Below are 72089 nucleotides of genomic sequence, written 5' to 3' on the forward strand. Positions count from 1 at the left end.
AATGAAATGCTGTTGCCTTTGCTGAAAAGGCAGCAGGTATTGACAGGCTTCGTTATGTGCAGAAGCTTCCCTCCAAGTAGGATGAGGGTTGTGAAGGCAGCAATAACCAGAACAAGTCAAACAGGCGCCAGGGACTAATGACACTGTTGTTCCACTGCAAGTCAAATGCTAAACAACTCAGATCTCCATGAACTCAGTACCAAGAGGCAAAATATCACACAGACTTTGAAAAATTCCATGTATAGTAGCAACTGAAAGCATATATTCTAATGAGATTAGTTCAGAAACCCTGCTTGCATATGTAGCTGTTCCTGATTAACTCCACACAGAAACAAAATATCATGTTTCCACTCAGCTTAGAACACTTGCACTTGTTCTAGCATAAATACATATGAAATTAATCTGGAGCCATTTTTGTACCTGAAATTTCATATAAAATAGGATGTAAAATAAGGAAAAACATTCTTATCGTAACGTCACCCACTTATTCACTGGCAGCACATATTGCACATCCTGTGGTATTTACATAATGAGAACGGAAAAGAAAGTTTATCTGGCAAAATTCAGTAAAATCAAAGAACTCTAAATTTTAATGCAAAAAAGTTAGAAGAATACTGAAAGTTCAGCCTTGCTCCCTGGAGTTTATATTGGCTTCAACAGCACTGTTTAGATACGTAATTTACCAGTAAATACACACCCTACCTAGGCATAACTCACTTTTAAACAACAGAAATTCTCCTGTTACTAAAACTATGGAACAAATATATCAACACATACAAAACATCTTCCAATTTCTCCTTGATCTGAATCATAAACAAATTATTTCATTCTTAAATTAAAGCCTAATAACACAGGACAAAATTAGTACAAAAACCTTGGCATCTCTATGTAATTCTGACAATTTAAGGATCAACCACTAACTCCTAAATTACAGTCTTGTAATATAGCTTCAATGACAAACAGTTCAGTATGAAACTTGAGCGACACCCAAAGCAGGGCTTTTGTAATTAGTATAATTGCCACTGTTAAAAACTACTAAAGGAGTTAAGTAGTTGAGTGAAAATCTCAAATCCAATTACACAAGTGTTCTCTGAATTGAAACTAGTGCTCTCTATGCAACCTCCTCTAGAAGTTCAGCTTTGAATTTTAGAGTTTCTCCTCCCCTTCCACAGGTTTCTTATTTGCAAGTAATTTTCTATAAAAAAGAAAGTCTCCACATATTTGAAGACGTCTTTTTTTTTTTTTTTTTGTTTTTTTTTTTTTGTTAAATCACCTATAACAAATTGAAGCAGGAAGTAGCAGTGAATTATACAAAGCAGAAAGACTCAGTTCTCTGAGTAACAGGTTACTTCAGTTAAGATAGCTGTTCTGTATGTTTTTTTTTATATATTTATTTTTTGAAGAAAGATTATGAAGTGACTTTTTACGTTGGTACCTCAGCAATACCTGTAGCTTTCATTTCACTGTCTTGAAGTAGAACTCAACAGATGTTCTCCCGGCCTCTGGCACTGATAACACACTATGCTCGTCACTACAGTCTCAAATTTCTGCATCACTTTCTCTCTCCCTCTTCCCTTCTCACTAAGACCTCTTTCTGATATGATCCAGTTTGTTTCTTGTTTTCCTGTTTATAATCTTCAACTCCAGCTCTTCTGGAAGGTTGTAATTTATGTAACAAAGTGTCAGGGAGAAACGTCTCTGTTTAATAGCAAAAGTTATTAAAAAAAGTGTTTCATAAACACTTCTGTCAGGACTACTCTAAGTTCACATCTCCTAGTTGATGGAACTGGACCAATAAGACCCTTGGTGTGTGCTGCAACTGAGAAGTGCCCACAGTTAGAGAAATGAACTAAGAAAATGGAAATACTTTGCATACATCATGTTTCTACTGCCTTTAGGAGGAAAGTAAGCAACCAAGCTATAGCAGAAGGTTTAACAGCATAGACAAGACATCAGGTGTAGTCTACACAAAAGATCTGATCACATTTCATGAATTCTCACTTAACACACATGTTGACTATTAATGCTGGAATTAGAGATATTTGCTTGTTTATATTCCCTAGATATGCAGAACACTTCCAAAAAAGATCAATACCAAAATTTCTACTAATTTGTAGGTCCCCAGTTCAAGTACCTTATTGAAATCTGAGATGTGTTTAAAGAAAGTATTAGTTAAGCTATACATTTAATGTATACATTTTCAGCATGTTTTTCACAACCTTAAATGGAGTTCAGTTCACACAGCATTATTCATCCCTGCCACCTCCCTTTTTTCCTGTTACAGAAAGATAAGGCTTGTGTAAAGTTTGGAAAAATATTTTTTCACTTTATTAAAATGGCAGATTTTTGAGACAGATAAAGCTGTATCATATACAGGAAATTATTTCTCTACTAAGAAAGAGATTTTATCAGACAACAAATGACCCAAAGTGACATAAACCAAATTTTCTTCATTCTGCATACAAAGACCATGCATTATTTCTTGCTTAGGCTTTCTTCTTTTTAAAGGAACATGTTTCAGTATTATCATTCTATTAATAAAAACCCAGCCTACACAGGGTGTTACTGAACTGTTTGAACAGACTGCAACACCATTAAGACTCACTACTCATACCCAACCCCTACAGAAGTATATAGATGGTCTGAGCGGTTTCAACTATGTCCTTATTTACCATAAGCACAAAACCACAATGAAGTGTGAACTAAGGTAGTTAAAATTGGCATAGCTGGTTAAGAAAGAGCACGCTGAATTACTGGAAGAACAAGCTTAGTGAATACCACAACAGACAAGAAAAATGGAAGTCAAGATACTTTTATTTAAGTAAATGCTTAGGTTTTTAATCATAAACAACAGGGAAAAAAACAGCAAGGAATTAACAAGAGTAAATGCATGTTTTCAGAACCACATGGAAAAATACATTAACCATCCCTGTATATTTTTCAAAATAAACTCACTTTTTTGATGAATGTTAAGTAACTCACCTTTGCCGCCATAGCCACATAAAACTTCCAGACAATCCTACAAATCATATATTCCGTATCCTTTTCCCAGCTATTTATCCAACTTTGCTTTATGTGGTCACAGGCGCCACAGAATTATGACTTATCTGTTTAAAAAGCACCAACACAATGGAAGAAGAATAAACTACATGATGTAAAATGGAGTTTCAAGTTCTGCAGTATTATGAATGTTTAGAATCTTTAGAATCTTTAAACACATCTCCAAGGCTAGAAGTCGCACTTTGTCTTGCTTTGCTTTACTGCAAACTAGAAAAAAATAAACATCAGCCAATAAATATCGCTAAGGAAGAAAAGCGATACCAGAGTTAGTTTAGCTTATTTAATTCTTACTATAAGACATTCAGAGGAAGTAGAAGTTCGCAGCGTACATTTACTTTTAAAACAGCAGTATGTGCAGCCACACACATGTAAAGATACACAATACCTCTCCTCATGTCAAATCCTCACTAAAAACCAGTTTCGCTTACCTTTAGAAACTTCACCTTAGGATAATGGGTCCTGACACACACCAGTGAGTAGGCTGTTTCCATTAGGAGGAACCAAACGGTCTGGAATTGTTTGACAAGAGCATCGTTATAACTTAATCAAGAGTTTGTAAACTGTTAAGATATTATGCAAGCCTGTTTATCTCAAGTCCAATCCACAGTGACTGAAATTTCTCTCAAGCGTGCAATAAATACACGCAACATCAAGAATCTTCCCACTGTAAAATTCGAACTACTGCACGTCTCAAATATTTACTCAAAATATATTAAAGTTTCAATAGGATCTTTAGTGCTACCAATTTTAACAGATTTTACTTTTTTAAGTTTTAAATATACCAAAAGGAGTCACATCTGTTCTTTGTATAATAAAAAGTCAACAAGTCCCCAGAGTTTTAGATCCATATTTATGCTTCTGCAATACAAATTTCAGATGTCAAACGCATCTAAAACAAAACCGCTAGCACGCAAGTATACATCCACATCCAATCTGCTCGTACTGTCACTAGCGTGCCTGCTTGTGGTGCCACACAACACACCAGGCAAGAAAACCAATTCAGATTAACAAGAACGAACAGCAAATGCACTTCACTGTACTCTCCAGGATGTAATGTAAATGCGCGCTGTTTATACTACACTCACCTTTCTAGAATATGAGAAAGAGTAAAGAGCATTAGTGAAACAGTTCAAGAGCATGCATCAACATTAGCACGTAATGCAAAAGAGCAAAGCCGCAACATGTTATGGTTACCACGTTCGCTCTTCTGCTGCTGCCCTGCTGTGTCATCCTGCACTTCCACAGCACGGCAATCCTCACTGGAGCGTTGCCTCAAAACAGGAAGCGGCACACTCTCAAATTAAAGTGAAATTCTCTCAGATATCGCTAGGGATGCCCCAGAGCATCTAATGACTGGAAATAAAATAACAGTAGAAAAGGTTTTTGTTCTAAAGGTAAGCTTTTTTGCTTATTATACGATCTCATCTGAAAAGGATCTGCACATCTCTAATGCTTCCATAGTTTCCCATAAATGGAAAATTCACCAAGGTTTGCTCTTATTACACAGATACAATTAATCAAAATATGACAGTAGGAAAAAAAATACTTTTTGTATATATACACAGCAAAAACCTGAGCGTGCTGCAGTGTTCTCTCAGTGGAATTCTATGTGAATACAAATTTAATGATCTATTTTCACACATGTAATTGCTTGCAGTAGCATATATTGCTTAAAATCTGCCCACAAGAACTTCCATAGATTATAAATACTTCAGTTTGAAAGCAAACAGAAATTTTAACTATACAAGAATGTGCTTACATATGTCAAGTAAAATAAAAAACCCTACATAATATCCGTAATGTCTCCTGTTCTTATAAGCAGAAAATGTTACATCTTAGTGTCAAAACCTTTCCAGTATTCAGAGATACAAAATTTTAAAATGACAGTCCAAGAAAATAGGCTATGTTTCATAATGATGATTCCCATATCCTTCATTCTTTAAGCTAAAAACAATTATTTTTAAGTTCTTTTAAAACAGTTAAACCCACCACTTAACATTCTTCAAGTGCAGAAACTGTATTCATTTAACAACACATCCATCAGAATGAGGAATGGGATTCCAGGAGATATGACATGATGGATTTACACGGAATTACATGGAAAACTGAAGGCATTTGTTTCCTTCCTCCACTACCCAGATTTTCCCCAACAAAATAGGGCATTTCTCATTGTTAGCTGTAAGGGAAACAGAAATACCTAACCTAAATAGTTTAAAAATATTGAAGTGATTAAATTTCTCTATTCTTTTGCATTACTCAACATAGTTATTCTTCTATTTGACAATGAACAAGTAGGTAATAAGGTAATAAATCACTGCTACACTGAGAACTGAACATTTGCTATTAGATTCTAGATATTTCTTTATCGGTGTATCCTAAATGAGCTAAGGACATCAGGAGTTATTTTTCAAGACAACGGTGCATTATTACAGTTTATTTGCAGATTAGAAAAAATACAAATTTCAGCAGTTAAAAGACTGCTTTACAATAAACATGGATGTTTTTACATGGTCAATACAAATTGTAACTCAAGCATTAAAGTATTCATAAAAATACATACTGCTTCCAGAGAAAGAAGTGTATTTACATTAAACTTGTTTGAATACTACTGAAAAAAAAATAGCATTCCAGTCTTGCCAATAGGTCACTTGATCATTCAGGAAAGCTGCCTTTCCAAGTCAGTTGAAGTAAACATCCACCCCCCAGCCCTACCACTTGTTATAGCTGAGTGTAGGATGTTTACAGGAACTAAAAGTTAGCTTAACAATATAAATACAGCATTGGCTTTCAAGATATCCAAAAATGAATCTGCACATACTTCGACACACTGAACTACATGCATAATTCATAAGGCACATGTGACAGGGTTACTAAGCCTTACTAATCATATGAAGCTGTTTAACATTTAAACTTATAATTATCAGAACACATAAATGTGTACATACAGACCCAGATAGTGGCTGCAAAGGTACAAAAAGGGGGGGATAAAAAAAAAAAAAAAAAAGAAGAGTTTCTCACAGCGCATGGAGATCAATCTGTTGTACTTCCTACCAGGACTCTGATGCTGAATACAATTTTTTCTAAGATCTCAGATTCGAATAGCTTTCAAAATTGAGACTGAAAACTAATACATGGAATTTCAAAAGGCTGGTACAGACTCAGTAATAATCTTCAGAGATGTCCACCTCAAGCTGTTTATGCAGAAAACAAACATTTGTGGTGTCAAACACTTAAAAAGTTGTCTTAATGTGCTAGAGTTTTGTAGCTTTTGTTGCTATATCTAAACGAATTCCTGTTTGTGTTGTATTTTCTTAGCTTAACTCCCTTACCTTTTCTTCTAGGGTTCTTTGAGGTACTTTTTTCTATTACTGCACAATTTTAAGAATATGTCTAAGATGTCCTAGAGCCCTGAACACATAGGAACTCTCAGCAGCCTCAGGAAAATACCTGCACGAACTCAGTCTGCCAAGAGACGGACCCTTAGCCTGCTCAAAAGTCTTGCCAGACCAGATGTTTGCAGATTGACTGGGGAGAGGGAAGCCACAGACGCAGGTTATTTCATGCTTGGGAACAAGCCCTCCAGATGTGCAAGTTGCTCACTATACAAAGAAAAACGTCAGCTCAAGCACATCTGCTGAATGCAGCTGTGATTTCACAGTAAGGGGAGACAGTGCAGGCCAGTCTTAAGCCACTGAGGACCTGAAGGTATTGCTTTCCAGCTGTCATAAAAACCACACCACAGAAAACCACATGCAACTCGATCAAATCACCAAGGTTTCACAGGCAGTCCACTTCACAGCTATAGACCGGTGTACCCCCCACTACCTTCCACCTCCAAATGTAACTGTATACTACACCTCCATACGCAGCACCTACAAGTCACTCAGAATTATTAGTTATGTGTCCCAGTTTCACTGCTGACCACCAGGCCATCAACTTGCCTGTCACTGATTCTTTTCCCCCCAGTTTGAACTCAGTGCACTGTGAAATATTAGAAATGGACATACGACTACTTAAGAGTATAAGCAAGTCACACGACTCCATGTTAATAACATGGGTAACTTGTTTTACTGATCACTGGGCTGACGTGCGGGATCTGCCTCTTCTGTACCTAGACCTTGCCGCTACGGCTATGGCCCTGTGCTGCCTCGTCCTGCGACAATCACTTCAGCCCTTCCTCCTCAGCCACAGAAGGGCATAGGAAGCATGTCACATGCTTCCCAGCGCTTCCCAGTCTCTTCCCCATACTGCACGCTTACCTTTCATCACTACATAAATATGCACTCGGTCAGTAAGACTCCACTTCCTTCAACTGCAAACAGCCGTGTTTTAGACATGCTAAGATGTTCAGTATGTTGTATGTACACAAAGTAGATCATTTATTTCAAACAAATTGCAAAAATAAAAAAAAAACAAACAAAAATGCAGGGTAGGTTTTTATTTATTTCCGGCAGTTACAAGCCACTTAAATTTGTTTTCAAACATTGGATAGCTGGGTTTGAGTACATATATTAGATACTAGTACAGTCAAGTGTACATATACAAGTAAAACTCCACAAGCCTGGACTGAAACTGCCCATGAACTAAGCTTAGAGGAAACAGTAAAGTAACCTGGCATGTCAAGAGGCTAAGATGACACTGACCAAAATGACCATTAGATTAATTCTGAGACAGCAAACTTACTTTGATCATTCAAACAAGAATGTTAACAGAGAACACTTCCTTTCTTGCAAGTCCAAATACTAGATAAAACTATGAAATGATAAACTTTTACAGCAAAGAAAATCTGGAAAGTAACTGCTAGCACTATTCATCCTTTTCAAAAATATCCATGTATACATCCTACTTCAAAGCTTTATTTTTAATATACCTACAGAAAATTATAAAGCCAAACCAATCATATTTTAAAAACTGACTTTGAGATAATGCATTAAGTTTGCAAGTTGCTTTGAAGACAAGTCTTTGCAGAGGTGTTGTAAGTAAACCAAATCAATATGCAAGTTCAGTACCTCCTATTACCACACATTTGTGCTTCACACCAGATAGAACACCAAAGTAACAAACAGAATAACAACTGTCACAGGACTGGTTCACATTAGGCCACTCATTGCCCATTTGAAAATTATTGCCTTTCTAATGCTTGTTAGTCTACATTTACCAGCATTAGAAAACCCAGTAGCTTTCATTCTGGTGAATGAGAAAAAAAATCTTTCATTCTTCTAGGTATTTATATCTCTGGGCATCTTTTTTTTTTTTCCTTTTACAAAATCACTACAGCTAAGTAGATGAAATAATAACCAGGCTTACTATAATATCAAAAGATACTGAACATGCAGTTTTTCAAGTGTCAAGGAATAAAAAAAAAATAACATTTTGGGAGGGGGTGAATGGAGAGCTAAAAGATTAAGAATATCTTCTGCCTAAAGAACAGCAGAAGTTACTCACCCTAGGCCAATTCCCCTCATCTTTGTTTTTAAAGAGCTACAGACAGAGAGGACCGAAAAAAAAAAAAAAAAAACCCCACCAGATAAAATTCTAGGGAATAGTATTTCCAGATCCTACTTCCTAGATCCTATTCCTAGAATAGAATAGGAGAAAGTGTTGAAGCTGTTTTGCAAATAGCTATTCTTGCTGAAATAATTCCTTTAACTCATTTTGCAATTTAATTAGGAAAGTATTAATATCAAAGAATTACCTTCAAAAGCTGTTATTTACACAACAAGAAATAAACCTTTGGAATGCCATGATAGGTGTAACATAAACAAAAAGACCATACTACAAAGAAGTGTATAGGTTGTGTATTGTTACTACCTCCTCCCTAAAAAAAAAAAATTCACACCACCACTTTATGATATTTTTTTAAAAAAACCTTTGTTTTAGGTTTGGGTTATATCCAGCTTACAAACAATTAAGAGCACCACCCACTAATAAGAGATCCAGAACATGGAATTTCAGAAAGAACAAAAGCTAAGCACATCAGATAAAATGCCTGCTAAGTACAACAGCTGCTAAAAAAGAACTCAGAAGTCAAGCCTGCTTTCTGGATAGCTGTCCAAGAAATTAAATACTATTTGCCATTATGCTGCAGCAAACCATAATTCCATAGCTCATACCACAGAGCGGCAGAGAACTTAATCTTGGGTGATACATATGCAATAACTGTGCATCTCCATCTCAAAGCAGACTAGATTTCTTGAAATCACACCTACGCTGTTAACAATATTCAGATTAACTCGTTTTAAATCAATTCAATTGTGTCTACACAAACTGCATTATATAAATAGATGTGACAGCTTTTCCTTCTCATGTTGTCCAAGAATAGCCAGGTGCAGCAAACATCTGACTGAAAGCTAGAACTGCTCTTACAGCTTCCAGTCGGGGATGTTTACAGCAACAGACTACTACACATCGCTGTCTCTGTGTAACTTTACAAGTCAGCTACCTTTCATGGAGGGGAAATTAACAAAGGATTTAAGACAGTCCCATGATACCCCAACCAGTTCAGCTTATGCTGAAGAAAATCTTATTCACACATTCACAGAAAAAGTAGTTTCAGATTCTCCAGTTAACCAAATATCTAAATGAAGCACATCTGCATACAAATAGCCAACCTTTAATATACATTTTCAGACCTCTTTAGGTTCAAGGAGAACTCTTTACTCTCTTTAGGTTACTGGAGAGAGTCCAGTGTAGGGCTACAAAGATGATCAGAGGGCTGGAGCACCTGCCCTGTGAGGAACGGCTGTGAGAGCTGGGCCTCTTCAGCCTGGGGAAGAGCAGACTGAGGGGGGATCTTATCAATGTGTACAAGCACCTGAAGGGAGGGTGTCAAGGGGACGGGGACAAACTCTTTTCAGTTGTCCCATGTGACAGGACAAGAGGCAATGGGCAAAAACTGAAGCACAGGAAGTTCCTCCTGACCGTGAGGGGGAATTTCTTCCCTGTGAGAGTGACGGAGCCCTGGCACAGGTTGCCCAGAGAGGTTGTGGAGTCTCCTTCTGTGGAGATCTTCAAGGCCCGCCTGGATGCAGCCCTGTCTACCATGCTCTAGGTGACCCTGCTGAGCAGGGAGGTTGGACTAGATGATCTCCAGAGGTCCCTTCCAACCTTACCGATTCTATGATTCAAATATGTATGCTTTTAAAAGATCTCCCTAAGGTTTTATTTCTGTATACTCTCATTCTCAGAGGTCTCAAAAATAAATGGATTTCCACTTTGAATATCCATTCTACTTATCCTTTTAGAAGTATTTGTATGTCTAAATAAAGTTATATTCAAAATTAAAAAAAAGAGGGAAGCAAAAGAAGCCATAGCTATAATAAAGAAAACGTTAGAAAGAGAAACTTGATAGGAGTCTGAAAACATCCGTTTTCCATGTCAGAATCGTACTTGATTAGTTCAGGCTCTGTTACAATCAAATAAATAAAAAACCACACCTATGGGAAAAGCATTAAAGGAGAGGAATAGGATGAGGAGGAAAGCATTAATGGCCTCAAGAGGACATTCAAGAGAACATCTTCAGCAATGCATTAGTATTGAAACTCCCATAAGACTATTCTGTTCTGCAATAATTTTCTTTCAGTTGAGAGCCTTTTTATAAAAAGTATTTAAAAATAATATTTACGAGACTTAATGTTAAAAAGTAGAGAAAAATTTAATTTAAACCAAAGTCATTCATTAAGTACACAATTAGATGTTGCTTGTTCTTGAAAGCTTTGATTCCACAGTGTCCTGCACAGAAATAATCCAAATATCTAATCAAAATCCGAAGGGCTTAAGTGGTGCTCTTGCCAATACAGAAAGGGCACCCCTTCACTGTGATGGAAATGGAAGATAGAGAAGAGCTTTAATCTACTCTCAACAGTTTTTTTAACCATGCAATTCTGCCTAAATCATATGCATAAAGTATTTATACGTATTAATTTTGTAGTTCATAGAGATTTTTAAATACAAGTAGTACTGAAAACAGATTCATATATTCTCATTTAACATCTATTCTTTCAGAATAATAAGTTTTATAAGCAAGAAGATTCTACTGCCAGATTATATGTAGACTCCCATCAATTTAATGTTGTTTGTATTAGAGGTTTCTGTTTAAGCTTCCGTACCAACTGATAAAAATGTGAAATACAACATAGAGTTTAAATTTGAAAAAAGAAAACCCTACATACTCAGGATTCCTCAGTTACAGAAACCCAGTTACATCTTGTTCCCAGAGTTTCCTTCTGAAGCATGAAAACTTGTCAGTAGTAAGTGACTAATTGTTACAGGAGTATACTAAGATTAACAAGGAAGCTGCATGCGGTCACTATGGATACGATGCTGACCTTTGTGATTTCTGAGAATAAATACTTAAAAAGCCAGCGGTCATTTGCAACTAAGGCCTCCTCAGGCTGTTCCAAAAATGAAAATTCCTATTTTAGATTGGAAACAAATGGCTTATTTCATGCAGAGATAGGCACATGGTATTTGACTAATTAGGCTGCTGAGCATTAAGTTGCAATGAACCATTTATTATACTGCTCCCCTTTAATACTTACTTCTTAAGGAATAATGAAGGTTACTACAATGTCATCTACCTGAAGGCAAACTCCCTTCAGGCTCCTTTCATTTTCTCACATAAATCATCACTAAACAGCCAACATTCATGACACTGAAATCTCTCTCTACTTATCAAACTCAAGTGTCAACTACCAATATTCACACAGCATATTACAAAGCAATCAAAGCCTTAATTTGGGGTTGGAATTTTCAGTCATCCAAATACAGTGCTTAAAAACAGTGGATACAGTACAGGTTATTTTGTGCAGTGACATGGTTGAAGGTTACAACTTCTATAAAAACTTAATGAAAAAAATTGAAGCTGAATACTTATATCTTCTTTAGCTATTCTCCTGAACATGTGGTTTATGTTTGTTTTAGAGTAAGTAGATGGCATGCTCCAGCTTTCATAAAAGGCACTGTTATCATATTGGCAATGCTCATTTGGCAACCTACTAGGAATAATGAGAAATTATTCCAACATTATCGCAAACCGAAGAATACTAACTGCTGGCCTCTTAACTCCATTAATGTTTTTGTTAAGAACAGCAACAAAGGTAGCATTATTTGAAGTGTGAAATCCTCTAACTCCATAACTAGGCAAAGCCAAACAAACAAAGCTTATCAAGTCTTTCAAGACAACATACAGAACAATGCAAATCTGCAGGACTAGTTTAAGTCCTTTTGATACTGGGAATATACTTATTTGTCATACTCCAAACAAACAATGTTGGATCACTTGCACAAGAACTGTTCTTCACCTGCCATTACTCTGGAAGAATTAAGAAGTTTTTTAAATAAATGAAATTAGAAAAGGAGACACCACTATGATATCTGAGGTTTATGTTTTTTAATAATTTCCAAACTAGAGTCATGAAGATCAAAACAGAAGCGTACTACAAATTTTGCAAATATAAACCAGAATTTCAACACTCACATTGAGCTCTGACTGTACCTTGCATTATCACTTTAAATGACAGCTCAACAAGACAAGGGAAGGAAGAGACAGAAGAGGGTGGGGAGGCAGAGGGCAGTTAGAGAAAGGTTCTTCATTCTCTTCTCCACACATTTTAACACAAAAATCTTCATTTCATCACCAGCAGGTCAGAAACAATTAACTGTAAAAGAATTCTATTTGTGTGCGTCTGTGCTTGTGCACTGGGTTTTGCAGTCAAGGTCATGTCAATCAAAGCAGTTTAATAGATGCTTGATGCAAGCCAAATCCAAGTGACTAGTAGTGTTGCTAAGACAGACGAAGACAGACGTTCATTATTGCTCCAGTTATTATGCTATGCTTATTGACCTGAACAGAATTGAGAATTAAATATTAAACTCTAGAAATAAAAAAAGATTCTTAAAGTGCATATAGGTTAAAAAAAGTATTAGGAAAGACTTCACAACAGAAACCAACAGCTAGCATTTACCAGTTCTTTACTATTAAAGAACCGAATTCTAAAATTCAATTCTGCAGTACACTAAGGTTAAAGAAAAATGCTAAGGCTACATCAGCTGACCTGTTCTTATTTTCTTCCCTCTTCCAAAGTACGAGCTTAGGTCAAAAAAAGCCAAACATACTTACGCTTTTAATAGATTTGTTCCATTTTTACCTTGCAGTAACTTTATTCCATCAAATATTTAAACTGAAACTCATGCCTCTGATATTACTGATTTTAATCAGAAGCCTTCTCTTTATCTTCTTTGTGCGTACACGCATGTGTGGGCGAGGGAGGACAACTCTTTCCAAACTTTTTTTTTTTTTTTTTTTAAGAATAAATACTTAAATGAAATTTATCTAGCTTTCTGAAGTACCAAGTTAGGTAATTTTAGCTACCTTTTAACTGGTCTTACAGTTCTTGTGCAGGGATCACAAAGAAGAAAAGAAGAAATAATCTATTTGCCCTGGGGCAAACTATGTCCAAATGACCATTGTTTTTAGCACTCCAGCTTGCAGCTCTGGAGGTAGTCACAGAATCACAGAATGGTTGAGGTTGGAACAGACCTCCGGAGATCATATAGTCCAAGCCCCTGGGACAAGCACAGTCACCTACAGCATGTTAGACAGGGTTGCATCCAGGTGGGTTTTGAATACTTCCAGAGAAGGAGACTCCACAACCTCTCTGGGCAACCTGTGCCAGTGCTCTGTCCATCTGCTACACATCATCTGCAATGGTACTTATCACACAGTGTGTTATCATATTGCATATTCACTGTATATTTTAGTATAGATTAGGCTCTGATCTTGTAACCAGCCAAGGAGTTCACTGTAGCACTAAAGATTACCACTGCACGATTAACTGTGCTGAAGAAGCGGTAAGAATACATCAGCAGTTTTAAAACTGCATCTCCTGTGTATTCTCAGGGAAGAGCCTGCAGTGTTTCTTATCACTTAGACGTACACTAGTATAGAGTACAATTACCAATTTTTGTACAAGAGGTGGAAAAATTGGTTTAGAATTCAAGCCTCAATTGAAAAACAGAGACTGAAACCAAATTTTACCAACTGTAAAGAAAAAAAAAGCAAGAGTCTGATATTTTAAGAACATATGGAAAAATATGAAATAATAGGATATTATTAATACAGTGGAGACAGAATTTAAGCACAATTAAGCGAGGGCAGAAGCCAAGCACCATATATAAATCACTTCAGAAAAACAAACATAACTAAGATTTTTTTTTTTTTTTTTTGTAAAATAATATTCTCATCTGACAAAAGGAGAACTAAAGATGAACTACTGGAAACAAACAAGGATGATGGTATGAGCAAAAAAATTTCAGATTTTGATTCAAAAGGGCCTCCACCCAACTGCCCTGCATCTCAGACTCCACACAAGTTTAGAATAAATCTATAAATTTAGTCTCCTGTGACTAAAAGCAGATGAGGAAGGAAAAAAAAAAAATAGTCTTACACATTTCTTCCTTGATTAACACTGTTTCAGCTAAAAAGGTAAGAAGGAAAAAAGTAATCAAGCCATAAGTGTAACACAGAGAATTCTTACACTATAGCAAGCTGAATCACGGACACACATATGCAGAATCTAAGACAGGGAATTGCCTTCCTCCATTACATTCATCTCTTACAGGCAACCCAAAAATGTACAAAGGAGTAGCAAAAATAAAGATTTTTCTTTTCATTCTCTATAGCCCACAAATTCACACACACACACGAGCATTCACCTGCAATTCACATAATTTCAAGTATATAATGGGAAGATACTGAATACACAGAAAGCTAGAAGCAGGCAGAGTGTTGGAAGGGGGCATGTGAAGGGAGGAAAGGGACACTATTTTTTGATTAAACCAGCACTTTAGACTCCAAGGACTGTACGCAGAAATTGTAAACACAACCAAGGTGCACTTCTGCAACAGAATTCATGCTCTGAAAAAATTTTCTACAGTATAGAAAAGTAACATTTACATTTTGACTTCTTACCTCCCTACTATTCCAATATACTTTCCTGCTGAAGTTTTAGTGCAGTGAACTGTAAATAAAACAAGTCAGTCAAAAAATAGGAACAAAAACAGCATTACAAGAGTACCTTACAAGTTGGTTTCGTTTTCATACAGCTTGACTTGAAATGAACAGATCCAAATAAGCAGAAATGCAGCAAGAGCTCCTGTGTATTAGCAGCAGTAAGTCAGTTCATGCTTCAGGAAAGTACAGTTTGAAGATCCCATTTCTGAATTGAGTGAGTACAGATTTTAACAGCAAGATATGAAAAGTCATAGCAGTAGCAGATCAAAATTATAGCGTAGAACAACAGTGGTAAGCCTGTGCTTGTTTAAGAGAAAACTAACTAACTAATTTCAACTAATTACAAACCAGAGTCCAAGAGTAACTAAGGGTGGGAGGCAACTCGAGACAATCTAATACAACCTCCATGAACAAAATAAGAGTTAAATCTGTAATAAAAATCAGGTTGCTCAGGTTCTTGTCCAGTTAAAATCTGAGCTTCTCCAAGAATGGAGATTTCACAATTTCTCTGGACAATCTGATCCAGTGTCTGACCACTCATACTGTGAAGAACTTTCCCCTTATATCTAACTGGAATTTCCCTTGTAGCAAATTGTCTGTTCCCTCTCAACTTTCTGCTGTGCATCTCCAAAAGTCAGCTGGCTAGATCTTCTCTACAACTACCTAACAGGTAACTGAAGACAGCAATTAGACACAGTCATCTCCCACCTTCTCTTCTCAGGTTGAAGACCACAGCTCAGCCTGAAGGAACCATATATTTATTTACGGAGTACCATTATGACTCTCTACTAGAGTAGTCTAGCATATCCAAGAAGTTATTCAGACAAATTAAGCCTTCACTTCAGGTAACCTGGAGGTTCTGCAGTATTCAGTGATCAAAAATAGTCACATCAGGGGATGGAAGTTGCTGATTAGAGACCACTTTGCTTTAAAAATGAACTAAAATATCCATTTATCATACTAAGAACTTATCACAGTGATTTATCCCCAAAAACCCCAACTGGTTGCAGGTTAACCTGCAATTAAGCACAGGAAAAGGAATAAAGTATATTAGCATTCTTACCTGTTTTTTTTTTTGTTGTTGTTCTTTTTCCCCCCTTCTTCCCTCCACAGAGCACAAGCCTTCACTTGTGTGAATACTTTTGCTGCTTTGGACAGACCTAGTTTATAGCACTACACTATATATAGCATCACACACTACAGTTTTTGCTTTTACTCCCCCTTGCCCCCCCAAAATTTTCTAACAGAATACCTACATCACACTGCACCAACCATAAGAGAAATATGAACAGTTGGGAATACAAATTTAGAAGAACCATGAATCATCAGAACTTGTTAGGCCATATTTCACATAAAGATTCGATCCCTTCTTTGGATTTATCGAGGAACTTTGATTATATAACATCACTGGGTTTAAAATATAATTCAAAAATACTGCTGATTCTTCTAAGTTTATAGTTTCAGCTATTCACCTCTCTCATGGTCCCTTTTACAGTAAAGGAATGTTGCTTCATTTCTGGTGAAGAGCTACAATGAAGGAAGATTGTTTAAGCTGGGGTAGATTCTTGGAGAGACTTAAATAAGAACCACTAAAACAAGTCACTTTAAATATAATACTGCTACCTCTCCACATGACATATCTCCGTTTCATCCTGAAGAGTCTTTCATTTCTCAATTTGCACCCACAGTCCGCCTCTTCCTCTTTGAAGGTAGCCAACATTTCTGGCCCAGAACAGACGTACATGTAGAAAATGAGCTCTTTCTTTTAAAGTCATCTTTGGGTGACCATCTGCATCTTATACTCAGTCTGAAAATTAGAAAAAAAGTTCACACTACTAAATATGCAACAGTTTCATCTTATCACCTCTTTAAAAGAGTGCAAAACATAGAAGCAGGAGGGTAGAAAACAACTCTAAAACTTGATAACAAATAAAAACATAAACGATACACTTAATGGATGCATTTTGCAAAAGGCTCAAGAGCCCTATTAGTAGAAAGTTAACCAAGTTAACCTGCATACAAATGTTTCAGTTCTTAATGTTTCCAGTAGGAAAAGTTTCCTAAACTGCTTAAGGGCTCTGTGTCTGCCAAATCAAATAAATTTGAGTAGTTTAAATGGACAAACTTCCCCTGAAAGATCAAGACTAGGAAAGCAATATAAGCATATTATTTGTTAAGGTGTGGGTTTATTTTATTTTATTTTTTTGAATGGGCATCTAGAGTTGGTTTCAGCAAACTCAAAAATGACGACACCTTTAAAATACACCTTCTTCAAGTAATGATTTTGCATTAACATTTGTTATTATAATTCTCTAGTGATACCAATTGCCAAAAATTGTTCCATGTAACACTGATGAATACCACTTGTGTTATGATCAACAGGCACAGACTTTGAGTACAAAGTTGAGAACTGCACTGGGCATGTTTAGACTACAAAAATCCCTTAGCTTACCCTCCCAAATGAGGGCATATTTGGATGGTCTGTTAATATTAGCAGTCTGACAGTTAGGTCTAGACAATTCTACTACACTGCTGGAGGAAGCTGATGAGGAAATACGCAGCAAGTTGGACCAGCCCATCCCACCAAGAGATCTAGAAGGAACACAAGTACTCCTGTTTACAGAAGACTGTCCTTAAAACATATTCCAATTCTTGAAAATTAATGTAGTTACAAATGTGACAAGTTCTCACATTCTGACATTCAAGTTCAGAAAGCACAGTCCCAGATTGCTATTGTAGACTGCAGTCAAACTGCAGTGTTGCAACATAGTGCAGGGGAAATACATGCTGAAGTACAATTCAGCTCCTCCACTGCAATTAAATCCAGAAGGATATCGGATCAAGAAATCATCCGTATCATAGTCTCAGTCCTAACCTTGCTTCAAGCAAACTAAATACGGTTTTCAAATTACTTCAAAGAAAATACACTTAACCCAGCAAGCACTCAAAGTCCTGAGCATCAGATAAGTGTGTAGCATTTGGTTTTACAAAGCATCTTTGTCCTTGCACGCAAGTCCATAAAAATGTTAATTTGTTTTGCAATAATAGCCAATACTTTTAAGCACACATACACAGCCTCCTTCCCCAAAGAAAGAAGCCCACACAGGAACAGCATGAAGTCATGGCATCTATTTGAGCCTCAACCAATTCACAAATAAACAAGCAAAAACACATAAAACTTTTCCAGCCATTCACATACTGTTAACCCTACTTAAAATGTAGATTTGAACAAGTCCTTTTTGGGAAGTGAATTTCCAGAGTTGAATTGCAGTAGCTGCAAAGATACATAATATGCTGGCAAATAAAGTTGATTTTCAAAACATTTCTCCATATTCTCAAACCAATCTTATGTAAGATCTGACATGTATACTTAGAAAAGTATTACTTTCACAGTCTCTCATTTAAACATTTACTCTAGAATCAAGCCATCATCTCCTTAAATAATTTCAACTATAAAAAGAAATTAAAAAAGAATACTTCTGACATATTAACAATCTACTTGATAAATTTCAGTCATAAAACCCTACTTGGAACAAAATAACATTTACCATTGAGCTCCTGGGTTCAAACAGGAAGGAATGGCAATTATATAGCCACAGCTTATTTTAGAAAAGACAAAAAGTGAGCTTTTAGCTGGAAAAAGAGTTTTCTAAAAAAATGAAAATACAACCTTTGTTTTTTTAAGACCTTTCTTCTAACAGCTACCTAAAACATCCCTTTTATTTTACACTACTGTTGATAGAATTATTAGTGCAATCTACAAAGTGTTGTGACATTCAGGAAAGATCCTAAAGTGTAGGAGACAAAAATGGGATGTCAAGCTTAATATCAGTATCTAGAAGTACAAAACACCCTACTTTGGTTTCAATTTAAATAAATGGACAAGAAGATGAACAGTTAGCATGGATTTATCAATGTCAGACAAAGCTTATGTGATAAAAGCTATTTTGAAGGTTGAATGGGGCATGTAACACAGATTTTAACACTGTTTTTGACAGTCTCTCACCACAGTCTCACCTGGAAACCAAGCAAACAGGACATCGTTTAACAGAAGGGAAGATGAGACAGACCTGGCTGCATCGCTGGCTCTCAGCTTCGTAAGCAAAGGATTAGCGTCCACCTGCCCGCTGGCAAGGGGGGACCCCAGGGCCTACAGAGGAGTGCACGCTCAGCAAACTGCCAAAAGATAACGCTTTGGAGGGAAGAGCGAAGAACAGGGAGGTCGACACAGTGAACAGCAGCAAGATCATACTGGGAAACAAAGATGCTGAGAAACTTGAGCACAGGGCCAAAAGACACCTCACTGGGTTCAGCACGGAGAAGTACAAAGCTCTGCACCCACAGCAGAATAACCCCACGTGTCAGTACACGCAGGGAATCGCTGGCTGAGTGACAGCACTGCTGGACAGGACGAGGCACGGGCAGAAGCCAGGCTGAACAGCAGCCAACGCCTCACTGCATGCAAGGCAAACCGCACGCAGCACTGTGGCAAGAGCCCAGCAGCCAGCAGGTCCCAGGAACTTAGCCCCCTCACATGCACAAACTCAACCCCACACCAGCAAGGCCACTCTGCAAATACTGTGCCCACCATGGAAATCCCTGCAGCAAGAAGGATGCAGAAGAACCAGGCAGGGTCCAACACCACACTGCCACACACCGTGGGCCTACAGGACAGTGACCACAGGCAGAGCTGAAAGCAGATGGGCCTGTTTCGCCTGGCAAAGAGAAGGCTAGTGACCACCTTACAGCTCTCCACATCTACCATGAGGGGAGCAACAAAGACACTAGAGTCTTTTTAAGGCTGGCAGAACGAGGAGCTAAGAAGGACCAACAGCCCAAGATGCAGCCTGGAAGGTTCAGGTTGGACGCAATGAAGAACATTTTCCCTAGGAGCGTGGTGGAGCACAGGAACAGGCTTCCTTTTCTGCAGGGAGGCTGCAGATTCTCTGTCCTTGGGAGTTTAAGGCTTGGTGAGACAAAGCTACAGTTGAGCCCATCACGTGCTAGTTAAAGCCCTGCTTTGAAGAAGGGGCTGGACCAGAGACCTCCAGAGGTCCCTTCCAACCAGCATTCTTACAGCTGCATGACCTAACTACTGTGATACGCTTCAAGTAACTATGACCTTGTTTAAACAGTCATCCTCAGACACTATGCTGAACTGAATCATTTCTGGAAAAAGAATTATCTACTGATGACATCAGCACAGCCTTTCCTATAAATAGCCAAGTGTTACCATCAATCTGGATTACATTTTAAGCATTTCAAATCGTCACAGTACATAGTCCCAAAAGTTTTGAAGTTGCAAATATTTCACATCAAAAGTATTTAAATCTACAATTTTCAACTATATTAAAAGAGAGTAAATACAAGGTGCATACTCATACCTAAGCATATTGAATTAAGCTGCCAAACCTACCCCAAGCTCATTTTTGATGATCACTCAATACTCCTCTACAAAAACATCAAGATTCTATGCCAGTATTTTATATATATATATGTATTAGATATCTGCCAAGCAACATGAAATATTTTCAGTTAGCTTGTTTGAGGAAGCTACCCTAAACTTTAAAAGAAAAAAAATGCAGTACTGTCTCCCACAAGACAATTTTGATTTTTTTTTAAATTAAAATAAATTAAATAATAATATCCTCTCAAACAATATACAAGGAAGTCCTATATTTAAGGACAGACTATAGATTTCAAGTCTTTGTTTTTCCTATTAAATCTCAATTTTGTTTCCTCCTGGCATTAAGTATCTATACTTAGTTCTTTTTATGCTTTGAAGAATGAAACTACATACAGAACTAAATATAATATAGTATGACCTACCAAACTGTTCAAGTGTTTCCATACAAGCATAGAGCTTTGTTGATAACCAGAGTTAAATCATTCACAACAAACAAGTAGTTTGACTTTAGGATAAGAAAAACTGGTTCTGAATAATACTTACTCTCAGGACTGCAAACATTAAGCAACAACTCAGTGCAATACAGAAAGAGCATGGCAAAGGGGCTACCTAGATATCCACATTCATATGGCATTACAGTCACATTCTTTGAATGCATTTGGTCTAGTAAACTTTGAATTATCTTATGCTGTCACCAATTTTCAAAATAAAGATGAAATGTACTCAGTCTAATCAATAGGCTAGCAGCTAAGAACTCCTCTTCTAGAAATGCAAGTTTTGGCAACAGCAGAAATTGATCTTAGCCTCCCAGATCTGAGACAAACATAAAACAATAGAAAGCTTTTAACAGAGCAGGGAATCTGACAGCTTTTATTACAGTTTCAAATATCGTAAGCAATTACATTTTAGGAAAGGTTCAGCTTTATTTAGTCAATGTATATTCAGTATTTTCTGAAACTGGCTGCAGATTAGGTCCCTCAGCAAAGTTTAAGACAGATATGCCAGATTCCTGGATCTCAAGCCAGTACCAGACTACCAGTGCTGGACTTCAGTTCCATGCACGCATATAAGCTTCTCAGACACTCAGGCATGAGCTGAGATGGTTTCTCTGAATGACTATTCAGCATCAGTCAGAGGAGACAGAGACAATCTAACAGCTTACTTTTGCACTCTTTTCCTTGTACCGATTCTGGTGTTTGTTACATCCCTGGGTAAACCAGAGCGAACAATGTACTCTCCTGAAAAAAGTCTATGCCCACATTACTGGCCAGTGCGACAGGAGCAAATCCACAAAACAACTGGTGCTAAAGATGCAATACTACATGTAGACCAGAGAGTGAGCTCTAGTCCTATCCATGGTCTAAATGCCCTTAGCCTGAATGCATTCAGCAAAGTCAGAAACATATCTTTCAACTATTTCATCCAAAAGGATCCCACTTTGTACATTCTGCAAGACAAACTGCAGACCAGGAATTGGAGACCATCAGACCAGGAATTGGAGACCATCAGAACACTTGCGTCAGAACTGCATTCTTGATCCAAATTAAAACATCGATGTAGTTCACTAAATGACCTTTCAACCATTGGGCAAGTTGAATCACTTCAGTGAGATGTGTAGTGAGCTCCGAAAGTAAAGGAAATGGGAAGACAAAGATTTGGGGTAGGAACTCCTTTCTTTCATTAGATCAGCAATACAAAATGAAATAACCCGCCAGCGCAGAGTTTCATTATGCAGGAAACTATTAATATGGTTTAAGGCATTACTGAAAACAGGATATCTGCAAAACCTCTTACACTTATTTCCCCACCCCATGCACTGATACAAGAGTTGGCTTAAGGTGAATGGTATTTACGTAACTACATAAGCTGATTGAACTCAGGAAAACAGAGAAGTAACATAAGGAAATTTTCCTGCAAGATGCTCTTTGTTTTCCAACAGAAAATGAGCTGGTGGCTTTGGGGGGGTCAACAGTATGAGAAGTATAGTACATGAAAATATCCTGCAGTGATACTTATGTCATTGATTTTCTGAAGAAGCTGGAAACGCACAGGTCTCTTCTGTGGCTCATGTACATGCTGACAACATTAAGGGAGGAAAAACAGAACAAAAAAACCCAAAAATCCGTCACAAATGAAGCCTGACTCTCCAAATGCTATCTGGTCAGAGCCACTTTTACAATTTGGAGAGCCTTCTCTAGGTAGGATTTCCAAAAACTTCACAGTATTTGCTACAAATTATATCAAGGTACTCTCTCAAACAGTGAAAACTATTTAAGATTAATCATTTTACACCCTCTGCTCTTCATATGAAGAAAAAACTATATATATATATTTTTTTCTTCTAAGGTAAGCAGCAAAGAATGTTGCTATCAAGCTTATGGAGATAAGCATTCTGGAGATGATAATGCAAAGTTATCCCAGAGTTAATCCTGAAATAGTTTTTTGTAGTTGAACTTTAAGTCACAGAACCTGAGCACTTAAAATTTACGCTGTCTGTGAAATACAGAGTAATGAGTGTAATTTTTGCATTCACACAAATTCTTGGTCATATGTTTTTTAAAAAAATGACCATGCAGTAAGAACATTACTTAGTGTAACTTAGCTGTTGCACAATGACCATCCTAAAGATATGAAGACAATACTAAAAGAATACTCACAACCACACATACTAAAGAGATTACTGTGCAATTTCAGGACAGTCTGAGCTGATCACAGTAAAAGCATAGTAGCAGAACAGCAGTCTCTCTCTCTCTCTCTCTCTCCTTCTTCCATTGTATTAGAAGTTTTATAATTTCATGATGCAAGTTGGTTAGACTAATCACCATATCTAGCTACAAACTACTCCTGTAAAAGAGGAAAAAAAATAAGATTAGTTTTCTGCAACAGCATAAAATTAAATACTAGATCTAACTGACAAGACAGTAAGATAATCCTTAACATTGACAATAAGAAGGGAATGTATAGGGCAGAACTGCCCATTTTAATGGCAGTATAGATAATGGTACTTAAGACCTCCTGCACCAATATTTTGAGTGGAGAACTAGTGATAAAAGTGTGCCATAATCTTACTTACGGAGACATAATAAATACCTATCACCGTGGAAAAAAAATAAAATACAGGGAAGGTCCTAAATACACACAAACCATAAAATCACATAGAATGGTTGAGGTTGGAAGTGACCTCTGGAGATCATCTAGTCCAACCTCCCTGCTCAAGCAGGGTCACGTAGAGCATGGTAGACAGGATCACATTCAGGCAGGTTTTGAATATCTCCAGAAAAGGAGACTCCACAACCTCTCTGGGCAACCTGTTCCAGGGCTCTGTCTACTCTGACAATGAAGAAGTCTTTCCTCATATTCAGGCGTAACTTCCTGTGGTTCAGTTTGCATCCGTTGCCTCTTGTGGGTACCACCGAACAGTCTGGCCCCATCCTCTTGATATCTTCCCTTAAGGTACTTGATAAGATCCCCTCTCAGTCTTTTCTTCTTCAGGCTAAACAGGCCCAGCTCTCACAGCCTTTCCTCATAGGAAAAAGGTTCCAGTTCTCTCATCATCTTTGTAGCCCTACACTGGACTCTCTCCAGTACCTCCATGTCTCTCTTGTACCAGAAAGCCCAGAATTGGGCACAGTACTCCAGATGTGGCCTCATCAAGGCTGAGTAGAGGAGCAGGATCAGCTCCCTCAACCTACTGGCAAGTCTTCCTAATGCACCCCAGGATATCATTGGCCTTCCTGGCCACAAGGACACATGATCAACTTGTCCATCAAAACTCCCAGGGCCTTCCCTGCAGAGCTGCTTTCTAGAAGGTCAGCCCCTGGCATGTCCTGGTGCATGGGGTTACTCCTCCCTAAGTGCGGGACTCCGCACTTGCCCTTGTTGAACCTCAGGAGATTCCTCTCTGCCCAACTCTCCAGCCCATCCAGGTCTCCCTGAAGGGCAGCACAGCCCTTAGGTGTGTCAGCCTCTCCTCCCAACTTGGTATCATCAGCAAACTTGCTGAGGAGGCACTCTGCCCCCTCATCCAGGTCACTGATGAAAAAGTTGAACAAGACTGGACCCAGTATTGACCCGCAGGGGACACCACTAGCCACAGGCCTCCAACTAGACTCCACACCACTGATGACAACCCTCTGAGCTCTGCCTTTCAGCCAGTTCTCAATCCACCTCACTGACCACTCGTCTAACCCACACTTCCAGAGAGCTCATCTATGAGGATGTTACGGGAAACGGTGCTGAAGTCAAGGTAGACAGCATCCACTGCTCTCCCCTCATCTACTCAGCCAGTCATTCCATTATAGAAGGTTGGTTAAGCATAATTTCACCTTGGTGAATCCACGCTGACTAAATCAGTTTGGCAAAATCATGTTACTTTATATTAAAGGTAATACTTATTTTAAAACTATTTAGTTGTAGCTTCAGTGCTTCGAATGCTTTGCAATGCAAAACTGACATTTAAAAGAATCAATAGAGAAACACTAAGTTGCCTTTCAGACTGTACGTAAGCCTACCCCTATTACAAGTCTCTGAAAACTTTTTGTTGTTTGCTAACATGGAACTGCTTCCACAGAACTCCATGCCAAAAACGGTGAGCAGGCTCCAACTCAACAGAAATCAACTGAGTAGGACTTATACAACAACTGCTTTTTCTAGATACTAAAGAAACTATTTTCCTGCCAAACATCTTTAAGTTAAAGCTGGAAATCTGTCTTATGTTACCAATGCTCCACCTGCTGGTATGCAGACAGGCAAGTCAGGAAAGCATCTTTACCTTAATACAAAGACAAACAAGAAAAAGGCAAAAATAAAAAGAGAAATGTTTCTGAATATACAGCAGAGTCTAAAGCACCCGATGGAAAAAAAAAATCTCTTCAAGAACTTGGGAATGTAAACTCTTTTTGAATACTAATATTCTTGAAAAATATTTGTGAAACCTACTCACCAAGGATGTTGCTTAATCCTCTTTTAGTAGCTGGCCAACTGTTAATATACTAACATTAGTTACTTTGTTAGGTCAAGGGTAAAGGTCTGTGGAAAAGTTTGAGATGCCAATCAAACCCAGAAGTGGAGCCTAAAAGTCCCACACAAGAATATTACTAAGTTTGGAGTTTCTACATGAAAAGTTTGATTTAAAAGGATTTTGAAGTGAACTTTCCTAGAGCACTAAATAGAAATCTCATTAAAAAGCAAGCATCTACCCAACACAAGTGAACCACAACACTAAAAAAAGGGGAAATAGTGCCACCATAGCCCCTCGTTTTAACACTTTTTGAAAACTAATTATGAAAACTAATAATCTGATCACAAAAAATAAAAACTTTGGTTCCTGCCATATTCAATTCAGCTTTCTACAAGGGATCTGTTAATCATCTGTTTCAAGCATTTTTTTTCAATATGCCAAAGAAACTAGTATAGGTAACTGAAGTTAACACTTCCAAAGTGTTTGGAGGCTGAATCAACTTGCGAATTAGCTACTTCCCCCAACCTCTTCTACACTGTGTTTATACTGTAAAGTGCTGCAAGTTACTGAAAGCACTTTTTATAAATACCTGCTATTTTTATTCTTCATCCAAGTGTTTAACTGCAACTTCCCAGCTGCTTTTGCAAGAAGATTGCACCTCAAGCAGAAGTTGGTGGAGATATAACAAGAATATCAAAGACACTCCCCAAGAAGTCATTCAGTTTTCAAAGTCATTTCAGGTGGAGTTTGTGATCATCTTTTCAATATGAAACATAAAAAACATAATTGGTACCAAAATAACGAGCAGTCGCCATACTACTTAGTGAGCAGAGAGGTCTTCTTAAGAAGTCAATTAAAAGTTAACAGAGCAGACTTCAGGACTTCCAGTTAATGTAAAGAAATAAACTTAAGCACACAAACAAGTTGTCTCTCTTTCCACAGACTCACAAGAAATTAACTGCTTTGGTCTCCACTTAAATGTAAGGAAAAGGTTACATAAAGAACGGAAAAATGAAAGGAAACGAAGTTGGAAGAATGAAGTTAAACTACTGCTGTCCCATCACTGTTATTGTAAAGAGGGGTTTTGCTCATCTTAAAGTCAGTTCATTAATGTCTGCTGAATAAACTGGGAATATCATGTTATTGAATGTATGATCACTGCAACACATCAAGAGCAAATGATACAGGCAAAATGCAAAAAACTCACATTTAATCCAACTTAATAATTTGAGTACTACTTAAAAGAAGAATTCTTCAAACTGGTTAGTCTCCAACTTAATAGTTTAGAAGACAGAAAATGTCATAGAATTACCAATAACCTGTACAACTCAGTGCTTCAGTCTCTAATGCTTTGAAACTCCTATCTGTGCAAATATTAACTAGACAGCTAAAATAACTTTTTGCTTCTGTGGAGAGAAAGAACAGCTAAAGCAGACAGCCACAGAGTTCAAACAACAGCATATCATAAAGTAAACATAAACGTGAATACAAGTTTTATTTCAAAGTAGTTGACTTGTGAAAACATTCCTCTTTCCACTTAAAAAAAAGTATATAAACACACACACATTGTTATGGATTAATGATTAACAGTCTTCAAAAATTGCAGCAAAGACCTGTTTTTATTTGGATGCCTGATACTGTTAAGTGAAATGTAGAAGTAAGACCATGCAAAACAACAGCTCAAGCTGTGTAAATAAAGATCTCACTTTTAATATGGAGATAAGCAAGAATTAAAGTCAGATATCATTAACTATAATGATAAGGACCTCCACTCTGAAATTAGTGGTGTGTAAAAAACAGCAACAGGCCACAGTATCAGGAAGAACTTATAATATGCAACTTTATGTTAACATACAAAATTCCAACTTCAATCAGTTTGTTAAAAACAAAGAATGTTTAAGTACATATATTCATCTTTTTTTCTTGAGATTTAACTGCTGCTAGTTAATATTTGGCATAAAGTGCCTTTTAACCGAACAACCAGCTTCGCAGTTCCCGAGCCAAGTAACACAGAATCATAGAATCAGTAAGGCTGGAAGGGTCCTCTGGAGATCATTTAGCCCAAGGGCCCCGCCCCCCCACCCCCAGCAGGGTCACCTAGAGCACGGTAGACAGGGTTGCATCCAGGCGGGCCTTGAAGATCTCCAGAGAAGGAGACTCCACAACCTCTATGGGCAACCTGGTCCAGGGCTCCATCACTCTCACAGGGAAGAAATTCCCCCTCAAGGTCAGGCAGAACTTCCTGTGCTTTCATTTCTGCCCATTGCCTCTTGTCCTGTCACACGGGACAACTGAAAAGAGTTTGTCCCTGTTCCCTTGACACCCTCCTTTCAGGTATTTATACACATTGATAAGATCCCCCTCAGTCTGCTCTTCCCCAGGCTGAAGAGGCCCAGCTCTTGCAGCTGTTCCTCATAGGGCAGGTGCTCCAGCCCTCTGATCATCTTTGTAGCCCTACACTGGACTCTCTCCAGTAGCTCCATGGCTCTCTTAACATGTTTATTAAGACAAGTCAATTAGTCACCACATTCAAAATGAAAAAAAAGTCATTATCAAATTCTGATTAAGCTTTTGAACTCAATGCATTGGTACAGGTTAGAATTAAATGAGAAATACAGGATCAGACAACCATGCCTAAGCACAGAGTATCTGAGGATAGCAACTATATTTGTTTCACAATTAGTCATATATATTAAAAAAAAGTAATTTCTAAAATACCTTGCCAAATCTGATACAGATACAAATTAAAAAACAGGGGAGAGGGAAAAGAGTTGAAATGGATATGTATTTTAAGTAAATAAATTATCACCAGTTTCCTTGTTAAAAGGAACCTGTCTTTTTCTCACGAGTGATTCAAGTTTTGAACATGGCTAGCTCTATTGAGGGCTGCAGCTTCTTTTTCTTGTTAAAAGAAAAAAAGCCGACAGACAGAGTATTCCAGTCTTCAAAAAGCTCAAGGAGTTACCTTAAGTTTCCTTGATACTTTCTTGAAGTACTCTTGATATATTCAGAACGGATGAGGGACAGGCTGCAAAAGATTAAAGAAGAACTAGCTTTCCTGATGCCAGAATATTCCCAATATTCCAGTGACCTGAATCCACCTGAGAGTGCCTGATCCTGTCAGCAGACGGCTTAGTTTTCCTATGGTGGAGGGATATGTTAATGAAGATGTCCTTGACCTGGAGAGGATCAGAGTTAGGCTCACAGAACCACTATCAGGAAAAACATTCTTGAAATAAACTGCATTCATTTCATCTGGATAACATCCATACCTGCCTAAAACACTAATATTTAAACTGAACTAGTTTTAATTTTTCTTGTCTTAACCTAGTTTAACCGAATAAAAAAAATAGTCATCCTTCCAGAAACAAATGCAACACAGGTAAAAAGTTAGTGTTCCTTTGACAGACTTACTATGAGTACTGACTCCCCAAGTTCAACAGCTGAGACGAATCTTAGAAATCCTAGGTAAGAGCCATTAAACAGCTAGAGAGGTCATCATTTGCTTAAATTTAAAGCAGAAGTGAGTTTTCAAGACATTCCACTTTTAACTTTTTGCTTCCAGTTCATACTCAGTGAATAACTAACTCTGCTTTACCATTATGTTTGCTTGGTGCTGAGGATAGGAGAAAAGAGGACAGTTTAGTGAACATTTAAAAATAAAAATAGAAAAAAAACCCTACACTTCTGTGTCAGCAGCCATGAGCAATCTGCACCCTGGGACATAGGGTACAGGCTTAGGCTCACACACTAAGGAGCATTTTCTGCCAGCTGCAAAGGGTCAGCAGGATATCTTCGGTTGCCAAGCATAAGTTTTGGGAAAGAGTAGTTTCCGGAAAGTACCAATTTGAGCCTTTTCTGTAAGGTTATCAACAGTACACAACATTCCTCACAGCTCTCCCAAAACTGTGGACTCGCACTATGACTTCTGCACTTAATATTTAGCTAGTGCATTAAAAAATCTGAATGATCAATTGAGTAGCTGTTTTTTATAAAAATATAAAATAAAAATAAAAAGAGCTCGGTCTTTAAACATCAGAACAATGACCACTCTGCATTTGACTGAACTGTGCTGTATCTGCAGAGAGAACAATGAAGTGAACGGATAAAGAAAGTCCTCAGAGGATCAACTGGCATTTTGATTTATTACACTAACGTTAAGCCTTGAATGTTCAATTCTCTACATTGTTCTCATTCAGCAAAAGATCTGTTTCAGGCTTATTTTACCTCTATATTCTGTACATAGAAATGCGAAAGATCTTACAGATTCGACTAATACATTCTCAGTTCTAACAGTGTTGATTCAGTGCAAAATGCAAGAATTAAACAGTCTTCTGGTATTTTAGCTTCCTCATTCCCACAGGATTCAATGTGCCCTAAGACATGAAAGAATCTTAACTAGGGCATTTCTTATGAATATTTTAATTCTTTCTCCTTTATCTTTCTAACCTTTACTTCTGCAGAAACGTAGACCTAGTTCCCTCAACCTTCTCATGCACTTAAAAAATCTTTCCTGGTATCATTCAGAGTGAGGTATCTTGAGAAGATAGTAGACTAAGAGCAAGCTTATTCTACTAACACTTAACTTCAAGCACATGAGAAAAAAATATCAAATAAATTTTAAGCTGTCAGGTGGGTTGTGCGTCTCCTCATTAAGCGCCAGCTCAGATAAAGCAACCTCTCTTTACGGTTAGTAGGGCATTCTGCAATTAGACCCGTTCACTGCTGCTGTAACCTATGGAACTCCCCTAAAAAAACAAAACATTTTGAAACAGAAATACAAAAGGAAAGTCTGAGATTGCTATTATGTTTACTAAATCATTCATCACGCTGATCAACAGAATCTCAATACACTCTCCTCCATCTGTAGGCCTTTACTGTTACTTAACTGAAATTACAGCCTTTTTGAAGCAGGAACTGGAGAGGAAGGATGGGGAGGTTTTTTTGGTATAACACCTAGCACAATGCTAAGATTTAAGAGACCAACTATTTATCACTACAAGTAGTCCCTTGTTCTTTACCTTCACCATTCCAATAGTGCATGCAGTACATAAACTGGAAAAGAGCACAGAGCTAGGCAATGAACAGTTAGGCTGGAAAGCCACCCAAAAGTTTAAGATAGCTAAACAAACTATATATGCAAAAATATCACAAATGCTGTGTTACAGAAGATGTTTTTGAAACTGTGCACAACTGTACTACCCAGGCATTAAGATTAAAGAGCATTTTAATATTATTCCACGTTATGTATGCCAAATGCAAATATGAATAAACCTGCATATGAAGTCTATAAACTGAACAGTTTTTAAAAGGTTCTTCAGTCCAGATTGCTGCAAAAACCTTGACCTAGAATTCTATCCTGAAGTTCACTTCCACCTCAGAAGCTCCTTCTGACAATGGCCGGCACGTTTCCACTGTTATATGTGTTTCCAGCCACCAGATTTTTTTTTTACCTCTCTGTTCTACAGATCACACTTAAAAAAAAAATCTATCATACTGTCTAAAACAAAATGCAGGCAGCATGCAAGCAGCACACTCAGTCTAGTCAGCTTGTTCTCAATCTGATTATTCACCTGTTTTGTACTGACTGCCATCTGCCCACTCCTCCTGTTTTCTGTCTCTGACACAGACTCTGTGCCATCTCATAAGCATTTTTTTAGCACCTTACTGCACACTTCTTCCAGGTCACTGATATACACAGTGAATAAACTTAATTGCAAGATTGCTCCCTGGGGCTCCTTAGTGCTGCCATTTCAAACTGACCCCACTTGGAGAGAATGATTTGCTATGTAATTAAAAATATAAATATATCTATATATATACACACACACACAATCACTTTCAAACCTATATATAAAAATATACATATATATAATTTATAAAAGTAGATTCAATAACAAGTCTACCATCACTCACATTTAGTTTCTGCTATATTTCTATATTTATTAGTAAATACTACTCTTACACAAGATGCATGTCTTATTTTAGGAAAACAATTTACTGATTAACAGAACTTTGACAGTTGTCTTCATTATGCTATGACAGTTGTAGCCAAACCTTGTCACATGTTGAAAAGGACACTGAGATTAATTATGTATTTCCAATCTGGCCTCTTTATTAGTATCAAAAATGTTCATTTCCTAAGTTGTGCATGACAGTTGCTTAAAATTCCATCTGGCTTTTTTGATTTATACCAGGAACTTCTGTGCTGGGAGTACATGAATATATTAACTGCACTGATATTTTTGCTCCCCCTCAAAAAAAAGAACATTAAAGTCTTCAACAGAAAACTTCAGTGGGAACAGAACTGTAAGTGTCTAAAGCATTTGAAATTTTAGGAAGTATCATTCTAAGATTCCATGCTTATTTACTTTTTTTTTTTCATTTTAATGTAAAAAAATCAAGCCCAAGAGAGCCTTCACTTTATCTGCCAATGACCTTTAGACCTCACACCCACTGCATCCTGTGGGAAACTTTTTCCAAGAGCCAACTTTCTCATAAATATTTTAGCAGACTTAAGCATCTAGACTACATTTTATTTGTCTATGTCAAAACATAAAAGCTATTGAACAATGACAACACCTATGTGGACTTCTATATGCACATAAGTGCATATTTCTTTTTATAAGAAATAAAATATAATGCAATAGTATCTATAAAGAAATAAAATATAACGCAATAGTATCTTCAGTGTATTACATGCAGGTGTTTCTGAAATAGTTTTTGAAAGGTTTACTGTTACAGCTGCTACAAGCCTATGCTAAAAAGCGTAGGTCTGCACCACTATCTATCTTTCTGCATATGGTTCAAAAACATATTTGCATATCCTCCAAAAATAGTGTGTGTGGGGGGGGAGGCCTGTGCATTTTTATATGCTGAGAACAATAGCAATATTTCAATTCCCTACTAATAATGAAAATTCAAGTCTTAGATGCTTTACCAGTAAGTTTCCTTAAACTCCAAAGAATTGCTCACATAGAAGAATTTGTTTAGCTTTAAAGTGTCAAAGTGTCAGTCTGTCAGTCTTACATACCCCCCTTGTTTCTCTGTCACAAAGAGAAATTGTTCCATGTAGTATGGAACAGATCACATACAGGAAAATTATATGATTTTTTTTTCCTAAGAATTTCCACAGGCCTTTCATATTTACCCTGATATCCAAGTATGCTTCTCCAAGTCAGCCCCTCCTTTCTTTATATGGTTCCCCTACAGAGCTATACATTTTCTAGAGTTGCATCAGCACTCACAAAGAAAGTTTTCAGCTATTCAGCACAACTCCTCCAAAGAAGCTATGGAGCCAAACAAGGACAACGGAGTTCACTAAGAGAGGTGAGCAGGAATTTGGCTCAGTAACACACACTAACAAAAGCATTAACAAAAGATACAAGAGTATTTAAGAAGCAAAATCTTTTTTTTTTTAACTGAACCATTACATACTGTTCAAGATGTCCAATTTACTTTGAACTGAACTATAAACATTACATTACTGCAGGACTTCAAACCAGAAAGTTTTAGCTAGATTTAGCAAACAAGAAAAACAGAAGGAATGTTTGTTTTCAAAAGCTTATAATGGAAGGTTTGCCTCAATTTCATCCATCAAGTGATGGTATCTTTGCTATGCATGATCAAATGTTAATTTCATGAATGAGGTTACAGCATCAGTCTATCTGAAGGCACAATTCCTTTCTGAGGCCTTGTTACAAAGAGGGCACAAGAAATAGAATATAAAAACCTCTATTCTCCTATCCTAATTTTACTGGAGCATCTATTAAAACCATAATTCTTTAGTTTATATGACTGTTTTAGCACCAGCTATCAAAAGCACAGTTGTGGTCCATCAATGTATGATACAGAACAAGACTTCTTCCCAGTAGCTCCTCTCACATTATCTCCTTATCTGCAGTGCCCAATACCAAGCAGAGCAGAAGGACTAGCTGTGTTTCACTCCAAGTTATTCCTTGGATGTCACCTAGGAAGACAGCATTATACTCTGGCACAGGTATCTTCAGAACGTTTGTAAGAAATCTGCATGTATAAATTCAAGACAACAAGCAGCCAGTAGCTATTCAGCACTCAAAAAAAAAAAAAAAGAAAAAAGAAAGCTACAGTAAGATAATGCCAATGAATTTTCATGCATGAGAACAGCGGGACAGGATGTACAGTGCAAGCTTACATAAGACACAAGGCACTGCTGGGAACCAACAGAAGTGAACAGCATAAATGGCTCAGAAAAATGCTGATGTCACTTGTATACATTTGGGTAAAACTGGCTTTCCATATGCTAAATTTCCCTAATCCTAAACCTGGTCTTTCTAACAGCTGTTCATTGAACCTTAAGATTTGCTCTGTTTTACTGCAACCTTGAAAGGTATTTTTTTTTTAAAAAAAAAAAAGTGTTCCCTATTAAGATACGAGATAAAGAAATATATCCAGAAAGCATCTAGATTTATTGTAACACCTGCAAGCAAAATTCTAAACAGTAACAAAAAAAGAAAGTGTTATGAAGGAATGGAAAAAGGAAGTAATCATGTACACACATACTTATCCCCAATTCCTACTGAAAAAAAAAATATATATATAAGTTCAAGCTCAACTTATCTGTGTTAAAATATGACCTCTACAGAGCTACTAAGGTCAATGAGACTTAGTAGTTACTCAGTAAGTCCTGCTTGCATAAATTAAAGATGCCTAAGGGTAGCTATGAAACTATTTGATTTTTTTCCAGGGCACCTACATATTATGAACTAACAATGAACTGCCATTTTTCCAGACAACTTCTTCCAGTTTTGTTGTTTATATAATCAAAAAAAAAAAAAGTAGCAGGGTTGTTAAATCACCTTTCTCTCAGCACATAACAGGTTTTCTGTTTAATTTTAAAGCAGGTAACAGAGTTTTCATACTGACTTGAACATACAAACTTGAAAATATTTTAGAAATGTCTAAGATATCAGTAAGCTAGTGCTTCTTCATCCTTCCACCACAGGAGCCCCCCCCCCCCACCCCAGGAAAAAAAAAAAAAAAAAAAAAAAAGTAATTAACTAGCCAAGCTAGTATAATGCAAACCTGGAAAGAGGGAAAGTTTAGCTCATTTGGGTAAATGTTCATAGCAACAACCACCTCCAACTCTGTGCTTGGTTGCATTCACCTGTTAGAGCAATGCCTTCACAACTATTTAGAGTATTATGCAAACCACTTATAGGTAAGTGCTTCACAGTTCAATATAGAAGTTTTTATCTACGGTATACTTAGGGCATTTGATTTTCTGTAAAGAGCATCACATAAGGAGAGAGAGTAAATACTGTTTCCCAAACTGAATTAAGTTTATTTTCCTTATATGTGTAATGAACTTATTGTCACTACTGTTAGTATTTTCTTGCAAATAGAGAAGCACCCAGAGATAGCATTCAGTTAACGCAACTACTCAACTCTGGTAAATACAACTAAATGCTATCGAGGTAAGTTACATATCAACTCTAGAAGTATTTATTCAATCAAGTATATCAAAATATTTATCTTCCTGTTCCCTTTCAAAACATTGGATCTAACATCATACAAGTCAGAGATGCCAATTTTCAGAGATACAGCTGCATCAGAAGTTCACTAGGTTTCCTTTGCAGTGGAAGAGAACATCAGCTTTGTTATAGGCAAACGGAAGAAAAAAACCACACAAACTATTTTCACTGTGGAATTCCAACTCTGTAAAAGCCTATTAGAGCATACTTCACATAAAACATAAAAACTACAGTGCACATAAAGGAATATCACAAGTTATAAAACACCTTTCTATAAAAGTATCCTATCTCTGTCCAAGGTCAACTACACTACAGGAAAATTTTGCAAGCAGAATAGAGTCCTGGCAGCAGCATCTAGATATTATAAGGGAATAACGTAACTATCTACCTGCCATCACTAGAGCAGATAAGCATCTCAGAGTCTTCAGTGAATTTATTCACACGGGCTGTTTTTTTTTTTGCACAGTACTGCAACCTCTAGTTTACAAGCAAACAGAGAACTGATCCAGAAAGACCGATCCAAGGTCACAGAGCAAGTCTATGACAAAGTAAGAACTTTACCTGGGCTTGCCTTGGCGCCAGCTAGTACTTCCAAGCAACGAGTCGTTCTGCCCCTCTAAATCATTCTCCGAGCGTGAAAAGACAAAACAGGCTGTGCCTCGCACTTCTCCGCGGCCTCCCGCCAGGGTTAAAAAGAAAGAGAAAAAAAGGAAAAAGAAAAAAAAAAAAAAAAGAAAAAAAAAGAAAAGAAAAAAGAAGAAGAAGAGAAGAAGAAATCACGCCCAAGGGCCTTGCTCTCCACGATCACAGCCCGGACTGCTGCGGGAAAGGGGACATATATTATTTCACACACACACACATGCCGGGGGAAGGGCGATAACTCCTCCCCGCACCCCGCGCGCACACACACGCACACACACACGCGCGCACACGGTGTGCGCAGCCCGGGGGGGGGGGGGGGGGGAGCCGCCCGCCTCCCAACGGCCGCCGTGTGGGGGGCGCCGCGCGCGCTGCCCCCCCCCCCCGGCCCCCACCGCCCCGCTGGAGGCCGCGGCCGCCGCGCGTACCTGCGAGGGGGCAGAGCGGCGCGGCTCCGCTCCCGCCTCGCCCCCGCCCCCTCCCCCGTCTCCCCGGCCCGGCCCGGCGGCCGCGTCCCGGCCCGGCGCCGCTGCGGCCCCGTCTCCTCCTCGCCTTTAGTTTGACCTTTTCCGTGTCTCCGCTCCCCGTCCCCGACACACTTTGACGTCACTACCATGGCAACCAATCCCCGCCCCCCTTCCCGCTCTCGCTCTCGCGCGCGTGCCGCCTCCTTCCCGACCTCCCCTCACGCCGCGCGCGCGCGGCCGCGGGGGCGGAGCCGGCTCCCCGGCGGCCAATGAGGGCGCGCCGGGGCACCTCCCCCCCGCCCCTGGGGCCGTGCGCGTGTGCGGGGCGCGCAGTGCGCGTGCGGGGCGGGCGGCGCGGGGTGTGCGCACTGTGTGTGAGTGCGCACGGATGCATGGTGCGTACGGTGCATGGTGCGTACGGTGCATGGTGTGCACGGTGCGTGGTATGCATGGTGCGTGATGTGCGCGGTGCATGGTGCACAGTGTGCGTGGTACCCTTGGTGTGCATTGTGCATGCTATGCATGGTGCGTATGGTGCGTGATGTGCACGGTGCATGGTGCACAGTGTGCGTGGTACCCTTGGTGTGCATGGTGCATGGTATGCATGGTATGCATGGTGCGTGATGTGCATAGTACGCTTAGTGTGCATGGTGCATGGTATGCATGGTGTGTATAGTGTGTGATGTGCATGGTGCATGGTGCACAGTGTGTGTGGTACACGTGGTGTGCACGGTGCCTGGTATGCATGGTGCATGATGTGCACGGTGCATGATGCACAGTGTGTGTGGTACCCTTGGTGTGCATGGTGCACGGTGTGCACAGTGCATGGTGCACAGTGTGCATAGTACGCTTAGTGTGCATGGTGCATGGTATGCGTGGTGTGTATAGTGTGTGATGTGCATGGTGCATGGTGCACAGTGTGTGTGGTACACGTGGTGTGCATGGTGCATAGTGTGCATGGTGTTTATGGTGCAGCATGTGCATGGTGTGCACAGTGTGTGTGGTATGCATGGTGTGTACGATGCAGAGTTCGTATGATGTGCGTGGTATGCATGGGCTGCAAAGTATGCATGGTGCACTGTACATACAGTGTATGCAGTGCATATAGTGTACAGTGTGCATGGTATGCACGGTGTGTGTGGTACAGAGTGCATGGTGTACACAAGTGTGCATGGTGCATGGTGTTGACAGTGTCTGGTGCACAGCGTGCACAGCACATGATGCACAGTGTGTACATACAGTGCACCATGTACATGAAGGAAACGGTGTGCACAGTGCATGGTGTGCATAGTGTGTCTGGTGCACAGTGCATACAGTACGCCATGTACACGATGGGTACACGAGCGTGTGCGGTGCACAGGGCATGCAGGGCATAGTGCACCATGCACATCATGCACCGTGCACACCGCTGAAGTGGCCACAAGCATGCAGCTCCCCATTTCACCTTGCAAGCCTTAGAAATACGTGGTATGGATTTGGAAAGTGGAAGCCCAAAGTGTGCAGGAGAGCATGTGTCAGAGAGGGAAACAGAGCGTTCCTGTGCCGGAGAGGTTTCAGTGGGAACAGGAGCAGGAGGAATTCCGCACGTGACTGCAGCGGAGCCCAGGGCAGAGCGGTGCGTTGAGGTAAAAGCCTCTAATCCCTCTGTGCAAAGATCAGGGAGCGAGAGGGCAGGACATGCTTTTGCGCGCTCCTCAGTGGAGTGAATCCTTTCCCTCTGTCCAGAAGGAGGAAGGAAAATCTTGCACAGGGGTTGAAACACGTCTTTTCCTCCTGCCCTGATGCACTGCCTACTTCTTCCCATCTTCATGTCCTTCCTTATCCCACAGCATTTTGGTATTGCCCGCAGAGCTGCTTCCTCCGTCTCACAACCTAGCGCACGTTGCCGCTGCTTGGGAAGCTCATGAACGATTGCATTTACTTCCCAAAGTCGTGATATATGTATCCCACGCATAATATGTATTGCATATGGTAATTGCATATCTCAATGCCTCAGCACACAACATGTATGTATATATATTTGTGTGCGCGCGTATATTTTTTGCTCCGAACGCCGCCAGCCGTGCAGCCTTTGCAAGGCCGATACAGCAGCCCTGCAGGGTTCGCCGGCTGTCTCGTGAAGGGCGCCTGATTAACATTCGCTCTCGTGGTGCCAACCGGCGGCAGGACGCGGCGGTTCGCCGCGCCGCCCGCCGCCGCGTGAGCACCGCAGGGCTGCAGGATGCGCCGCGGTTGCTCCTTCCCTTCCGAAGCAACGACAGGTCCGACTTGGACTGGCTCCCGCCGTTTGCAAAGCGGATGAATTTGACCCATCTTTTGCAACCATAAACAACCTCCGCCGGCGGGGATACGGAAAGAGAGACCCCGAATAGGGTGTCCGGCTTCGAGTCCCCGCTCACGCGGCGGGATGTTGGCGGTACTTTTCCTTCACAGCTCTGCAAAGGAGTGCGGCTGCAAATACGGGGCGGAGAGGGGCTTTCGCAGCGCGGGGAATTACTTCTTGCAGGTTCTCTGTGTTAAGGGCGAATTGTCGCGCTGCGTGCACGTTGTGCAGAAGCCGAGCGTTTGGGAACCACGAAGAGCAAAGCATTTAATGCCAGCAGCGCGGGCCCGGTTTGGGCGCTTGTAAATTGAACGTCTCGCAGCCTCCTAATCCCGAATGCCAGAGAAGCAGTGATATTCCTGCACCTGTGTTATCTGACCCGTCTGTTTTACACGTTCCCGAGGGTTTATTATAGGCAGCTTTCAAATTAAGGGGGTTCGGACATTTGCTGCTCTCCGGCCTGCTTTGCAAAGGCGGCGCGGAGCCCGTGCCGTGCGCGGGACGCCAGCGCTGAAGCGGCAGCGCTTGGGTTTTAGGAGGGACGGAGCGGGTGAGTCTCCAAGAGCGTAAGCGGCTCCGCGTTATCGGGCAGCGTTACCGCCGTCGTCTCCGCGACTCAGTCTCGGGGACGTTACGGTCGTCTCCGTAGCGGACCCGAAGCAGCACCGTTTCCCTGGCCGGTTGTTCTGTATTCGGAGGGTTAACTGATCCTGAAGTGCTGCTTGCCGGTTTTGCAGCGCCCTTCTGTAGGTCGCCCAACAGCGACCCTTCGAGTGGCGTCACCCTGCTTGCAGTCCAGCGGGTTTCCATGTCCCTGTCAGCCCTGCCTTGGCTTGGTCTCGCCAGATGGTATCTCACAAGACGCTAGACATGAATATTTCATGTGGTTTAGAAGCTGTTTTTCCTCGCTCCTAGATGGTAAAATGTGTTGATTTAGGACTTTTCACATCTTGAGATACTTTCTGGCACGGCGCCACAGTTCGGGGCGAAGAAAGCTGAACGCTGTTGTCATCTCATAGCGTGGGAAGCCTTGAATGTTTTGGACCACTGGAAGAATAGAGCTGAAATTTTCCATTAAGAGAGAAATAAAACCCCAAGTCAGATGGCAATCTTCCAGTTCAGCTGTACTTAGCTTGCATTTTTTGGACATAATATGGAAAATCAGAAGCATTAGATCAACGCGATTTTTGATCCATTGAATCAGCAGCCAAGCTAATCTCTCATCTCTGAGTCACTGAACACTTTGTTTTAATTCAAAGTTGGTTTTACTTCAGTTTAGGCCATTTCTAACACTATTTTCTTGCTTACAGTATCAAAGCCTTCAGTCACTGTATCCTGTGATATAAACCCATTGAACAGTTAGCATTTCAGCATTTTCCACCCCGACTTTGCTTTTGCTCTTCTTTGGAGACCTCAGTGTCTTCTCTTACCAAAGTCTGCATTGCTCTCAGTGGATAATCAATGTGAAGTTGCAAGTGTTGCACTAAACTTCTGAAGCTGTGGCAAAATTGGCTTATTTGGTTTCTTCTGCCGCACATGAAGGTTGTCCTTTTAGGGATGGTCCAGCTCCAGACTTAGACACACACAGTTGGGTTTGTTTGCCCACATGTAGATGTTCAGGGCCATTTAGGATGTCCTAGGGAGCTCCGTCTGACCTCCGGATCCTGCTTCAGAAGGTCCCTAGTCTGCTACAGAGCCTATGTTATTTCTGCCAGTCCCACAAATACGTCTTAGATACCTTACTGACCCATCTCCAATGACACTTGATGGGTACAGATCGATTGGTTAAATTTAAGTGTCTGCGTATGGGCATGTACCTCTGAGCTGGGTGTCTAAATTCCCATCAGAGTCAATGGGGAACCAGTCCAGAGCCTGGCTGACCGGCTGACCAGACCGTAAGCACGCATTTTAGGTTGTACTAACTCACCGTGCTTTTCTGACCAACTTTCAGATGGTACATTTTTCATCTGGACACCCTGCACGACCACACGCAGTCACGCGCTGAAGGACTGGGAACCAGAGACTCTCCTTTTTGGCTAGGAGGCTGTCACCACAAGGAGGAAGATGAATCCCCAAGAAAAGGAGGGTCCTTCCGAAACCAGTTTTGCTGCCTTTTTGTCCCCCTAAGCGTGTTTTGCAATCTTCTGGGGTCTTTGCCAGCACATTCACAGAAACGAGCTGTTCTAGCCCCATGGAGTCACACTTTATACCAAGGTGCCCATGCTCTTGTTTAATTTATGTTCTCCATCATATGATACTCTTGTTAAGTACGCACTTCACACAGAATCTGTTACGTGTAGATCCCTGCATAATATCAGTTTTCCTGTAATTAATATCAAACCCTCTTCAGGAAGATGTGGGAGGCGAGCAGTGAATGGGAGAAGAGCTGGGAGCTGCAACCAGAGGTACAGGATGTTCAGGAAGATCAAGCACGTGGTTGCACAGGGCAAGATAGAAAACTACAGGGGAAGAGTGGGATGACTGGGAGAGCACCCAGGTAAAGGAGAAGGGTTAATAACAGATAGGCTGCTGAAGAGGCCATGTCAGAAGGTGCTGGAGAAAAATAGATGATAAAGCACAGTAGAAAGCATTGGTCCCAACCCTCGTGGCTGAGAGTATCTCCCCAGGTTACCAGGGAGAGCAAGAGGAGGCAAGAGAGGGGGCTGAGCCAGTCTGCGGGTGCAGAGGGATGGGCAAGGTGGAAGAGGAGACTTCGGTTGGACATGGGTAGGGGCGGCTGTGAAGGGGATGGAGGTGAGCGAGAAGGGGGAGGAGCAGTGAGAAGATTAATGAAAGCAAATGAAACCATTTAGGCCATGTAAAGCAATGTAAATAACTGCAAAAGTTCATCCGAATGGCAAAATGTCATGGATGGGATTGAGCATCTCTGCTCTCCAACACACTGGCACCATAGGGTCAGAGGAGCCCCCCTGCGTGACTGTGTCCCATCACCTGCTATTACAAGCAGTCCCATGATCTGGTTCATAACCTGTCCAGCCATGTAAAAAAGAATTTGAGAGCCCCTCCTCAACACACAAAAACACACTGCTGCTTTTAGGAAGCCTTGGGTCATCACCAGTTGGATGATAAGAAACTTTCCAGGCTAACTGTTTTCTGAGCAGATTTCTACAATTTGCTTTTATACCAAAACCAGCTTTTTGCTTAAATGGTTCTTCCTCCCCAGCGTTTCCCTCCTTGATGTATTTATAGAAAGCAGTCGTGATCCTTGCAGCCACACTTCTGCCAGGCTAAACAAGAGTCATTATGAAACAGGACATTATCAAATAGGCTCTCCGGTCCCATGGTCTTTTCATTTCTGCACTGAATTCCTCTGCTGAGCTTGGTCAGTTGGCTCCTGCTTAGTTTCAGATCTGCTGCCTGTGTCTGAGCACAGCCCCAGAAAGCTGGAGATGCCGCCGGTGTAAATAAGGATGTTTTTGCCATTCTCTCATCATGCAGCATGCCTCATCTTAATAAATTTACTGAAATCATATTGTAAATACAACGTGGCATACCTGCTCTTTCTATTCCAGAATAGAGATGTTCTTTGGTCCTTTAGACTTGAGTTCCTCACATGCTATATTTTGGCTCTGTTTCACAGACAGTGATTTTCATGTTCATGTGATCATGTCACTAGTCTTCCTGCTTTTGCTTGCGTATTCAGTCAACCCTCTCCTTAGCCTGGGAAAAGTTGGCATTTAGTTTTGTGGCCAAACCTAGACTATCTTTTACCTCCATCTCACTGTTACTGCATACGTAACCTGCTTCTTGTTTTCTTATTGCCTTTTAATGTGCCATTCCTACAGTCTGATTTCCTTCTGAAGTTGCAATTCTTCTTGTCCATCACTTTTTTTCTAGTGCTAGCATATTCTCTGCGTATTCTTAGTATCCCTTTTGAAGTAACTGTTCATTCAAGTATATCTGAAGTTTTACTCTGCAATTTCTCCCCTTGTTTTATGAAAAATTCAATACAGAATTTTTTTAAAAAATCTTTTCCTTGAGTTTTTGTGCTCTTCGGTTCAGCTGAGTTTCTGCTCCACTTTCTTTAATATCTTGGTCTTTTTTAATTTTAGTTTTTAAATTGAGATCCCAACCAGCCAGCTTTCTTTTATTTATCCTGTTATTGAATATTGAACAGTTTGTTATTGCTTAGTCCAAGATTATTCTCTATCTCTTATATAATGTCCTCACATTTACATATCCTGCTTAATAAAATATTATTATTCTTTTTAGTTCAGCTTCTTTTTGGTGATAAAATCTGTTATCTAGGAATAGCTGTGCCGTATAATTATTAGTAAACATTGTTCCCTGAGTTTTGGAAAATCAGGGCCTCCGTAATGACCTACTAGTATTTTTAAAGAAATATAAAACATGTTTTCCAAATTTGGCCTTAGAGATTTACAACCAGAATGCTAATAGTATTTCAAGAGAACTTTTTTCATAATCCTTCTTTAAAAACATTTTGAATCAAACTGGTTCTATTTTACACATTATCATTTCTTATTTCTTTATGATCTGATGTATACAATGCTACCACCTTTATTTTCTTTATTGCTATTTTTCCTCTTTTTGAAGAAAAAATTTTCCTCAAAAAGGAGGAAAAATAGCCATCAAGCTCTTTATTCCAAACACGGATGTTATTTCACAGTGATTGTTACTGTCCCTAGAAAACCTGTTTCACTTTCTGCATTGTGCATTTGCTCGTCTGTTGGCCACATCTTGTTCCAGTAGCGTACAAATATTTTTGTTGTCTCTCTATGCCTTCATGCTACATGAATTATATGGAGTCTTCTTAAATAATCTTCCTGACTTATTTTCCTGGTATTTTATTTTTTTGTTTCAGTTCCCTATCTATTTATCCTCTTTTTCATGTTATATTCACAGTTTTACCTATTAAAATTAGGCCAACATATTTTTGGTTTACAGCTCTTGTAATGACAGACTCATTGAAGTGCTGGTTGGAAGGGACCTCTGGAGGTCTCTGGTCCAGCCCCTTCTTCAAAGCAGGGCTTTAACTAGCACGTGATGGGCTCAGCTGTAGCTTTGTCTCACCAAGCCTTAAACTCCCAAGGACAGAGAATCTGCAGCCTCCCTGCAGAAAAGGAAGCCTGTTCCTGTGCCCCACCACGCTCCTAGGGAAAATGTTCTTCATTGCGTCCAACCTGAACCTTCTCTCCCAGTATGATCTTGCTGCTGTTCACTGTGTCGACCTCACTCTTCTTCGCTCCTCCCTCCAACGCATTATCTTTTGGCAGTTTGCTGAGCGTGCACTCCGGGTCTTCATCCTGGGTGCCGATGAGTATGGTTGGACTCCTCTGTAGGCCCTGGGGTCCCCCCTTGCCAGCGGGCAGGTGGACGCTAATCCTTTGCTTACGAAGCTGAGAGCCAGCGATGCAGCCAGGTCTGTCTCACCTTCCCTTCTGTTAAACGATGTCCCGTTTCCTTGGTTTCCAGGTGAGACCGTGGTGAGAGGCTGTCAAAAGCAGTGCTAAAGTCCATCACATGCACCTTCTCACCTCGTCCATGACGGCTGTCATTTTACTGAAGAGGCAAAAAAGCTGATCCGACACAATCTGCCCTTGATCAGTCTATGTTGACTACTCTGCAAGTGGAGAGAATACGTGAGCAAATTCACTTAGAAAATCTTTAATATTAAGGTCTTTCACCCAGAACATCCAATTTTCTCTATTTTAAAATTTGATTGTTCTAATTTGTCCTGTAATAAAACAGGACATATGAAGAGGAAGAAACTCTTCATATTCAGCCTTATTTTTTGTGGTTTAGTATGCTTACTTTGAAGAGAACTTGCAGGTGGTCCATCTTAAGGATTCTGTCCCACCACAGCATATCAAGCCTGCCGTCAGGTTTTGCCCTTGTACTTGCCCTCTGCTACACATAATGAAATAAGTTTTCTAGGGATTATTTAAGTCTCTACTACTTCTGACTGTTCTCCACAATATAGTTTTCCATCTCACTGAAACCTGGAAAAGTTTTCTTTTTTGGATTTGGTCTGCGATTAGATTATGTTTAGTTACTGCTCCATCCTCTGTACTGAACAAACTGCTTTTTCCTTATCCTCCTTTGAATTATAAGGCTAAAAATCTTTACCGTGCTGTATCTTTTGTCTTTGCTGTGCTAACTTTTCCCTCTAATCTTGTCTTAGGTTAGGACATCTGTGTACACAACAGTAGCCATGGTGCCCATCATTTTTTTTTAATGAATGAACCACTGCTAACCTTCAATATTTCTCAACAGAACACCATGCGCTACAATTACCTAAAAATTAATTGCAAACGTTACTGGAAACGGTGCTTAACGCAGCTCCAGAGACTGGCTGTGAGTTACTGCAGCCGACTCTGCCCCACCCCAGATTTCTTTTGCAGCAGCCTCAGGTGCTGAGGACAATCCGGATGGAGGGAGAAAGAGTAATCCAGCCCCAGCAACTGGCTCGCAGTCCCAAAGGGGTGTGCACATGCTCCGTTTTACTGCGAGCGTCCTGTCAAAACCACTGCTGACGTCAGTGTTGCAATTATAGAAAGATTTTTGGCGTCAGGCATTTCCCCGAAGTCTCCTTCTTTGGTGGGAAGAGGATAATGTTCTTTCTTTTATATATTTGATTAGTTATTTTAGATCTCTGAAAGTGTTTTGTCTTCCTTCCCCCCCCCCCCCCAGTGGTCAATGAGGCAACATCTATAGAATAAACTAAACAACATTAGGAGCTGTTTTCTGGCCCGGAGGCTAACTGGCATGGTTGACTGCATTGGTATTTTTTAACTTTTAGCTTCCAAACTGTGTCTATGCTAGCTCCTGAATGGTATATGGGAATTGTCTGGGAAAATGCTACTTGGCCAAGATAAAACCATAACTCTTCTAGCAATGTAGCGGTGGGGAGGATCAGTGCCGGTGCCCAGGAACATCCCCGGCTGTGTTTCACTCATTTGTATGGGTGTAACCTGCACAGCAACTCAGATGATTTATGCTATGATAAATTATGTCTTTAAAACATAGGGAAAGGGAGGACCTGGAGAACTATAAATCAAACAGTGCTGCTCTGATGCTTGGAAAGATACTGAAACAAATTATGCGGTCATCAGCCTCTAAGTCCCTGGAGGATAAAAAGACTCGAAGAAACAGCCAATGTGGATTTGTTAAGAATAAAGCGTATCACACCAGTTCAGCTTGATTCTTTAACCAAGCAGATAAAAGCAAAACAGTTTTGTATCATTTGCAGTAAAACCTTTGGTGTAGCCCTGTGAAGTGTCCTCACGGACAAAGTAAGAAAATTGGTCTAGGTGAGCACTTCTTAGCCCAGACGATAGATCACATCAGCGAGGAGCGACAGCAAAGTCCCAAGCGCTCCAGTCCCTGGAGCCGCGTTCACGGAGGAGGCCTGGGGAAACCTCTGCCAGCCGAAGAAAGGCATGAGCTAAAAACCCTGGCAAGCGCTCAGTCAGAGCGAATTGCTCCGAGGTGGAAAGCACGATTGCCTGGAAAAGTCATGCTCTAAGAGTACTTTTTTATTTTTTTGCTTTCCACCATGGAGGACCCTTGGTGTTGACAGATCTGCTCCCCTGCCAGAAGTATTGGATGCGCTTGTTGCAGCTTTAGTGTTGAGGAAGAGCATGCACTTGTATGACTTGTAGAGCATAATATTCTGGGGAGTGTTGCAAGTGTTTTGGAAGATAGGATTAGAGTTTAAACAATTGTGATTACTTGCTGAAATAGCCTTTAATCGATAAAGTAAAATTCAATATTGGTGAGTCCAAAGTACTCCAATTCTGTGGGAAAAATGAAATGCAAAAAAAAAAAAAAAAAAAAAAAAAAAAAGAATATGCTGAATATGTGACAATATGGTAAAAAAAAAAAACATAGGGTTGTACTAGACCAGAGACTGAATATAAACCAGGAGATAAGATGCCATTCAGCTGTTCTTGTATGTACACCAGATATGAGAGATGAAAGGCTATTATTCTACTTTATGTAGCAGTGGCAATACCTTTCAGGAGCAGGCGTCTTGTTCTGGGCACTCATATTTTGAGTAGTATGTATGTATACACCTGCATGTGTCTATGTGTGTAGGAGAGAGCTCAGTGAGAGCAGCAGGGGCAATAAGAGATTTAGACAGCACAACCCATCAAGAAACAGCAGGAGAAGTGGGTTTGTTTGGTTTAGAAAAGAGAACATCCCATGGGGACACAGAAACGGGCTTCAAATAGACAGATGTTACAAAGCAGATGCTCACCAGTTGTCCTCTACGCTGAGGACATGACCAGGAGGAGTTCGTTGTACATTAAGAGCAACTTTGCTTAGACATTTAGCAGTTGAGGAGATAATTAGACAGGGGACTATGTCACTGAGAAGACTGAGAGAGGCAGGGGTCATTTTGTCAGGCTTCAGAGAAAGGAAGGGACTCGACTTGAATCCCCCTGGCCCTGCTTTTCCTTCTCATTTCTCTGCTTTCTATCAGCCTGCACAGAAGAGTAAGAAACACTTCCAATGGGTACAAAGGAAAAGTGGATTTGTTTTTTTTTTGATCTCTGTTCTCCACTCGTCTCCTTTAGGATATTCTTAAACTCTCTATTGAATTCACATTAATGATGCTTTTTAAGCATGAATTGCTATTTTTTTTTCACTTGGTACTATTATAAAGTCAATCTTTTCTATTTTTTTTGCCTGCATACTCAGTTGAGATGCTCCCACGCTGCTGTACGGTTGAGTTCAGCCTCTGTATCACATGCCAGCATCAGGGTAACAACTTTATCTTCCCACCAGCATCTAGAATAACACTGTACCCATGTCTCCCACATCCTTCCTGCCTTCCCTTACCACCACGTTCACAGACTGGAAACTGGACATACCCACAGTTGATGGCCAAGGGGCTCAGGGAGGGATAAGGATCAGAAAATCAGCGTGATTTCTCTGCAGACCCACGCTCTCAGGTAAGAAGCACCTGGTCAGCAACAGTTTTGTGGACTAGGGCTTGCAGAGACAAGGCAACTTGGCCAGGTAGCGATGGTGACCACGGAAAAAGAAGCAGGACTGAAGGACAAATGCAGCCTACACCATTTCTCCAGCCTAAAGAAAAGCCAGTAAGAAATGAATGCCCAGTCTCTCTCTCCCTAATTTTACCCCCCACTGGCAGAGGCTTTGTATTTTCAGGCTTTGCCTATTATTACCGTAGATTTTTTTATTATTATCATCTGTCATCAAATGAGTACAAAGAACATACAACAGCAACACAAAAGCAAGCAAAACAGTATCCAGAACAAAGAGCAGCAATTTCTTCCTTCAAGATCTTCTTCAAGATCTCCCAACTCCTCCACTCTCCTACTCTGATTGGCAGTTCTCCCCCACATCCAAAACTACATTAATTTGCTAGCACAGTCATCTTGGGCATGATATGTTTTGAAGCTACGATTTTTAAAGCCAATGAAAATCATACCAACACATGCTGAAGATGATGGGACTTGTCATAACAAACTTTGCTGTTTTCTGTACTGCCCCAGGCTGCACCTTCTCGTGCTTGTTTCCTCTGTGCTTTGCTGGAGAGTAGAAATGTGGCTGTGGTCTACCAGCATGAGGCATCTTTGTCTCCTTCTATCATGCCTGCTCCTTGCACTGGCCAAGGGTTGCTTGAGGCACATGAGCTTTCATTAGACCTGAAGAGCAGGGAATAAGACTTTGCAAGTAATATGTGTCATCTTACAGTTGGTTTTAGGTTTTGCGTCAGTTGTCCTAATCCAACCTTGCTGCTAGGTCATGCATTTTGTGTGTCACACACTTTTTGGAAGTGGTGTGCACACCAGTGCCCATTCGTGAACGCTCAAGACAGATGCAGGCGTGGACAGATGCATCACACCTGCAGGTTTCACAGATACACGCGCGTTATATCACAGACTGAAAGCCCAGTCGGCATGAGCTCAGGCTGTACAACTCTTGCTCACTACAAAGCACCCCGGCCTTGTCTTTCTTAAAAAAGCTTATGAAAATCATTTTAGCTGTGTTTTCCTTGATACCATTTACTGGATGTGGAGTATCCGGATTGCACCGTATTCTTCTTTGTAACCAAGTTGCTTTGTATATTTTACCTTACTAACGAATGGAAGTTCTCTTTAGGAGTGGGAAGGAAGAAACTATATTTGCATGTCCTTGCAGCAATTATCCAAAAACTCTGAGTTGTCTTAAGCTTTGTCTAATTCAGAAACTAGGAGGAAGCCCTTATGTTTACTCCAGAGTTAGGACATTTTGAGTTATAGATTTTTTCTTTTTTTTTTTTTTTTAAATACAGCAGATACATGTCTTACCAAAAAGTTTCTTTGTGGGAATGTCCACAATGTAGAATGTCCACAGAGCCAGTGCAAGAAGCTGTACTGAAGCCTGGAGATGCTAGAGGTGCTCATGCCAGGGACACTTATGGAAGTAATGTCCTGAAGGATTCAGAAATGATTGCTGCTGAGGTTGACCACCGAGCACATGAGGCAGAATGAGGTGCCCAGCTTGACGACAGGTGATTTTCTCTGAGCATTTGTCAGCACAAGCCCATTAATCAGTTTTAAATAAATGTCACTGTAAATATAGCATCTGGCCTGAATCCTGCAAAGTGCTAAGTACCTCCATCACTTCTTCAGGGAAGCTGGAGATGCAGGTGGTCTGTCGTTTCGAGGATTTGCTGCTACTCTGCGAAGAGGCAGAAAGAAACCATAAAAGGCTGTAAAAAGCTGATTTTTTTTTTTTTTAGAAGAACATCTGACCTCATGAAAGGAAAGTTATAGTCTCTCTTCTCTTTGTTACCAATGTTGTAAAACTGGTATTTAAATAGTAGTTTCCCTCTGACAATTCAGGGAAATATAAAAATTAAAATTGCCCAGATGAAAGCACAAACATTGTCTAGTAACCTCCTCTCCATCTTAGGAAAATCTCCAAACAAACCAAACCCCCTAAACTAAAGGGGAAAAAAAACTCGGTTGCTAGTTCATTGATGTAACACTAAAAAAAGCAGGCCTATGAAGAACTTTCTTGTTATTTTCAGTACCGCTCAGTACGTCATTTTTGTGGAGCACTCTGTTCTGCCGGTGCCCTGCTGTTGCAGTAACAATAACGATCTATCAGCATTGCCATTATAAACCTCCCCTTTATAACCTGGATGTGCACATTTGCTGTTGCTTGTTATTTTTTTTAATGAAAAAAGACTTACTTTTATAACAACGTGACAATTTTTAAATTAGAAAAATATAAAAGGTTTCAGAAAGTAGAATAGAAAGCTAGCTCTTTTAAAAAAGGAGAGAAGAATCCACAAATGACTATATTATTAATTATTTTTAGCAGCTTTAGCAGTAGTTTTACTTGTATTGCAGTAATGCTCACACATGCCCTGGTGTTAGGTACTGTATAGACACTTGAATTTTTTTAATGGATTTATTGCTGCTAGGAAGTGTCGTGCTGAAAACCTTATGCTTATGCATCCTTATTCATTAATTATTTGTCTTTGGTAGCGCCTTAGTATCTGTCTGAGAATTGGTTTCTGTTGTGATAGATATTATACGTGTACTTAGTTGTCTCGGTTGTGAAAAGCACTGTAACACGTGCCCACCTCTCAGAGGCAGCTGAAGCACTGCGGGAAGGAAGGTATCCGCGGAGAACCGTCTCATCACGCAAAGCGTATACAGCGCGCGTGTCGCGCAAAGCGACACTTCAGAGGCACCGTGGAGATGTCGGAGCGGACACGCTGCTGGGTTCACGTGGCGTGGGCTGTCGGCCTCAGTTCTGCAAGCAGCGTAGCCACAGCCCTGCAAAACTGCCCCCACTAGTCTGCAGGCGCTTCATGGAGCTGGTTAGCTCAGGTGGACCTCCAGGCTGGTAAGAGCATGCAGCTGCTAGCCCCCAACTCGGACATGGCCAGAGTGTATTTTTTCCTGGGCTCTGTCTTGCACAGGGAGTTTATACCCCTTCAGCTGAAGGCTAAATATCTACGTAATGCAGCAGTTGAGGTGGACTCTTGTACCAGTGCAAAGTCCCCATGGAGATTACAGCCTGTGCATTACCTAGTGAAAGAGCAGATGTTATTCAGAGGACCCCAAAAATGCAGGGGAAAAAAAAGACACATTGTCTTCCAATTTATATTTATTACTTATATCATTTTATTGGGTGCTGGTACCTGACAGAGGAGGTGGCTTGCCCAGGGTCACAGAGGACCACAGGACACAGACACAACTGCATCGCAGGGTCGTGTAGGTGGCTGGTCTGTGATACACACAGCCGGTCCTGGGCACCTTCATTTGTAGCCTCATGCCTTGTCCAGGATCTGACCTGGACAGAATCCCCTGCAGAGATGGACGGCTTAATACAGGCTAATTGCTTTTTCTTCTGCTCTCCACTAAACTTGTCCGCAGAGTGAACCTATGATGTAGTTGAGAATAAAAGCAAACAAAGGAGTTTAGACACTTCTAATTTTAGTAATATAGCATTTCTCCCCATCCAACTACCCAGCCCTGAATAGAAAGCTCACAAACTAACTGTATTTTTAACATTTTCTTAGATTCACCGTGATGTCTCAGGCTGTATCAACTCACACATGTGCTAACTCTTTGGGGGGATGAAGCATATCTGGATATAGGATATTGCACTTTTTTTTTCCCTGAGGGGCTCTTGTAGATTCAGATTTAAACCTCCCTGCCTCACGATGTATTGTGCTGCCTCTAAAGACCGAGCGAGCAGTAACTTTCATAAAAATATATATATATATATATATATAAATATATTTTACTACTTGGACTTAGTGCAAATGCATGGCTGACTCGTTGACTCGATAGACGTAATTGCTCTCAAGGAGCCTTTATGGTCTATTGTTTCAATTATAAGTGAATTACGTAGTCCCCAAGTACTTACTCTGCTTTCAAGGAGAGTGAAAAGATCAAGTCAAAGGAGGAAACTGGAGAAAAAGGACATCATTTCGCTGAAACTATTCACCTTCTGAGTGGGAAAAGGAAACACATCAAAAACAGTCCAAGACATTTGTGAATGACGTATTTTATCTGTCTGAATCCATTCTAAGCCCTAAAGTGTATACATTCGGATGCTGAGAGTAGAAAGCAAAAATCAAATATACAGCCCACATGAAAAACCAAAGCTCATGAAGAGTGAGGCAAGAAATAGAACTAAATTATCTTCCTTCCTATGATAAGCGATTGGACAAAGAGAACAGTAAAAAAAAACAAGGATCAGGGCTGGTCTCGGAAAAATTGAACCTATTTTGGAGGACAGCCTGCCTTTTTTCCTAAGTAGAAAAGGCTTCTGTAATCTATAACTTCCAGTATATCATGGCAGCCACCAGAAATAATGGCATTCTTCCAGAAAGTTTAGCAAATGCTAAACTGAGGCAGGAGAAGCACAGAAAGGCACACTCCTGATATTACTTTGAAAAATAAGCCCTTCAGATAATAGCCTTCGTAAGACAAAGGCCAACATACGACAATGCTTTAGTGACAATTGTGGATAGGCATATCATAAATAAAAGAGACTGAAAATAGTATACAATGGCAGAACAAAGCTCAGGAAATAACACAAACGATAAGCAAAGATATTCTGCATATTTCCTTTATGAAGTATGTGAGGAGGAAGGATATTGTAAGAGTTCAAAATATTTACATGCAATTTTTGGTGCGTTACCATCAAGAATAATTTATTTATTTATTTATTTATAAGCTGGAATGTGAAAGGTTAGTATTCACCACTGGGATTTTGGATCAAAAGATTATCACCTGTTTAATTTTCTAGGAAAGGATTGACAACTTTGTTCCAGTGTACCAGCTCCTCTAAAAAAGGATTCAGTGGGATTAAAAAGATAATATCAGTGGAAAGGCTGATCAAGTGAAGCAGAGCTGTGTGCAGTACTATTCACTGCCCACATCTCACAGCCACAAAACAAATATACACTGTAGTTTGGGGTGTTGAGGAAAGCAGATCCATAGCTACTTGGAGGAGAGTGAAATGTTTGTTTTCCTGTCTGTTGGTGACCAGTTTGGAGGGTCATTTGTCTCTGGATGCTTAAATTGCAGACATTGTTCTTGAAGAGATTCCTGGTGGATGTTTCCTCTGCCCGGAGTGAGGGCTGGGGAGGAGATGGTGCAGAGGCAGGTGGAGAAAACATGGGGTCTAGAGGGAGTTTCAGGATTGAGGGAAGGAGAGGGGGCTGCACAGGCAGCTCAGAGCTTGCAGAGTCCTGCTGAACAGAAGAGCCACTAGTCTTTTGGATGAACTACACCTACATTTGGTCAAGAGACAAGCAAGAGGAATGGAACTGAAGAACAGATTTGGTGCCTGAGAGATTGAAGAAGGAAAACCAAACAGCAAGGAAGCACAGTTTGCCCTACTGAAAGAGGGGAAGAGACAACCTCAACCCCAACCAGGCACCAAGACCTATAGAAAGAGGAGGCAGTTCTTCCCATCTGCGAGAGGATTCATTTGCTCAGAGCTGGGAGAGATGGGTTCAGTTCCAGAAGGCTTTGTGACCAGGTTTCCCATTCCCAAGCTGAGTGCCTTAAGTGCTGGGCTGTGGTGCAGTGGGGTGTCCTGTGAAGAAGTCGCTCCCTAAACCTCTGCTGATGCTGTGACACTGTACGTAAAGGACTCAGGAAGAGTTGCATCAGCGAGCATGTTTGCCTCTGTGTTATTGCATGAAGGATGTAGGCCAGCAGCATATCAGCATCTGCTTCGCTGGAAAGTTGAAGTAAAACACACGTTATACATCTTCTGAGAGCCCTTACTGGAGCGGTTCTCGAGGAAAGCCAAGCAGAAGAGACCCTGCTTTTTGAAGCATGTCCCGCTCAGCCATACTGAGTCTGGGGAAGCTTTTTGCACGTTCAGGAGTGTCCTAGGGGACTGAAAAGTCAGGAAGCAAGGCTCGGTGAGTTCAGGCATCTTTAACATGAGGTTGTCACTGAGCACTGGGCAGGTCTATTCAGAACAAAACATTGGATTTTAGGCAAGGCCAAGTTCAGGCTTAAGATGAGAGAAAGGATGTGTACGGCATGGCTGCTTCCCATGGTCTGGAGCTGTTGCTGCCAAGGACACATGTGCAGTAAAAGCTCCTTCCCTTAATCTTTGCCCCTGATTTTTGATGGATGCATTCTGCTGAAGCCCCACTGTAGACACTTGCATCCTCAGCTACCTTCCAGACCTGTGTGACTGCTAACCAGCCCTTCCCCAGAGACTCCAGTTCTGCCTCCCTTCACCTCCACGTAGAGGCAACGCGCCGGCGTTGCTGCTTCGGGGCTTCGGCTACACCCAACAGCCAAAGGGGCCAGGGCGCGCTCTGGCAAGTGTTGTTGAACGCTCTGTGCTTCTCAAAGCAGGTCACTGCGTCCAGTCTACCGGTTGGAAACCATCTGGGGTTGGCCCATGTTATCCCTGAAACAGTGCCTGCGAATTTCCTGGGGGAGCGCTGGCTGGTGCAAGCCTGGGGCGTGCGAGGGGCTGTGCTAGCACGTAACAGCGTGTCGGCGTTTTCTTACCCAAAATCGAGTAAAATGCAGAAGCCAGGCTGCTGTTTGGCTCCGTTCCCCACAGAGGCAGTTTTCTTCAGAGATAAACCACCTCATGTGGAGGCGTTGTTCTGCTTTTGGCCAGTAATCGTTAGAAACAGCGTGCCTCCAATAAACCAAACATTAGCAACAAAAACTCCTGAGATCTGCTTACTTTTGAGGTTTTTTCTTTTTGATAGAAATACTTTCAGTGTCCGAAATAGCATTCTGATGGTGGCTATTTGTGGAAAAAGCCCCATTTAAATACCCAGTAGCATCCTGGAGTGGTTCCTGTAGCTTCCACTAATATATGTACAAGTAAGAAGTCATTTGACTAATTGAATAAATGGCTGTAGAAATCTGTCACACTGTTGGCAGCTAGGACGGATCGTGTTGTGCTTAGTTGTAAATACATCTGAATGTTGCCCTTGCATGATGTTGAGTATAAGGTGTCACACAAAATGCAAATGATTAAACACAGCTAATTATTTCTTTTAGCTTTTCTGGCCTTCTTGATAAAAACAGTAAATCCGATAAAAATGATGTAGAAATATAAGAAACCTTCTTTCTAAAAGGCAACAGGTATCTACCAAGGTTCCACAAGAGATGACCAGATGTGGGTGACTGAAGATGAATGCCATATGAATGCTTGAACACATCTGGTTTTGGGTATAACGTATTAGATATTTTTCGTTAGACTGTTATCCTAGGTAAACATATTTTGTTTCCGGCACTAGCTATTGTTTCAAAGGAATGGGATGCCCTATAAAAAGTTTATCAAGGCTATATTTTTAGGATCTGGAGAAGAATATTTCCTCTTTATTCCTGTTAAATAAAATCATCATGATTAATAGATGTTCTTAAAACATCAGGAAGAACTTTTGGCAGTTGTAATCAGTTCAAAAAAATGAAAGAGCAATGTCCAGTTGACCTCTGTGGTGTTCCCTCCTTGTGGAAGCTCTCTGTGGATCATGTCACCCCACTGTCAGGGGTTTTATTATTTCTGACTTTATTCATTTCTGAAGTTGCTGGGTCGCTGTCTGCCTGGGACTTCCTCATGGCTAACTCAGAGCATCTTTGCACCACGCTGTGATTTAGGGACACTATTACTCCTTCCGAGTTGCAATGTCATACAGCCTTTAGGTTACATTTGGTGAAACCAGTGCTGCCTGCAGCCATCAGCACCTAGAACTCTAAGATTTTTCTTTGACCTTGTCTGTCTCTTTATAGATCCATAAATCCCCAGGGACTTTGTTACTAGTGTGGTATACTTTTGGGTTTTTTTTGGAAAAAATGCCAGGAGATGACACTTATTTTTCTGGGGGACTGTGCAGGAATTTAACAGCATAAGAGATCAGAGTTTGACTCTTTCCTTTTTTAGTTTTATTATTAATTATTATTTTAATTAATAAATATAATATATAAAAATACTACTAATAATTTATTATTTTAATTCCATTCTTTATTACCCATGGGAGCAGTGATGACTAGAGGTGAGGTATCTAAACCACACAAAGTGCTAAAATTCAGATTCAATGAGTAACGGAGTATAGGACTTAGCTATATCGGCTATACCCTGTCTAACAAACCAACTCAATGCATGTGGCCATCTTTTGGTAGAACTAACTTCCAGAATTGTCTAGGACAGGTGCATCATTTTCTCTAATCAAAATAAGGAAAGCTATGCCTGTCTAGTTTATGCAGGCCAGTGTTTGCTATACACTATCAACACAGGGTCTTTGGCTTGACTTCCGATTGATGGGACATACCTTAACAGCCTTTTTTCATTGTTTTTCATTTGCCACATCTCTGGCTCTTTTATCACATTGCTTGGTCTTTCTTCATGATTCATGATTTTTCATGAACTTTCATTCATTCATGAACTTTCTTTATGCTTTCAAAAATCATCAATAACAATTTTGGAAACTCTTTTCTGTTTTCATTGCAGATAACTTAATTTAAAGCAACAGAGTCCCTTTTGAAATTAAAGGTGGGGCTGGGAACTTGTTGTCCTACAGCCTTATGTGCATGCATGGAATCTTCAGCAGTTACTCTAGTAATTAAAGTCTATATTTTGAGCGTGTCTGGATCATGTCCCTATGCTCCCATCCCCTTCCTCCCAGTTGGCGTATCCACACTCTAGTTCTGGACTTTCTTCCATGCAGGTTTTGCCACAGTCTGAACATCCAATCTGCAATGTCCGTGAAGAGACACAGGAGACATGCACCCCAAGAGAATGAACAATGCTTCCTAAATTAAGATATTTCTGTGTTCTTAGCAGTGGCATACTTCAGGCGTAGCTCTTTCCACCACATTTCTTGATGACTTGGCTAGATATTTCCCCTCTCCATGTGCCACATATGGGTTCTGCTTTCAGGTGTTCAATAGCTCCAAATAGATTGTTCTCCAAGAGCTTGCCAGGCCAGGCACTCTTCAAACCTGTGTAAACTTTCATTTCAGCGCTGCAGACTGCATTTGGTGGCAAGGTGACTAGGTGTCAGCTGCTGCTGTGTGGCACCTGGCCCATACTCAGAATAGGAGAGGTCTCCCAGGCTCCTATCCCAGGACTCCCCCAAATGTGTCCTGTCTCCATGATGGGATGAGATTTGGGCACATAACATCCTCCTACCTCACTGTCCCTCGTGTGTTTAGGAGGAAACCTGGACATGTGGGCCAGAAAGACACCATGAAGACCTACAATTTTACAGCTGTGGGCCAGAGCTGCAGCTTGTGCTACAAAATGCTTCCCCACCACACATCAAGTATTCATTTGTGGATCTTTTGAAAACTCTTGTCATTTAGGCTAATTCCCATGCAGCAATGACAAGCCATTCCTTCCCTCTGAGATATTGCTATAAGCCCGCAACACATTGTAAGACAGGTAAGAGATGATACAGGAGCTACAGAAACTCCCATTCAAAGTCTGAACCACTCCAGCCATCCTCCCTTAAATAAGAAACCCCTAATAGCCAGGACTAATTCAGTGTGTATGTGTATGTGTGTATACGGGATTATTTTCAGACACCCAAATATCTCCTGGAATAAGTAAGTAGACACAAAACCATACAGATGAATTTCAGATAACTACTAGGGTATGTGCAAATTATGCAAGTGAATAAAAGCAAATCTAAGCTAGGGCATAAAAGGAATAATCAGATACAGAATAACAAGATTTGAAATATTCTATATAAAATGACATGAGAGTGACAGCTGGGCTTTATAGTCAATGTAACTTGAAGCAGTTGTTCGGAGTGATTTTGGATAAAGAATAGCAATTTGAATAAAGATCGCTTACTCCTATCCAACCCTATAGTAATTTCCCTTCCTATCATTTTCTAGAATTTTCACTAAAATATAACACTAAATTGTCTGGATCACTAGATCTCTTAGTGGCGGTTTGTTCTTTGATAAGCCACTGGGCTGTGCTATTACTCTACATTTTAGACTTTCATTTCTCTTATACCAGCTTCCAACACATTATTCAGAAGAATGACTGTTGCTAGTGGCAGACCTAAATTGTACAGTATCATAAGAAGCTGGTCAATAATTAATGTCACAATAGTAAATAATGAGCTGAATTTTAGCTCAGCTGTAATTTTTGTTTTCTTTGTGTACCTGCAAAAACATATGGTAAACCAATTTCTGCTAGATCAAAATAGTTTGCAGGCTCATTACAAGCACCTAGTGATGCAGATTGCTTATAAATGAATGCTGCAGTCCAGCTACTAGCTTCTTTGCAACCAGATGCTCTGTTCTTCATAGTTAAATGGAATAGTCAATTCAAATTAAAGAAAAAAAAAAGAAGAGGCTTAGCTTTGGTGCATATTTTTGTCCATTTTTTTACAAAGTTGTCTCTCGCAAGTGGTCTCAATCAGTGAGTGTCTGGGTTTGGTTCATCTTTTTATTGCCTAGACCTGGTTTTTAAATGTGTTGCTCCAGACAAGTAAGCACCAGCCAATATACTAAAATATTAATGATATTTTATCCAGAGCAAAAAGATCAAGCAAGTGGAAGTGACCCACTCCTCTTCGACAGCCCATTTAGTCCTTTGATGTTCAAGATTGCCCTGTGTGTTGTTTTCTTTTTTCCCCTTGGTGATCAAGCTACAGTGTAAGGTGATGAAGATTCCTTGCTATGTTCACTGGGCTTTGACTTTTGTCAGCTACTTGGTCCCAGATTTTGTTCCAAGAGGAAATACAGGCATTTCTATGCATCAACAGGTATGATTTACTTGTCAATAAACCTTTTCCTTCTCCTCTTTCTCAAGAACACAATTTAAAAATGCTTATGACATCTTCTTATTATGCCCATGTAATGCATCAAATCTGCTTGACAGTGGCAGCATTAAATCATGAAATAAACTTCATGTTCTTAAAACACAGCTTGGAGGAACATAATGCCTCTGATATTATTTTTCAGTGCGGTTTATTTTGTGGCGAGACTACTAATCGTGGACCCATCACTCAACATACTGTAAAAGACAAAGCCAGATAGTACGGCCAAGATTTTACAATCTAAGTAGTTTACGTGAGAATTTGTATTGTGATTAGTTTATTTACTTTAGGGTCACCAAATCAAGAAATTCAATAGGTTAGGCATTATCTTAAATGAGGTCCTGGATAGGGCAGTCTCAAAAAAGTGACTTGAAGATGTTCTGGTGGTCTCTGCAGTGTGTGGTGTGATCTCAGTCCAGACCTCGCTGGACATGAGTTCATCCCAGCTGACAATGTCTTAAGATGTCGAGGACTCCGTGGCCAAGGAACGTGCATTCCTAGGGGAGAGCATAGCTATCCTCTACCGAGTCTCATCTGAGGCACGACTGAGGAATGGTCATGAAAACCTGGGCTTTTTGCACACTTGGGATTTTTTGCTGACCAAGCTTCAGAGGCCACCAGGCACTTTAAGTTCCAACACGGACAATCTATTATCTCTTAAGAACATTACAGTTGCTGTAATATCTTGCAAATTGCATTAATTTTAATTCACAGCTTGATCTATAATCAGTTAACAAGTCTCTCCTGAGTGAGTTATGACAATGATTACTAATTTTTAGTAGCGTATTTATAGATTTGGTCACTAAGATAAATGTAGTTTCTCATCTTTTCACTGCTGTCCTGGAGCGTGCAATTATTTTAGAGGTTCTAGGGACAAGGCTGGAAATAATTTTGCAACTGTGTTATTAATAACAGTAACTATTAAAATAATTTTAAAGGAATAACTAATTTACCTTTTTCCATTAGCAGTATTTATTTACTATTTATATTATACAGAGTTTGGACAGTGGAATGTGATATTCAGAGCTTTATTTATAGTAATTTTCACATTTCAGTTTTCTAGGACTGTAATAATTGGGTTGCAAATATATCTTTTAGAAGCAAATAAACAGCTGTTTTCACTGTGCTTTTGACTCTTTCCTGAATCATATACGTCTAGTAATTTTTGTGTAAGCTTGATTTTAATGTTTGGTGCCAAATGTAGCTGGGAAAACAGAGATTTGATGTCTTTGGAAAATACTTGTTTCTATATGCCTTTAGAGCAGCCTGGTTCAGGTCAGTTTATGGAGCTTCCCTGCGGGGTCACATCTCCCACTCTGAAATAGGCTTTAGTGTCCTCTGCACGCAGATATTAGCCTTCACACTCTAATAAGATTTCTAGAGGGTCACCTGCACTTGCCAAGGATGTTGTCCCCAGGGCAGAGACCCTGGGAAGTGTTTCACTCAGAGCGAGAGATGGTAAAGCTGCTTATTTTAAGCCTCCGTCTTTCTTCCAGAAGATGAAAAAGCTTGATTTCCTGCTTTTAATCCTTTCTTCACCCCGTCTTGAAAATAAATTAGATATTTCCATACCACAGGGCCTCCCACCTGCCACCTTTTCGCCTGCTCTGTCACCATCGCTCTTCGTTGCTGACCCTGCGTGCTGAAGGCACATCGCTGTTGCAGATCCAGATGTGGCCTGGACTTGCAGAACATCTGTTCCCTCTGCCTGTGCCATTCAGTAGCACCTCAAATGTCTAGGCAAATCAACAGATTCCAGCTGATATACTCGTTTCCTCAGTATGAGGACCCCAGACAGTGGTGTAGCAGAAGGTGATGAAACATGCTTCTCCCTTTTTGATACAGATATCATGGAGACCCATAGAGGTGTTGCCGTGAGGGGCAAGAAAAGAGTTTCCAAGTACTTTATTATGCAAAGCAGCCAGGTGCATGCAATTTAGCTTTCAACTTTTAATCCCAGAGAGTGCTTTTTGATGTCCTTGCCCAAAAGCCGCAAACTGCTCATCTCTTAACCTAGCCGCCTCCTCATGAAACTAATTTTGAGTCTGAAACAAACTTGAATAACTCTCATTAACAGAGACCGTGTTAGTGCATTCTGCGGAGAATACACTGTGTGAATCAGATGGAGCCACAAAAGCAAGGGGTTTGCAGGAGGACCAAGTATGGGCATAGATGTTGGATGCTTAAAGGAGGACGTCACTGTCAGAGATTCTCCACTTTAAAGTGCAGTTATCATCTGGAAAGTGTAAAAGTGACATCCTGGTATGCCACATTTATTCCTCCTCCGCAATTTCTATTCCAAATTCACTCAGTCTTCAAGTCAATACCATGTTTTTTTCCCTCTAACTGCCAGCACAGCTAGCTCAGCCTGTTACCTGAGATTCAAGCTGTGTTCTTTCTGCTTATTAAAACATTGCCAACTGCAAAGCTTCTGGAATCAGACAGTAACTGGCAATGCTGTGGGAGATGCAGGAGAGCTGAATACAACATGGCTAGCACATCCCTAGCTACAGGAAAGAGAGAAAAAAAATGGTCATTAAACTCAGCACATATGCCTCAGGAAGCCTGCAGAGAACACATATTTACAGCAGGTAGGTGCCATTTCTTTGTAGTTACTATTCTGACTATCCCCACATTTCATGATGGAGCAGCTAAATATGGAGCCAAAGAGCCCCTTACTCAGGTCCCAGCTGTGCCAAATTTCCAAAGGATTCATTATAGAGGAAACAAGTGAAAAACTTGTAGCCAGGATTTATTTACTATTGACTTGCTCTGTCATTCCCAAAGTGCAGCACCTTCTGCAGTACGTAAACCTGCCCAAGGTGCACTTACTCTTTCCTGTTTTATATGTGTTTATTTGCTGTGATAGTTTAAACAGTATCTGCATGAAGGAATTAACATTCCTAAGTAAAAAGAGGAAATGAATAATGATGCCGGGAAAAAAGCTTCAAATAATTCAAAATTTGAGCAGGGTTCAGGGGAGTCCCCCAAGGTCCACATGCTTATCTGGAGCTTACTCAAAATATATGCACTGCTAGAGCCCGCAAATGCAGGCAGGAGAGCTCCTGGGAACGGGCTCTGAGATGCCTGTGCTGTTAGTCCCATCCGGAGACACCAAAGGCTCGACTCTGTGCTGCTTTACACCTTGTGTAAACCGCTTACTCCTGCAAGGCTGGAAGGTGAAGAAGGTGCAAAATGCTCGAGGATTATAGCATTTCAGCGCCCTCCTTCACACGAATGCAGGAAATGGATAACGAACAGTTAAGAGCTGCTCAGTTTGATTCTGCCCCCAACAGCTTTGCTGCTGCCTGGAAAATACTTGCTTTCCTCGAGGGCAATATAGCTACTGATGTCAGCATACGCATTGCCTTAGACACTTTCTTGGTTTAAATAAAAATATATAGTACTGTGCCCTTAATTTCTCCTCGCTGAAGGCTGCACAGCTACAGGCCCACTGCCTGGAAAAAAATGGTAATTTGGTAGTGGCTAACATTTTGGGAATCTCCAGCAGTAAGGTAAGAATTTACATTTAGAAAATTCTACGCCTGATCACCCTCCTCGTGAGCATGCTGGCTGTCACGTCTCTAGTGTGACAGTACCAGTCGTGTATTAGGGTGTCAGTATTTGGACCAAATTCAAAAGAAGTTTGACGTGGCTTAACCGGTTGCCACAAGTCTGCTGATTTGCAGTAACTCTCCACATCCCTGCTCTGCGCCTATGCAACGGGAAGGTAATGCAGCCCATCCTAGGTTTCTTGCATTGTTTTAATTAGCTTGTATTTGCATTTTATATAAGCTGGAGGACACGCGTGCAGATGACTACTCCGGCTCAAGCCATCTGTGATAACCTCATCTCTGCGCCCTCTGGTTGTTCATGGTGAAAACGGTGTATGCGCATAAGGGCCACCCGTTTTCCTGACCCTGGGAGCCACAGCTCAAACGCTTTGTGTGGCCAAACAGCACAGAAAAGGCATGGCCTTCAGAAAGCTGGGGAGCGGTGGGAGAGCTCCCTTGGGGTCCCACTATTCTCACAGGTAAGGGGAGCAGGTAGGATGCAAAGCTTCAAAATGGTCACAAAATTTCATCTTGAGTTAGGTAGATCTCCCAGGGTGCTGTGTACATATTCAGCTGATTCTGCCAGGACTTTTGATAAGACTAGTATCTTATGCTCAGAAGGCTGGTACCAGAAAAGGTTTGTTGTCATTGCTGAAGTCAAACTTTGACTGCTGGGTAGGGATCCCCTCCACCCTGGACTTTTATTGGGACATGAGAATTAAAGATTGTGAGCTTTTGAAGAAGAAAAAAAGAGATTTTAAGAGTTCATTTTTTGTTGTCAAACTCTGTAATGAGAACCAAGCCCATTTCCCAATCACTTCTGTTGCTATCTCCTTCCTGGGGCATGAAGCTGCCTCTTCAGCTCCCTCGCAGTGTGTCATCCCACCAGCTCTTAATGGCAAAACCCTTCAGGCCTCTTCCCAAATGGCTTCCAGTGGCAATTCCAAGGAGTATGCCAAACAAAGCATAACTATTTTGGTGGATATTTATTTATGTTCCGTATTTAGCAGTGATAAAAGAGATACTTTCAACCTTTCTGCATACATACTTTTGATCCCAAACCCATTGAAGTCAACAGGAGCCTTTTCCCTGAGCATGTTCAAAGAGTGTTGGATCAGATCCTTGCTGCATAATGATATACCTTATTACCTTAATTCCTCTTCGTTCTCTACTCCTTACTTCTTGGGTTTTTGCCTTTTTTATTTTAAGAACATACATATATTTAGACTTTAAGCTCTTCAGGGCAAGGGATTATATTCTATTTATCTATATTTTGAATTGGTAGCATCTTCTAGGATGCAATAAATTTAGTGGAAGTAACATCCTATATTTTGTCCTCCTTTGCGGTAGTATCACCTAGCCAGGATCTGCACCTTAACTCTCTTGAGCATATCGTAAGACCTGCCCAGGTGATAGCTGAGCTCTGCTGCATTTCTCTCATCTTGGAGGCTGTTATGTCCCATCGGCAGCATCTTCCAGACCGACCAGCTCCTCAAATGCGAGGGCTCACCTTTCGGTATCTCTTGGCAGCTCTCTGTGTCCATTTTTGGAAATGTGCTTCAGTCTTTCACTCTGATTCCCATCTTCCTCTTGGGTCACATCTTTGCAGCTGGATGGAACAACTTTGTTACCTGATTGCAAAGCTTAAAGAGGCAAAACTGCTTTTCCTCACATAAGGCCGGAGTACCTACCCTGCCTTTCTCACTAAGCAGAGAGCATGAAACAAAAGAATATGACAAATATTACAGAAGCCCCATCACTCCCTCTTCCCCAACTCATTTCTGTCCAGCTGCATGAAGGCAACAGAGCAGTGTCATTCTATACTAGAAACACTGAAAAAAAGGTAGATTGCCTTCTCTGTGGTTAAAACAGTCACCTTGGGATCAGAAATGGCCAATGGAGATAAGATATACTTTTGAGGACACCATGGCACCTCTGCTTGAAGACTGAACCAGGATATTTGGTGCATGCAATATGTACCTTTTTGTACAAGTCTTCCCTTATTACATTATTTTTCTCATTTCTCAATAGAAAACATAGCTTAAGGACAATACAGTGGCAAGATCCTGGGTTACACCAGGACACAACGTAGTGTGACATGGGAGAGATGTCAGTAGGTAGGTGGCTTATAGCACTCAGCAGTTTTGGTCTGCTTTTGGACATGGCACCCACCTCATGATTACTTCGGTTGATGCTCCGTGCACCTGCTGCATTCTGGTCTGGAAAGCCCCTAAGGCTCCCAGCGATTCTCTTCGTATAAGACTTGAGAAGTCTGCATAAGGGTAAGAAATGGGCAGATTGTTTCATTCTCATAGGTGAAAAGCAAAGAACAGAGAAGCAGAGACGAAAATACAAGTAAACAGTTGGAGGAGGCTAGAGACTGTGGTATCCTTCTGCTGTGGCCTGCAGCAGAATTAGCCTTCTGGGGATTGCTGTAAGTGCTGTGTGCAAGCTGAAGTATTGACTGTGCTCAGTGAGTTCTTTGTGGAGACATAAGGGGTGTTGAAGAGACACAACACAAGGAATATTATGACACCGAAGCAGGTCGAGGACCAGAACCCAGCACTCCTGTTGCTGAAGGCTTCACGATACGGTAGAGACTCAAACAAAGGAGCAAGTAGAATAAGATGGCATCAGCAAGATGCTGACACCTCTGCTAGCTGTTGTTATATACACCATGTGTGTCTTAGTTGTCCATCTCACTTGATGGAACATGATATCAGTGCCAGACATTCATATGGAGATCTTCTCATCCCAAAGCATATCAGGATGTATTCAGAGAGCAAATTCGCCCTCAAAGGCTACAGTTCTGAAACCGAGCCCCTGGAAGGCAGCATGCCTCGCTGGGCGCTGCCTTTGCAAAACAGTAAATTACACTAATATTGAGCATGTGGTTATGATGATGTTAAGACCTCCGAGTCTTTGAGTTGAAGACCTCCAACCTCTTTTCCATCCCTGCAATATCAGGAGTTTTATGAAGACAAAGAAATTCAATTCGAATGCTTCAGCTTCATGGGACAAAAAAGCCCAAATTCCCTCCCCAACGCCAGTTGCAGGAAGATGACAGGATCAGTTATGCTGAAATTGCTTGAGTGAGTGCTGGTTTTAGACCCAGATTTGGGCTCTGCATGTCATTGCCTGCAAAATAGGACAGGTGAGATAGAAAGAGATGGAGCAGATCAACCACTGGTTTAACTGGTGTTGCTCCACTGCAGTTGAGGCTCTGGCTCTCTGATAAACAGAGTCTTTATGCTTTTCTTTTTTTAATTCTCTATGTCATGCACCCCATATATAAAGGTATCTGTCTTGCTGTGAAGGGAATGAGAAGATAAATTTGTTAAGTCAAATATTCATGACTCCCAGTGAAGGGAGAGGAAAACACTTGAAGATCATTTATAATGGGCACATGGCTGAGGTTTCTCTGGAAAAAGGTATAACTGCAAATCTGTGACATAAAGGATTTTTTGGCAAGAGACGAGTCATCTGCTGTCCTCCCTGTCAGACACCTGGAATTAAGATTGCTGACAGATAACGCTCCTGTCCCATGATGGCTCGTTTTCCATTGATTTCAGTGGCTGCTGTTACAAATATGAGGTTGGATTATCCAGAGAAGATTCCAGCGCATCCTTATAATGGGTGCGATAAAGTATTGCGAGATAATAAGAGATTTCAGGATCTCGCTGCCCTTGTGGGCAAAACCAGACAACATTGCAAAGTCAAAAAGACTGTGCTGATCAGCACCAGTGCAACAACCAGGGTAAGAATGCCTTACAGAGGGATTTTCCATTCAGTTTAAACTAAGAAGGTAAACTAATTACGTGAATGAATGTTTCTGGCTGCAGCAGTATCAACCATTTGAATGTATTTAGCCAATGAACTATTAAGTACAGTACATCTCCAGCATCACAGGAGACAATAACTTCTCTTTGGTGACAGCTAATCATTGCTACTGCGGCTCTGCCCGTTCAGTCCCTTTAAGTGGAGTTGCACCCACTCATAATCAAGCCATTCATACTCATTCATGCATACAGCCATCTCCAAATATACATATTCCCACTAATTATCACTCTCTTAGGCTGCCATTTGGAGTAGGCTTCGATACCATAGCGGATCTCAGCAGCCCAAGAAGCCTCCCTCATACTCCCTCTCATTTAGTGTGGCAGTTCCTTACTCTAACCTGCGCAGAAGCATGGTCATTCATCTGGTGCAGAGAGCAACCACGTCTGTGCAAACACCTCTTGCCATAACATTAGCTATCTGCAACATTTCTGCATAAGGCCAGTCTACGAGCTTTAAAAACGACGCAAGAAGGGTGCGGATTTTAAGAGGCATCAGAATGTCTTGTGAAAGCAATCTGTATCTGGAGATAGAGAGCTTTCCAAGATTCATCTTAAATTTGTAGATAATACTTCGGGATGGCCTGGTAGATCTGCTCTGGCTCGGGGCTGCATCCACGTGAAGCAACCTGGATGCCTCTACGTCCCAGCTCTCCAGGTGACCAGATGGCTCTTAGCTCATACCAGTGTCTGCACCAGCTCTTAGCTCATAGCAGGTGAAGATGCTGCCAGACTGAAGAAGAGCAGGGCTGCTGCTCTTCTTTTTTTCAATACTTTTTTCAATATTTTATCAATACTATTTGTTCCTTCTGGCTCAGGAGGCAGAAAGGATGAAAAATCGTATCAACAGCTCTCTTCTTCCCCTTCCACAGCCCAGGGCCTGAACCCTCTTTTTTTTTTTTTTTTTTTTTTTTTTTCTTCTCCTGGGTTTTAAGAGGAGTTTTCTTAACTTGCTATCTTTTATTTTAGGCTGGAGTGAAGCTTTTGTGCAAGAGTGGCTGTCCTATCTCTGATGAGTAGCTTCAGGATCTAGTTCTCAGTGTATATCTCCTTAGGTCTTGAAATTGTTACTAGTGATTCCCAAAGCTTGTTGGTGACGAAGGCAGCAATGTCTCAGATGCATTTTTTTTCCCTCAAAGTTACTCTTAGGTGTTTCTCTTGAAATCTATAGTGATCCTGGCTTTTTCTTGGTCTTGTCTGTACAGAGACAATCAGGAAAGTTGATTTAAATTAACTAAAGGCAGGAGTTGAAAGTGAATTAGCTAAATTGCATTAAAACTCCTGTTTCAGAATTAAAGTGGCCTTAATATGACTTAGCCTTAGAAAAGAAGTAAACTTAATCAAATCAAAGCCACTTTAATTCTAACAGTTCCCACAAAGGGGTTTAATTAATGCAGTTTAACTAATCCAATTAAAAACTTGGATCAACTTTTCTGAATAGCTCCACGTAAGCAAGCTTTTACAACTGTTCTTCACTGAAATAGTTTAGCTTGGTTAGATTTCCTTCCCAAGCTAAATCTGTGCAAGACTTTGGTGGAAGTGCTGCTATAAACTCTTGCATTTGGATAGTGATGTCAATCAGAGGAGTTGCATCCATATAGATCTAGACTGGCTTAGCCCGCCAGTTCCTAGCTACTGCGCTTTCAGAGGGTAAAGAGAATAAAGTTCATCAGTTGAAAGAAAGGAAAGAAAATATGGTTGTGTGCAAGCCTATTTCCCTCCTTTGAGAGCTCAGAGATCACTGGTGTTGGTAAGTAGTTGGTATAATTTGCGCTGTGCCCTGGTGGGACCTTACACTGCATGCAGGCAGGCTGTGATCAGGCTGTGAGTTATTTCGGGGGGGGGGGGTGGGTAAGAATTACATTAGCACAAAATACGTTTGCTTGAATAGGGCTTAGAATGGTATAAATTAGGATATGTAGTCATCTTTCTTTCTTCTTTTCATTCTTTCTTTCTTTTTCTCTTTTTCTCTTTCTTTTTCTCTTTCTTTCTTATTCCCTCACAGGACTTATATTTAGCCAGTGTCAGTTCTAGTTGAGGTTGCAGCAAAGGATATGGCTTCCAAATGAAGATAATCCCCCAAAAAACATTCTCCAGAAAAAAAAATCCCCAGAGATGACTATTTTAGCCAAAAGAGACATTTAGTCAAAATCAAATATATCTCATCAGTGTGCACATCAGTCTGGCCCATTAAGTATTATATCCCTTAATTTCTTCTGCTTCTATGGACAGTGCCCTTTGTTGGTTAAATGCTTGAAGAAAGCATTATTTTTTTAGCATGAATAGGGATGTTTGACTTTCTAAATTGGGGGAAAGTCCTTCAGTGCCCATACGAGGGGCTCCCTGAGGCACCCCGCGCTCCTCTGGCTGCTCATCCTCCTCCCCTGTGCTGCCCTGCCCTGGCTACCAAAGTGCAGACTTTCTCCAGGGACTCTCCCCTTTTCCCAACAACTTGCCAGCCTGAAACATCATCCTCCTCTCCATTTTTTTTTTGAGTGGAGAATAGCCTGGATATCCTGTAAAACCCTTCTCACTGCATTGGTCTTCAAGTCGCAAGTCCTGCTCCTTCTCTCTTGGTCCTCAGAGGTGATGGTCCTTGCCCTTGGTGCCTTAGCCCATAGAGCAGCAGGCAGTTGCAGTTAGCAGATCTCTCATTTCTCACCTGGCTCATTAGCAAGCAGTATCTTGCTGTATCTTTGTGCAAAGGCCCCACAAAAATAACTCAGGCAACTGCAGTGCCCCAGCAGCACCGCACACGAAGAAAATATTCCCAGTGAAAGAAGTCTCAGCATCACCTCCGCTGGATCAAAAGTCACGTTGGGGAGTATATCAAAGCCTGAAAATCCTCTCGCATTAAAAAAGGAAAAAAAAAAAAAAAAAAAAGCCAAAAGCCTGAAGCCACTCCAACCACCTTCAAATGAGCCAGGAGTCTGCACAGAGCGCACTGCCGCGCAGCCGTCATGCATCAAGAGGTAACACAATTTCTAACCAAACGTCTTCAACTGTCGTCATCTTCTCCTTGTGTTGTTTTCAAACTATGCCAAAAGCAGCTTTATGGGGAAAAAATGCCATTGGTAGCAGTGCTGGAAATCTTGCTCCGTTTGGGAACGTGGCTCCTGTCAGGTGTAGTTTTCTTCAGGGCAGCAGAAACAGGAGTCGTCCTGTCCCAGTCGGGCATGAAACGCCGTTCTGGGAACTGCATGAGAGACATGTTTTCGGGGTGGATTTTGCAGGTGTGGGGACAGCTGGCTCCAGGGACGGGTAATGGGGTATGCCGGCCTCCAGCTCGACGTCGTTAGCTCGGTCGTCACCCCAGCTGGAGGGACCTGCCAGTCTCTCGGACCGATGGAGCTTGTTATTTGTTCTCGGTAGCACCTGCCACAGAGAAGATGCTTTCCAAGCTGTTAAGGAGCATCGCTTTGTTTGTTTGTTTGTCTTATGTTTGCTGAAGAGTTTGTAGCCCAACAGACAAGTAGCGCTTTAGGCATCTTTGAAACACTTTTACCGTGGAACTGATTTGATTCACGGCGCGTGACATAGCGCTGAAGGCTGTTGAGTCCCCAGCGGGGTTGCAGATGGCCTTGGCAAAGCTGGGTTACTCTCAGGAAGCCGCCTGGCAGAGGAGCCGCGGGGCGGATTAGCAGGGTGGAGAAGCAGCTGTGGGTTGCCCAGTGGCTTCCCCCCGGGTTGTGTGGCTGTGCCCCCGTCAGCGCCGCGCCGCCGCAGCAGGTATCTCGGCACGGAGGTGGCTGCACGTGAGCACGGATGACCCCAGGAGCAGACATCTCCCTTCCACCCATCGGCGTGCGGGGACAACGCTTCTGGGCTCTGTCGCTGTTCGATCGACTTAGCCTTGCTGCCCCCATGCTGCGGCGGCCGCTGCATATTTCTGTTATATGCAATTGTCCCTTCTGTCTTTTCCTTAAAAGCGGGAGAGCTCGTCCTCCTGCAGCAGCCAGGCAGCCTCTGCGGGCACGTGCGAGCCGGCCTTTCTCCCGGAGGCTCTGCCCTGGTGAAAGGAAACCCAGCGGCCACGGATGAAGTGGGGATCAGCCTGCAACGTGTAACGACAGTGAGTGAGAGGCTTCGGTAAAACAAATGAATTCTGCTATTCTGTCATTTTTTTTTCCTTTGATTTTTATGGAGGAGGATAATTTCTGGGAAAACCTAGTGGATCCTGATGCACGCTAACTCCAGATGCTCTGCTTAAGAGCACAGTGCGTGTGCAGGACTGCTCTAGCGCTTGGGCAAAAAGCGTCTTGTGCCACCCCATAAAAATAATAAAAAAAACCCCATACTGTGTCTCCTTGCACTGTATACCACTCCGCACTGAGACTGCAAGATAGCAGTCCTCTGCATGCATGGAGACTGAGAGAAACAGGAGCTAAGTAACTCCTGCCTGTCATAGTGGAAGATCGCTTTCCCCAGTCCTGCACATCTGGCGTCCCCACGAAACCTTGTTCTTCAGCCACTAAGGCAGTTTGGAGCATTTTGTGTTGAGGAAATCTCATTGTTTACAGTTGTGGAACTTGAGAGTGAAAAAGCTAAATATAATATTTCAACAAATTTGATTTTTTTGTTGCTGTAGGAAGGGAAAAAAATGTTTGTCATTGGCACTGCATATGATTAATGTTGGTGCATAATCTCCTTGGTCACATAGGTGCCTCCATTACTATGCAATTTATTATTGCAGTCCACTCCTATAGTCCTCTGCACCTTCAAAAATCTGGCCAGCTGTTTCTCCTACTTTTGCAAAGGACAAGCGCACTAAGTCACTTATGCACTTTTGAAATGGGAACACAACATGTTTTTTCAGTCTATATTCCACTCTGCAGGGCTTCATTTCTCTCTGCCTGTTGGCTCTCCCCTCCTTACTGTGCATGGCTAGTTTTGGTATCTATCTCCATTGACCCGTGCTGACAGCTATGCTCTCTTTCGCATCGTTTTATTTCCCTCCCATATAAACACACATGTTGTAGTCTGATTTCCTATTATTACTTTATATTGCTCATCTGTTTACATCAAGTTTGCCACATGTTATGTCTGCAGTAACAAGCCACTTCTGTTATTATAATACCTTAGACCCTTTGAATATTTCTTGACCTCTGAAATACAGCATTTTGCACAGATCTGCCTCGGCTTTGCAGTAGTTTTTCTTTAAAAAGCAAACCAAGCTGACAGTGGTAATGTTTGACAGCTCTCATGTGAAGCAATGTGGACTTTTACAACACGAGTGAATAATGGAAACAGTATGTCTGATAATCAAACTGCAGATATCCTATCTGCTGCATGGCACTACTAGTCAGCAAGCAAAGGCAGACAGATGACGAGAGAGTCACAATATTGGAAAGCCTAATTTTATATTTCAGCTTCTGAAATCTAAATTCTATTTTGGATTATTTATGGGATCTTATTATGTGATTTGCAGATATACAAGCTATTGCCAGTTACTCATGAAAACCAACTTGCATTTCTTCCATATTTGGCTGAATAGGAATACTTGAATTTTATTCTTTTTTATTTTTCTGCATGAAAAAAGAAATGTTCCAGCAGTCCAATCACAGATTAGGAACAGTGTCAAACAGTCCTGTCATGAATAAAATAAATATGAGCGCTTCCCAAACAGCCCAATATTTGAGATTTTGTCTAGAAATACTTAGTAAGTTCTTTAAAAAGCACTAAAAAATTGAGTGTGCATGCATGCATGTGCGTGCACATGAAAGTAATTTATGAACACAAGCGCACTGATTAAAAATATTTTCAGTGAATAATCTTAGTGGATTCCTAAAAGTAGTCTCTCCTAAAAGTGATCCAAGACCTGCATTCAGACCTCTCCTCTACTTGATCACAAAAATGTAAAACAAGTCCAAAGCGTAGGTTACACAGTAAATGATGGAAGTCAATTCACTTTGGTAAGTGGTCTTGTCACCTGGTGAGCATCATCCTTCTGCCATCTTCCAACAAAAACTGTTGCCAACAGCTGAGCTGTAGAAAGCTCCAATCAAGAGCTTCACTCCTGCAGTTCAGTGTAAGGGAGTCCTCTGGGAGCAGAAAAAAGCAGCTCCGGAGCCCTGTTTTGAACAAGATAGAGATGTTGGGCAAAGGAAGGAGATAGTGTAAATGCTCCCACCACAACTTCCATTAATTTTGCATGGAATGGGGATGGGAGAGTCAAAATACTTAGAAAATCTGAAATAAAATGTCACTGCTGCAGGAAAAACTAACTCAGCTTTTGGCTTGTTTTGACTCACTGAATTCAATCAAAATTTCCAACTACTTTTACATCTGCAAACTATCTTAAAATGCAAGTCCAGCTACAAAACTAGTAGATCTCTTCCATTCCTGATCTCTCTTGTTTCGTTACGTGGTAACATTTGCTGCTTCCATATTATATTCTTGCACAGTCCCTATTAGCAATTTTTTCGTTGACCTTTAAAGAAAGAGAGGATAAAGACGGATCCCCATCCAGATGCCCGCTCTAATCCACCATCAAGCCACTTCTTTTTGTGTGTAGCCTAGCCAAGTA

General features: G+C 40.9%; 1 long non-coding RNA gene across 4 annotated transcripts; it reads right to left on the reverse strand.

Moving 5' to 3' along the window:
* Nucleotides 1-12445: 12445 nt before the first annotated feature.
* On the reverse strand, nucleotides 12446-36083 carry LOC134137555 (uncharacterized). Of its 4 annotated transcripts, none has more exons than XR_009957725.1 (7): nucleotides 36020-36083; nucleotides 35514-35771; nucleotides 26030-26197; nucleotides 23150-23324; nucleotides 16697-16880; nucleotides 15138-15278; nucleotides 12446-12904 (listed from the first exon to the last, which is right to left on the reverse strand). It is a non-coding gene; the product is annotated as an uncharacterized LOC134137555 (long non-coding RNA). The 4 variants fall into 4 exon arrangements; XR_009957723.1 differs by lacking the exon at nucleotides 15138-15278 and adding an exon at nucleotides 15032-15080 and having other exon boundaries at nucleotides 23138-23324; XR_009957722.1 differs by having other exon boundaries at nucleotides 23138-23324.
* Between the last annotated feature and the right edge of the window lie 36006 nt (nucleotides 36084-72089).

Source organism: Rhea pennata, chromosome 2 (assembly GCF_028389875.1).
Source record: "Rhea pennata isolate bPtePen1 chromosome 2, bPtePen1.pri, whole genome shotgun sequence".
NCBI classification, from domain to species: Eukaryota; Metazoa; Chordata; class Aves; order Rheiformes; family Rheidae; genus Rhea; species Rhea pennata.